This window comes from Brassica rapa, chromosome A01 (genome assembly GCF_000309985.2).
Source record: "Brassica rapa cultivar Chiifu-401-42 chromosome A01, CAAS_Brap_v3.01, whole genome shotgun sequence".
NCBI classification, from domain to species: domain Eukaryota; kingdom Viridiplantae; phylum Streptophyta; class Magnoliopsida; order Brassicales; family Brassicaceae; genus Brassica; species Brassica rapa.
In genome coordinates this window covers 277,946-347,032 of record NC_024795.2, presented here as the reverse complement: position 1 = coordinate 347,032, position 69,087 = coordinate 277,946, and the positions used below count along the sequence as shown (strand labels likewise).

Here is a 69,087-nt window from a genome sequence, read left to right as displayed (position 1 = left end):
GATCTCGGGTTCAGCTTGAAAACTGGGTTAGATTTCTTGAAAAAGGGGAAAGCACAAGTCCCTTGATCTTCTTCAATCCTCAACAACTCTAGCCAAGCTCTCCGACTTGTCACATAGGCTTCAATGCCATTACATTTTTTGTTTGTGGTTAATAGGGGTGGATATTTTGCCCGATATCCGAAGCTGCACCTGAAACTCATCCGAAAAATTCAAACTGAAATCCGAACCGAAGTAGCAAAATATCCGAACCCGAATGGATATCCGAAGATAACCGAACATATGTATAATTAACCTTATATTTCTAGTTTATATTTCTCATTTTATATAAAATATTTATATTGATACTACACATATTTTAAGTTCATATGATATACATAAAATTACAGAGAAAATGATTTGCTACTCATTTAAAATGCATGTCAAACTTTTTATTTCAAGAATTAACAAAAAGTTACATCTAAAATTTAAAAACAATAATCAAATTAATGTCTTTTTAGTTTCAAAATGTTATGTCCAAATCTATTAACCATTCAATCTATTAAAAATAAAAAATATTTAAGTGAAAGTTATATTTTTAAATATAAAAATTTTGAGAAATGAAAAATTTAATTTAATTTTTCAAAATCTAAATATCCGAACCCGATCCGAAATAACTGAACCCGAACAAAAATATCCGAACCGATCCGAAGTATAGAAATACCCGAACGGATTCTATACTTCTATACCAAAATACCCGAAAATCCAAAACATCCGAACACCCATCCCTACTGGTTAACATTAGTTAAATCACTTTAATGCCAAATCACATCAACTAGTTAAATCAGATACATGTATTAGATGTTCACAAAATTATTGTAATCGCTCTTTTACTTTATACCAAAATACCCGAAAATACCCGAAAATCCAAAACATCCGAACACCCATCCGTACTGGTTAACATTAGTTAAATCACTTTAATGCCAAATCACATCAACTAGTTAAATCAGATACATGTATTAGATGTTCACAAAATTATTGTAATCGCTCTTTTACTTTATAATTTTTTTTCCAGATATTAGACAGATCTTTCAGGCCCATTTGCAAAAGGTTTAGTTTACTTTAAATCCACCATATAACTTTGTATATGCACATGCTTAGTGATTGATTAAAGGTCTTTTAAGCATTTTTAAAAGATCTATAGTGTGATACTTGGGCCGAATTATGGATCATATAATACTTGTGTGTGTTTTATTAAAAATATGGCCCGAAAAAGTTGGAATTGGAATTTAACGGGGTAGGTGTGGCGGCGCCTCGGCCTCGCTGGTCCAAATTTTTTTTTTTTTTTTTTTTTTTTGACTCATCAACAACTTTCATTAACCAAAGTGAATACGGAATTACAACCACACGATTTTAACCCGACATACAACGACGAGATCTAGTAACACCTAAGATCACTAAGATGGATCCTACGCTACCTAATCGGAACGTCGTTGTATTTTTCACCACAATGAATCGAGTTCATCCCACAACTCGAGATGAACCGACTCTTAACCACTAAACTAGACCACTAGATTAGACCACGGTAACCGCAAACAACAATGAACCAAGTAGAACCAAAGCCTCATCTGAGTATCAATTCAAGCACAGACTAATAATCTCTAATGATAAGCATTCAGCCCATGATTAATAGTACCAACACCAAGGCGCATATCAGATCAGTCCTGGACCACACCGGAGATCGTTGCCACGGTTCATAGCCAAAAACCGGTCATAAAGACCGGACTGAAAGTCGGACCTTGACGGCAGCTGCGGGTTTGGTGTACCTAATAGTGGCTTGAAGAAGTGCGGAGCTTGTACCACCGGAGTGAAATACCTCCGACCCCGGCGCTGGGATGTCAAGCTACGCCACACGTTTCCGACCAAGCCCACCACTCCGGTTGACAACTCCTTCATAGTGAAGCTCGACGCGCGTAATCCCCGAGAACCGGAGACCAAACTTCTGATCACCACCCTTCGTAAAATCTCCTCCAGCCAAACACCACCGCTCTGGGAAGTGGATCTATGGCAGATGAGGCGTCTCACCGTAGCCACGCGCCGCCGCCGTGAAGATTGCCCGGAGATCTGAAAATGAGAAAACCAGATCCGGTTGTCTTCAGTCCTAAAAGCCGACTCCTCTCTTCACCGCCACACCTTGGGTCTCGCCGTCTCTCCACGAGGTCTCGGGAACCGCCTCCGTCGAACAACATCGTCTTCGGAGTTTCTCGATCTTGCAGAGAAGATTGCATATCAACTAAGGGGAGACGAGAAGAAGAGGAGCAAAAAACAAAAGAGGAAGGGTTAGAGATGGACGCCTCCGGCTACCGACGAGCGGCAGCCGGAGCTAGGTTAGGGTTTTCTTAAAGGAACGCTAGAGAGAAGAGAGAGCGTAGGAGAGAGGTTTATACAAAACTTTTCTTTCTTCGCTGGTCCAAATTAGAGTTGGGATGTTTCTATACTCTGATATGATTTTCTTTTTTTCTTTGCTGATATGATTTGTTAAACCAAGAGGCCCGATGACATGGGTATGTACGTGAGACTATTGTGATTACCGCGGAAAATAATTTATTTTTAAATCAATTCATTAATATTGATCTAAAACATCCGCTTGTGCATGCCAAATACAAAGCGTATATATTTAATTATTTATTGATGCGCATATGATATTTGATTCAAAGCAACATTTTCATTAACACAAGACTACTAGAGGAATACTTTTTTGGAAATTATCTGGCGAAATTTGAATTTAAAAGTAATTAGCAAATATATATTATACAGCATTTAGCAAAAAATAATTATGTATAACGTATTTTTATCCAATCAGGAGTAGATATATGATAGATTTATAGAGATATTTAGACGTGTATAAAGTGATGATATACACGTCAAACTTTAAATATGTGTGCTTATAAAATACATTCATGTGATAGAGAAGGGCACGTGCTTGGTTGGTTGATTAGGGAAAAGAGAAAATTAGAGGACACATCAACTTTATGTGCCCAATTTAGATAAAGAATAATGTTTTGTTATCTTGTATATTTAATCTTTAAAGACCAAAAACTGGGAGGATTTAGAGTTAATCACTTAACCCGTAATGCAAGACACGTCGAAAGTGAAAAACTCCAGCGCGAAGCTTACTATGATCCATTCTTGTTCTTTGTAAATGTCACAATCGATTCAACTAGTTCCCGTTCAGATCCTTCTAGCGATTTCGTTTCTATATTATAGTTAAACAGTTGATCTTTTTTTTGGTAACAAAACAGTTGATCATTTTGAAAACTATTTTATAAAAGAAAACTAAAATAATTTCGAGATCGACATCGCTGCACCATGCTATTCGCGTGGAATAGTTAACCTATGTGCTTTTTAACCTTTTAGTGATGAAATAGGTTGAATTCAGCATTGCCAGTGACATGTTGTATTGAGTTATTTTACATACGCGTTTAGCGATGTTATATCAGTTCAATGTGGCATAGACATAAATATACACCGGATAATTCAACTAGACACAAGTGGATATCACATATATTATCGGGTAATGTTCTTTAGCGATTTTCATAATAATAACAAATATACTGAACTTCATGTCGCATGATTAATATGCATGCCTTTCAGATACGTTAAAAGGATGATCATAATATCAACCTCATAGCTTTAATCATCGAAAAAGTGTCGGTCCATTAAAGGTTTGAAGGCCATGGTGATATAAAGAGAAGCCACCCAAATTGTAGATTGGCGACTCTTGGAGATCATAAAGAGTAACCTACGACATTTTCCTTTAACACATAATCAATAGACATCGATGATTTTAAAGTAAGAACGTCCTTTTCTCTCTTTAAAGATGATCTTCTGCACTACAGATTAAGCTCCAACATTTCTGAAAGGCTCTCGATAAACCTAATAGAACTGTAATTTAGTTATGTGATTATGGTTTGGAATTGATATATAGTACATACTTTATTTCAGAAAGTAAGTCTAAAAAATTACATTGATTCAGTTCCCTTTTTTACATTCGTTCATATATATATAAGTTATGCATGCGTTCGTTTTGATCGTATATATGTACATATTTATTCTTCTTTTTTTTTTGTGTATTTATTCTTATCTACTAAAGTAACTGAACATTATAAAGATATCGGTATTTTCTAGCTATTAGAGCCTTTTATAATTAAAAATAACAAAAAAACTTCATGTATATCTTAACAGCTTGTGGTTTTTTTTTTTTAAGCCGTGGAAAAGTTCTCAATGATTGGGGGCGTTTCGGCCTAAATTTATATTATTTCACTACTATCATCAGAACTCAAAATCTAGGTTTACTCCTAGCATAAGGTATCTATGTGATTATAATGTTCTTCATATACCACAGACTAGTTTATTGTAGAATCATTAATTTGGCGTGGATCAACTCTACAAAAAGAATACGATTTGAAAGGTTACTGGGGTTGGTTGGGATGCCAGATAAACTTAATTAAATTTGGTATAGAATGAAAATATAGGACCTACAAGGTTATTTTATTATTAAGAAATGAGAGCAACTTGATGGAATAGTGATATATTTTGACAAAAAGAATCGTTAACTTTTCTCGTTTGATATACGACGTCCATATAATTGATCTATTAATATTCTCTTATTAAAGGCTATCAACTTTCTTCTTTTCATATGAATTTGCATAGAATCTATTTTACAAATGATCGTGTCTAAATAATTATAAAATTCATCACACATATATATATATATATATATATATATATATATATATTTGCTTTTATAAAAAAATTAGCATGTCTTAATTTTTATTATATCAAAACTATCTATCATACAAGAAATTACTGTGTGAAAAGAAAACAGGTAAATGATGACATGGCAGGACCTGTGGACACCATGGACTACTCCACGTGGCAAGATTAAGTCTCTGTTGCATGCTTAGGACCCACCAATCACGAGTTATGCCGAAAAGTTTGGAGAAGCCGTTGCTGTTGGCAGTTTAGTCAAGGCCATCGACTCAATGGACAAAAATATATTTGTTTTTTCAATATATTTGTTTTTTTCTTCTCTTTTTTTTTTAAAAAAAAATTGGCCGAAAATGAAAAAAGGGTTAATTTTCTGAATGACTATTTGAGGAAGTATTAGTTTTGTAGTAAGAAAATAGAGAGAGCTATTTTTTTTGGTTATTGATTCAAATTTTCCAAGAAAAAAAGGTAAGATTTTTCTTTGACAGGGTTTTATTTATACTATGCTTTTCTTTCCATAAAGTACATAGTCCTGGAATTTACTCGTTTGGTGGTTTGCAATAAGAGTTTCTGGCATCCAAAAATGTCATGCGATAAAAATTGTCAGAAATGTAAAAAGTACCTAATGCGACCGACATTATGCTTGGTTTTCATAAAGTGCTAACTTACTGAAAAATGATCGATATGTAATTGAGATTGATGCAAGTCTAACATGAACTTATGTCTAACATATCGATAATTAATTTTCATGAGAATGTTCTAACAATCACTCAACTCATACATGAATTTAGAATCTTGACAAAAATTGTTTCAGACTTTTCTCAAAAAAGAAAAATTGTTTCAGACTTTGGTCAAGTGTAATTAGCCTAACAGATCGCTATATTAATGATCCGAGAAGAGTGGGTTAATGTAACTAGGACAATTATTTGCATATGATACTATTATGTCTCGTAGGGATCCACATGTTAGGTAGAGACACTCTCGATTCGTTACACGTGAGGTGTCGGTTCAGAAGTTTGCTTTGAACCATGCATAAATGCCCATTAAAAAAAATCATGCATAAATGCCATGCAACTTGACACATATGTTATTACCTTCTTGCAGAATCACATATATACATATGCGGGTGTTACGTATATATATATATATTTTTTTTTGAACAACAGTTGAATTATATAAGATAAAGGGTTCAGTACAAGATAGAACAATCACAAACAGAGCATTCTTCGCCAACGAATCAGCTCGAGAGTTACATACAGGGGCGGTCCTGGAAAAAGTGGGGCTCTAAACAAATGAAAAAATGGGGGCCCTTCTAACATAACTGAAATTTTAAAATTCGTGAGCAAGAATTTTTTTTTTAAGCAAAACAGAAAAAAAAAACTAATTCTCAAACAAAAAGCTAAGAAAACTGTAAATGTGGGAAGAGAAAAGATTTATTTTATGTAAGTCCCACTAAATTCTGTTGTTCGATTTTATTATTAATACATATAAATATTTTTTTAATGTTTCAAAAAAAACAAAATATTTTTTTTTAAAATAGGGGCCTTTTAATAATGGGGGCCCCAGGCCCATGTTTCAAATGGCTCTCCTCAGGGACGCCCCTGGTTACATAATCTTGAGACATGCGAAAAGAAGATGAAATCAAAAGGTGCAGATAGGAACTCGATGTCCTTGAGAACTCCATAGAGCTCCATAGGAAATGTATTCGAGTTGATAGCTCGGATGAGCTCTAAGGAGTCGGATTTTATCCAGACGTTTGGTGAAGAGAGGTGTGAAGCCGCCAGGAGCAATCCCTTGATCGCCAAAACTTCCCCCATGAGTGGTGATGACACGTATATATATATACCTGCTCCTTGGCTATCGAACTGATACATTATGATTACGTTTGTTCAAGTTACTCAAAATACGTATTGTGACGAAAAATATTGTTTTAAACACAGTACATACGTAGAACATCGGAATGCTGTTTTAGTGCATCAGATTCAAATCAGAATCTGAAAAATGATAATTAAAAGTTCCTATCAATTGTGAATCGAACAGTTTAAAAATAGTGGTCATGAGAATATTTTTTGAATAGTTTAGTCCTAACATCACGTTTTTATGAGGTTTCCTTCTTGTAGAAGTTACTAAGAACCCTATTCAGATTCTTTATATATAACTTCATAACTAAATCCTGATGCATGCATGCGCGGCGGACATAATCAGGACTCAGGAGTGGACACAATTAAATATTTCATACCAATGAAATATCATATATGGTATTCGATTAACTTGGATGGTTAATAGATTATGGATGAATATGTTTCTCGAAAAAAGGTTTTCTGCAAATCATTATTGGATGGAAACTTATGACGGAATCAAGCAGTATGAATACTTTGTACACAGAGTCTGAGGAATATCTATTAGTGATGAACTACTAACCCACGTGGCATTCAATAAAATTCAACAGCTATATATATAGGCTCCGAATGGTGACAGCGGAATTGATATTAAAAGCGGGACGGAATTAAAGTGCAGGACGGTTCAAGTGCGGTTCGTGCGGAATTAGAGTGCGGTACGGAACAATTGCAGTTTTAAGTAAAAAGTAATGCGGAATCATGTTTGATTGGTAACAATACATATTTGCGGTATTGAATGATTATTTAATAAATAAAATAATAATGATATATAATATATAATGTATTAAATTAATATAAATAATATGTCAATATAATAAATATATTTTAAAATAAAATGTCTCAAAGTGAAATGCATTTGATAAGTGCAATTTTGATAAAATAAGCGATACAAAATAATGTTTGATTGCTAAAAAATATTTTGCGGTTTTGTTAGATAAATATTAAAAATAATATGAAATACAAAATTTGGTTCCGATTCTAGGATTCTACAGATATAAGATATTAGACCTGAACTGAACCGAGAAAAGAGGTTTAGTTCGGTAAGGTTTTCTATTATGGATAAATGTGCAGATGCCTATCTATTTTTATATTTAATAAAGAAATACTATATAACAAAAAGATAGTATTTAATATTTTAATTCTCACATAAATATATACAGTGTTATCTTTTATTGTGTCATATGTATAAATAGATATAAATATTTTAATCATGTTTAAATTATAATGTAAATTTATTGCATTTGTATAATGGAAAAAAATCTCTAGCTCTAGAACAAAAAAAAACAATTATTAATAATTATGTGACAATTGTCAACGTTTTATATTTATTTCAAATATAAAAAGTGTTTTATATTTATTTCAATTATAAAAGTAACAGATCATTTCATTTGAAGTGCGTATTTGACAAAAACGCTGCTTATTAACTGATGTGCGGTTTTGAAGAGTGGTCAGGTAATTAACAAGCACTTTTGACCAAGTGCGTTTTTGCTTTTTTTGTCCTCCAATACCGCACACACCTCAGTAATATTTGTGATTGGTAAATCAAAAGCGGATTGTGTAATACCGCTTTGAAAAACGCATTTACTCTGTTACCATTCATACACTAAAGTCTATAGACTGTAGCTTAAAGAAACTAACTAATGAAAATGCTTGATGCAGTTAAAAGAAACTTTTTGTCGTATTAATAAAATTACATGTTAGGGGTTATAATTGGCTGATGCAATATTAAAGTCTTAATTCGAGCTAGCGTGATAATTTTTTGTTCGATATTCTTTTTTTTTTAAACACATTTTGAAAATCCCAATTGTACTATGTTAAAGAATATGGGTTTTCGACTGTATATCGTACTTCGTTTAGTGATTACAAAACAATGGAGACAAATTTTACCAAAAAAACACACAGTGGAGACAACGTATTTATGGAAAAAAAAGAAGATCAAAATATAGAACGGCTGATGTCTTCATACAAGAGAGAGGTAACTCTTTTTGGATAGGCCTCACGAAGAAAGTTATATTCAAGGGAAATTGAGATGTATATATGTACTTGACATATCTAAACCATTTAGGAGGGACTATATTTCCGTTACTAGATTTGGATTTAGGTTTTCTATTATACCGATACATTATTTTCTATTATACCGATACATAACAACTAGACGAAGTAACAAATTAAATAACATTTCTAACTTAATAATTTATAACAAATATCTTTGCTAAATGATAAACCTGATATCAATTAGCAATATCATTGCTAAATAGTTTTGAATTAGAACTCATGATTTCAAACACAAGTAAACTAAGAAAATAATTAACAAGTAGACTAGCATATGCAGAAAGTGTTAATTTCATAAACCATAAAATCATATCTCAACTTTATAATTTAATACATGATATCTAACTGCCAGTTTGTCTAGTTTCCTTAACATCAAGCTAATAAGAAATTTGAAACATAACAAGAAAATTTATATGTTGAAAAAAGAAATAATCGTTCATTTCATTGATAGAAACTTGTTATTATATTTATCTCGAGTACAGGAAGATTACTAATAAAAACAAATTAGGACCAGCAACAAAATAAGAATAAATATTAGAAAAGGCATATAGTGTTAATGGGAGGGGACCACGATGGCGGTTGCCGGGAACGCTGCAACGCTAAATTGAACTTAACGATCGGTGAGAACGGAAAAGCCGCTTTGTGGGGCCCACTAACCATATAGTAATCAGACCCACACTCAAATGGGTTCCAGCGTTCACACACACCACAATATCTGAATTTTCTTTTTCCTTTTTAGCTAAGTTCAAATGTTGTTAAAAAAATAAAGTTTCTTGTTTTTTTTCCTACAATAATTTGTAACTATAAATACAGACCATACCACACTTCAGCCTCTGTCTCTCTCAAGCCCACACACATACATTCTCACTCTGTTTTCACAAACTCAAATCTCATTTTCTTTCTCATTCGCAAACAATGGGTAAATTGTTTAGTTAGTTAATATTAGTACATAAACACACTTATATGTTTTACATATCCTTATCTTTTTTCTGTTCCTTTTGTTGTTTTCAGTAAGATTCATTGAAGAAAACACAAAACATGTGGACAAAGAAACAGGAAATAAATCAAATACGGATGTAACGACGGCAACTAAGAAAGTTCTTCAAGATCTTATTATCAACAATGGAGGAGGACTAATCAATTCATGGGTTGATTCCATGAGAGCTTGTTCTCCTACTCATCTCAAATCTTTGATGAAACAAAGCTCTTGGCTCGTACGTATATTAGTCAATGATTATCAAGCTCTAATTTCTGCTTATCTATGTTGGTTTTTTTTCTTATAATAAATGAAACTGTATAATTTTGCAGAAAGAACATCCATCTGCTTTAGAAATGTTCGAAGAGATTCTTCATGCTTCTGAAGGAAAACAAATCGTTATGTTTCTGGATTATGATGGCACTTTATCTCCCATTGTTGATGATCCAGATCGAGCTTTCATGTCTAAGCAGGTTCATTTCTAAAACCTAATTATATATAACAAAAAATGTACTTATTGAAAAGTGTTTTGGCTTATTCTTTTTTGGATCTGATTTTTAGATGAGAAGAACAGTGAGGAACCTAGCAAATTGTTTTCCGACTGCTATAGTTAGTGGGAGATGCAGAGAAAAGGTATATAAGTTTTCAAATAACACGATTTTATTAGTAATTATTATATATATATTGAAGCTAATTATAATAATGATGATACTTGTCAGGTTTATAATTTCGTGAAATTGACCGAGTTGTATTATGCTGGAAGTCATGGAATGGACATCAAAGGGCCAGAGCAAGGCTCCAAGTATGAGGCAGTAAGTTTTTTTTCTCTATACTTTTAACATAAATAATTCATTATATATTTTTCTCAATTTTAATTGTTATTGTATAAATTACAGGATAAATCTCTTCTTTGCCAACCAGCTACAGAGTTCCTCCCCATGATCGACGAGGTCACATTCTCCTTCATTCTTCAGTCTACTAAATTTGAATAATAGGAAGAAACGAATTTATTGTTACTAACAGTATTTTATATGTTTTGGTTCAGGTGTATCAAAGATTAATGGAGAAAACAAAATCAACTCCCGGAGCCAACGTAGAGAACAACAAGTTTTGTGTCTCTGTCCACTTCCGACGCGTCGATGAGAAAGTACAATAATATTCTTTTTCAATATTCCATTTTATGCAATAAAAATAATATTAACCAATCAGTAAATTTGTTTATATACTGACAGAACTGGAGTGATTTGGCTAATCAAGTTCGATCAGTAATGAAGGACTACCCTAAGCTCCGTCTTACCCAAGGAAGAAAAGTAAGATACTAACAATTAATTAGTTCCTACTTTTTAACGTGACTAGAGTTTATTTTCTTAATTAACGGGTTTATGTTTTGGTATAATCGTTCAGGTTTTGGAAATTCGACCTATCATTAAATGGGATAAAGGCAATGCCCTCGAATTTTTATTAGAGTCACTTGGTAAAATCTTCATCGAATAATTAATTATGAGTAATATGATTAGTGTTGAGATCAATGGTTATATTAATTAAATTAGTATTGGCTTGTGTAGGGTACGCTAATTGTACCAACGTTTTTCCCCTTTACATCGGCGATGATCGCACAGACGAAGATGCATTTAAGGTATATATATATTCACAGGAAGATTCATATTTTAAAAATATCTTTCGATGATCGAAATAAATTTGATGTTATAGATACTGAGAGAAAGAAGACAGGGTCTTGGCATTCTTGTTTCCAAATCTCCAAAGGAAACTAACGCGTCTTACTCTTTGCAAGAGCCTGATGAGGTAAATTGATATATATATAATTCGATATAAATATTAAGTTCATATTAAGTGTTTTACAAGTCAACAATTTATGTATATTGTGCACATAGCTGATACATTTTTTTTCTTTCTAACAGGTTATGGATTTCCTGCAACGGTTAGTGAAATGGAAACAACTGAGATCTGGAGCATGATTAGAGCTATAAAAAAAGAGAGATATCTTTTTAATAACTTGTTAATCCAGTTTTTTTCCTGCTCGTGGTGTACTCAATGTATCTTCACAAACAAATTTGTACTGAATGCAAATGTAAAATCTCTTTTAAAAATGTAGATCCATTCTCAAAGAAAACATTTTATATAATAATCGATCATATATGGAAATTATATACAATTTATCTCTGCGCGTGAATATATATACTTGACTTATATCTAGATGTCATCATGATTCTCAAAATAAAATGAAGCTAGTATAAGTATTATTTTCACTTCAGTTAAAATTTTAAAAGATAAGTCCACATTTCAATATTTTGTAATGATTCCCTCCCCCCCCCCCCCCCCCCCCCCCCCATATAAAATAGAAGTAACTATTCAAAGTGAAAACAAATCTAGGAGATATTGATGCATCTGGTAAAATTATTTTTGAGTTGAGTGTAAATTGTTAATAAACAGTTAAATAAATTTTTTTTTTAAATGAATTGTTGAGTTGTGTGAAAAGCCAGTTTACAGAAAAAAAATGTTGAGTTGTGTGTTTTATAGTTTAGTTTGTTCTGATAGTCAGATATAACTACATACAATTAACTAAAAAAACTGGGTTATATATTTTTTGTCTCTGCAGTTCAAATAGTAATTTTAGTTTTTATGGAGTGAACATCTCTAGTTAAGGTTTTTTGAGCAGTCTTTGTTTATATTATTGATTAAAGCCACACAGGTTTTCTCAGATTATAGAATCTTTAGATAAGCTAAGCTCATTGCATATTTGCATGGAATCTATTTGCAAAGAAGAAAGAATCCTTTCATTTACAAAAAGAAAAAGAAGGAATCCTTTTTATTTGATTACTAAAACCATAAGAATTAATGGAATATTCTATTAGGCAAAACTTGGGTGGGAAGATAGCGTCAAAGAGACTCGACCTATGATCGGATCTTTGCTGCTAAGCTTAATTTACTAAGACTTACTTATATAGTTAATTGTTTTAAGTAGAGTAAATAATTCCTAACTATATGTAACCAATTACATATTTTGGATGGAATCTTATATATTATAACTTGTCTAACTTTACGGATCCCAATAAAACTTCACCAATAAGAGAATCTCTCTGACAGCACAGCTAAATATGCTTTAAAGTCAATATCAACAATTTGTGTAACCGAGACTTCGTTCATTTTCTTTTCTGGTCACTACATGTTTTTTTTTGTTACTGAAAAACATACCGATGTAGCATATCCACAATGTCTATGCTGTCATTTCATTTACATTATAGGCAATGATTTAAGTAACTTGATCGAATTTGATTTTCCATTGTTTTCACGAAGAAAAGCTTTTGTAGATTATCTAGGTAGTCTATATCAAGATAATTTAGATTTTTAAACTACCACTCCTGAATATTTACAAGATACATTTACAAAACAAATTTATATTTATTTAATTCCTGAATTTATTGTTAGTAAGCTTTTAATAATTCCTTAATATTTGAATTGTCAGGGTCACATATCCAATGTGGTCAATTCAATACTTTGACTCATAGAGAAGATGAAAACTAAGACTTTTCAATCCTTTCCTCATATTAATGTAAACAAAAAACAACTAAGCCTAGTTAAATAATATGTTCGAAGGACCAACTTGATTGACTTCTTATATCCTATACATGGAACTAATTATAAGTGTGTATGTAGCCATGAGAGACAAGAAGAAAATCTTTTGCTAATGATTATAATATGGTAACTAGATAAATCATTATCGTTAACTAGGCTTTCATTAGGGTTTTGGTCTCACATTATTGGCTGTCTACTTTGAACAAACCATACTTCACCCGTATCCCCCGACATGCCACAAGATCATTATGAGATTTGGTGGCTCATTAATTTATCTTTAATTTTAAACTTTTAACTGTTTAACTGCGTCAAAATTATTATTGCAGTAATCATAATTTTATATGAAATGCGTATATATTTTTAACAACCCTAAGTTCTTAGGGATGTCCCCTATGCTATAGAAAATAATGAAAATTCTTAAGCCAATTGGCCCGTGAATTGTGAAGCCTGTCCAGTATTTTCCGATAGTCGACACGTTTTAAACACTAGATTTAACTAATCTATTTTCTTCCAATTTGTTTCTTGTCATTCAACTTATTCAATGAACCTCGTAGTATTTAATTTAGTTGATTACGCAAACCCTAATTTGCTTCTATTAACAAGGGGATCAGCTCTAGATCCGAATCTTTCATAGAATTGTAGCTAGGTCTCATAATGCGTCTGGAAATTGAGTCGTTCGGCAATGGTTTATAAATAAATAGATGAGCAGTTACGATAAATTTCGGACTATGCAAACTATTTCACCAAAGCAATTCAGACTTAACAGTGAAGAATAATCATGTGCATATATATGTGTATGTATAATTGGCAAACCTCACCAAAATCATGTTTATTATCTATAAACTTTTTCATGCTACATGTACAACATCATTTATTTCAACAGCGGAAAATATTTGAGACTTTGATCTTACATACTATTATGATCCACTGACAAACTTAAGCACTATTTAGCTAGTGCCTTTATTTTTTATTTTTATTTTGGAACAGTTAGTTAAAGCCTTTTTTTTTCTCTCTCTCTTATTAGCTTAACAATTTTTCCTATTGGGTTAGGGTTTACACGTAAGGAGAAAGACATACTTAATATTATTAACGCATGACTCTAAACAATAATTGTTGAAAAGAGAAAAAGTTACGAGTGACGAGTTGGAATCCACCAGAAAAGGTGAGAGAGATTCTCTATAATTTCACTTTTCTAACTTTAGTTTCTCAACTGTGTCCGTTTAAAGAAATATTTTTTAACATTACAGATAAAATAATAATAAAAAGAAAACATATTTCATCCTCCAATTATTGGCCGACTAAAATTTATAAATCTTAGACGCACAATAATAGGAGCGTTCGACCAATTATTGTTCGCAGTAAGTTTCCAAGTTCGTAGGCCATAGGTCAATTTTAAGAGATTCATTAATTCGTGAAAGTATGAAAATAGTAGCAAAAAGATGTATTACTAATAATGCATGTCTTCTTTGAAATTTTGGTTGGCACACCAAGTGAATGCAAGCGTATTCAAGTTGAAGTGCTTTAATCATAAAGATGAAACGCATTACGATTTACTCAATTTGTAATTAGTTTTGAAAAATATATTGTAGTTTTAAAATATATGAACATAGAAATTTAAATACAAACGCGAATAACAAAACATTAACTTTGGTTATTATTGGGCGTCTGTTATTAAGTGTCAACTTCTTACTAATAAAAAAAAATTTTAATTGAACCAAGTTGCTTTGGTCTAGTGGTATAGGAGCTCCAGCTGGAGTGCCCGCCCCTGGGTTCGAGCCTTGGCCACTGCAGAATTTACATATGGGCTGCAGCATCCGAGACCGAAGACCGTTACACGGTGAGCCACATGGTGACGCCCTGGCAGCGTCCTTGCTCACTTCGGTCTCTAGTCTGGACCACCTCGGTGGGGCCAGGATACTCGGTTAGCAAAAAAAAAAAAAAAAAAAAAAAAAAAAAAAAAAAAAATTTAATTTCACAAAAATGCTTAAAACTTAAAGTAACAAAAACACACCCTGATTCCTGAAAATGATGTGTGAATATTAGACTGGAGTTGGGTTATCAAAAAAAAAACAAATTAGACTGGAGTTATTTATATGTAAAAAACAACTAACTAAGGATATAAAATTTAGATGAATGAAGCCCTTCAATTAACAAATTAAGACCAGCAAGACTAGCGTACTATCTGTTATTATTATACCTCATTTGATGTCTCCACACTGTAAAAGAAATATTAATATTTGTCAAATAAAAATGCCCAGGGACAGTTCACATGACCAAGATTCCTTTTTTGTGGATCATCTTAAGGTGTTTTTATGAATGACTTTGCAACACGTATTCTCTGAATTATGTTCATCATTAAGCATGTGGCATGCCACATCTGTTTTTTTCTAATGAATTACGAAGCATGCGGCATGCTACATCTGTTAATGTATAGTTGTATAGGAAGTTCCAAACTCTTTGGTGGCATGTGGAAGCATGTGACTCAGATGCCCTCATTATAGGGAGCAAAACTTGTGTGTCGATCTTTTACTTAACAATCCTCCCTGACACCTTCTTAAAGATATGAGGAAATTTTGTTGTGGTGTTAATTAAAATTTTTTGTTTAGGAATTCTAAACGATTTTAGTGGATGATTGATGGGATTTTAACTAAATAAATCAAATAAGAAATCAGTATTTATTTAGGGAATGTGGCCAAGGTAGAAAGTACAAGAACTGAAGAATCATATAAAGAAACACAAATCAAGAGATTGCTAACAGAGCCATGGGTTCCAACGAGACCATGTGTAATCGTAGGAGAGAATTTTGTATTGGTCTTTATAATTTTCCAGGCTTTTAACCGGTATCAGAAACCTCTTGTCTCCAACTCCAACTGGGTCTAGAAAAACTGTTTTTGAGTAAAATAGTATGAATAACAAAAGAAATGTGAAGTGGCTGTTAATGTTTTAAATTTTTTTTTGACAAGATGAGTATGAATATCATCCCACATAAGAAGTTTCTAGGTAAGTATCATATGGATCTGTTTTTATTTTAGATTCAAAGTTAATTCGACTGTCCAAATAAAGCTTATTATTTGCATGAAACTTTTAGTAAAATAGAAGAATCTTTAGTAAAATAGAAGAACCTTTAGTAAAAAGGAGCAAGTAGAAGAAAATTTGTCCTTTTAAACATACAAACTTGAATTTGCATTCTCCAGTAAGTGGGCTGACATTTATTCGGCCTTTATTTATAGGCTTTCAGTTTACATATATATGGGCTTGTCTTGTTTTCCTTAGTAAAAAGAAATACGAATTGGGAAACAAAATGTAAAATATAAATTATTAAAATTAATTTTCTTATATTAAATTCATAATCCAACATATTCCAATATTTTATTTAGATGAATAAAGTGCCAATATTTTTTGCCAGTGATCGGTGTAAATGGCAAATTTGCCTCACCTGTTGGTATTCACTATTCAGGTATTTGGCTAACTGATCCGTTCTCAAATCCACAACGGAACCATACACTGCCCTTGGTTAGGGTTTTGATCAGGTTTAATCCAGAGGCTGAAACAGGAGCCAGGAGGGAAGAGGATGATTGGCGAGCTGTTAGCAGACGTGAAGGAAATTTTAAGTGGTTTTAAGGTGAGCTTAGAGGATAACGAAAAAACTGCAACGTTGTCCACCAACAAACAACAATTTCCACTCTTTATCAACTTGAGCAGTGGCGGACCAGACACATCAGGAAGCGTGAAAATCAGTCCAGTTTGACCAGTAACTTACGAGATCAAGCTATATATACCCCTTTAACGGGTTCTTGCAATAACATAATCATCAAGCCAAACCAGTGCCTTTAATCTATTTCGAGACAAGAGAGAAATCACTTGTCCTGTCTTTTTCATCACACTGAAGCTCGAACAGCAACATTCTCTCACTAACTGCAACATCATACAAATAATGATCTTGATGGACTCGCTCATGTCGGGAATCCTAACCTTTGATAACGCTCATCCGATTAGATTAGGAAAACAAATACTCTAAATTTGTTAAAGTTGTTCTTCTCTAGTATTTTAAACTCAAGACCAAACACAGACAGAAAAATAAACTGGCTTAGTGTCACGCTAAACTATTTTTAAAAAAAAACACCAACTTTTCAGGGAATTATGTAACAGATTTATATGAATGCATAATCCTCTCGTTGATGTTGCCAATGATTTTAAAACTACGGATTGATTCAAAATAGTTATATATATATGTAAAAGCACAGTCACAATTGATTCAAGACAATATTATTGAAGAACGCAATAAAAGGTATGAACTGGGAACCCTAAGCACATCATTAGACCATTCAACATTTCCCCAAACTTGACCATCTTGGCGCTTTTCAAGCGCAACTAACGCACAGCAAATAGTCTTATTTTGACAATGAGGACCACGCCGCGCAAACTTGTCCCACAAGACTATGAGTTTCCCATTGAGGTTAACTGTTTCAATCAAACCACGACGACAACTCTTATTCAGTGAAGACAAACCCTTGACCGGTTTCCACTCTTTACACTCACTATCGTACCACATGCAACTTTTCCTACCACAAGAGTATAATAGATTACCTATCGCACACCTACTATCACCCACGAGTGCTTTTGCTGCAACGTTCCATTCACGTTTTTTCGGATCATAAACTGAGTCTTTTTCGTCGTTGCTCCTAACGTAAATCTTTCCTTGGAAAATCTGTAATTTTCTTATGACTCTAGAAAAGCGTAGCTCGGTTCCAGGGTCAGGTAAAGGTTCCCATGTTTGAGTCTTCGTATCGAAAACCTCACCCCAACAATCATTTGCCGTGCAACCTCCCACTACGTATATCTTACCATCTAGGACGCACGCACCAGGATTCGATCGAGGTACGGTCAAATTGGGAGCTTTACGCCATAGAAGATTCTCTATATTGCGGACAATCATGACTGGGGAAGGATGATAGAATTGTCTAAGTGCATAGACTTGTGAACCAACCGTAAGCATTATCGATGGTGCTTTAGGAGCATAGATAGAGGGCACTTGTGCCAAGGTAGACTTCTTCGTCTCCAGGTTTATCAAGAGGGTGAACCAATATGAGGGACGAGGACGGTCAGGAAGCTGTAAGCAGATATGAAAGGAGGATTCATTTGTTTTGTGGTAAAATCGCGCATGGTTGAGCTCAATGGATAATATGAGAGAGCGAAAGGTTTTGGAGACTAGGGAGAGTTTAGGGTAGTACGATTTCGATACGCGTGCTAAGCAGTTCAGAATGATTACATCTGGAAGCGACAAAAACGATGGATGAGATGGTTCCTCCTGTTTCTTCTTTTTGCACGGTGGTTCCACTTCCAAATTCATAGCCGCAGAGACGGCGTACGTCTTGAACACACGAGGTTTTCAACTTTTCATTAGTAGTTAGGGCAAAACACGATTAGTTAGGGAGTATATATTCGCTTTTGATTTAATAATATATTGAGTCAACCAAAAAAAAAACATAAAAGAATTACGAAAAGGAACTTGGTCGCCAAGTAAATATATTTATTTTCTTTTGGCTTCTGACCAAATAAAAAGATACCACAGGAGGATTACTACTTTACTAGGTCTAAGCTTTGGATATGACTTGGAAACAAAAAATCTAGAAGAAAAAATACAATGTTTGTTGCTCGCCGTCTTCATCTTTCCTGCAAATATGGTGCTGCAAATATTCTCAGAGGGTTAGTTGTATTCTTAAAACCCTAATATCTATCGCTTTGCTTTGGATCAAATTGACTTCAAAGCCGTGATTCATCTTCAATATTAAAAAAAAAATGTAGGAAAAGGGTTCAATCATTCAATTACAGTAAATCAACAAAACGGAGCAGTGGAAAGACATATGTTAACCCTCAGCTGCTTATAGGAACTCAAACTTATCCACGCTCACGTCTTCGTTATGCTGCTGTATTTAGCTTTTAAAGCTTTTCGTTGCTTTCATTTGTTTTTGAATTATTTAGATCTATTCTCTGTTAATAAAAAAAAACTATTCGATGCTATATGTTTCCTTTTACTTCAGCCAGCTCTTGTGCTTGGGTTTACTGGATTCATCGGGTTTCTTCATTACAACGACGAAAGGAGAGCTGTTCCTAAAGGTATATATATAGAGATATTTTTTCATTGGAACGATAGAGAGTTTTCAACTTCTTTTCTGCTTCTACAGGTATAACAAGCAGCAATAGCGGTTGTGGTTGTGGTTCTAATACAACTGTCAAAGGTCCGATCATCGGAGGTCCATTCACGCTTATGAGTACACAAAACAAGATTGTCACTGAGAAAGAGTTTTGTGGTCAATGGGTTCTGCTCTACTTTGGATACTCGTTTTCCCCCGATGTTGGACCCGAGCAGTTGAAAATGATGTCCACAGCAGTTCATCGACTAGGTTTGACTCAAATCAAAGCTCGAGCTATTTTCATCAGTTTATATGAATATGATCTTTTAGCTACTAATCATGTCTTGTCTTGATGGAAACAGAGTCTAATCATGACCAGAAGATTCTCCCTGTCTTTGTCACTCTTGACCCTCTACGAGATACACCTTTTCATCTCCATGCCTACTTGAAAGGTCCTCCGTTATATTCCAGCTACTTATAATCTCTCTAACGTTGCGTTGCTTATAATTTTTATTTATTTACAGAATTTGACAGTAGGATACTTGGACTGACTGGATCTGCAAGTGCAATTAGGCAAATGGCGCAAGAGTATCGTGTTTATTTCAAGAAGGTCCAAGAAGATGGTGACGATTATCTCGTTGGTACTTGTCACAACATGTAAGGAACCTTACTCCAATATTCATAATCAAAATCTTTTTGCTCATAAGAAGAAAAAAAAAGAGTGCTAAAATGTTGATATGTTGGGTGTATAGGTACTTGTTGAATCCGAAGATGGAGGTTGTCAGATGCTTTGGGGTTGAGTATAATCCAGCTGACCTCTCACGAGAGGTTCTTAAAGAAGTTACTTCCGTTTCATAGTGACACATTTTGAGAAAACCCAAAGAGAGCTGTTCACAGAAAGAAACCTCTAAAATATTTTGAATATTTTGGTCGGTCGAACTTTTGTTGTCTCCGTTTCTCTAGAGAATAACGATTTTTTAATGGTTACTGATTTAGTGTCTTTTATAAGTTTTAATAAATTAATATGAAGTTTTACTAAATTAATTGATAAACAAATTAGAAGTTTAGAACGTTGACCATATACCATGAAAGATAATTTAACATACATTAATACAAATGTAGAATATAGTTAGAAATTTTAAAACAACATTAAAGAGTAAAGACTTCAGATTATAGAACATTTACCGAAAAACTCAATATTTTTCGTACAAGTTTACACATAAATTTTGAAAAAAATAAAAATTATGACGATATTTGTTTAATTCATAGTTGCATCATGCACTAATATATGATGATGGTCAAAGAGGTTTGAAACTTTTGTTGTCTACGTTTTCTCTACAAAATAGAGATTTTGTAGTGGCTAGTCCAATAATTTATTGACTATATGAAGTTTTACTTAATTAATTGAGAAAAATTAGAACGGTGTCCATGTACCATGAAACATAATTTAACATAATTAATACAAATATAGAATGTGATTAGAAATTTTAAAACAACACTGAAGTATATGTTTCAGAATATAAAGTATTTACAGAAAACTCAATATTTTCATAGGTTTTACACATAGATTTTGAAAAAAATTCAAAAATATGAAAAATATTGTTTTAAGTCATAGTTGCATCCTGAAATAATATATGATGATGTCGAAAGACGTTTGGAACCTTTGTTATCTCTGTTTCTCTAGAAAAAAATAACAATTTTAGAGTGGTTAGTCAACTGATTTAATGACTGTAAGAAGTTTTACTAAATTAGTTGATAAAAAATTAGAAGCTTACTCATTTACCATGAAAGAGAGTTTAACATAAATTAATACAAATATAGAATGTGATTAGAATTTTTAAAATGACATTGAAGAGTATAAGTTTTAAATATAGAGTATTACCGAAAACTCAATATTTTCGTAAGGGTCTACACATAGATTTTGAGAAAAATTCAAAAAATATGACTATATTGTTTTAATGCATAATTTCATCACGCACTAACATATGATGATGGTCAAAGAGTTTTGGAACCTTTGTTGCCTCTGTTTCTCTAGAGAATATAGATTTTATAGTGGTTAGTCCATTGATCTAGTGAATGTATTTAGTTTTACTAAATTAATTGATAAAAAACTAGAATGGTACACATGTACCATGAAAGATAGTTTAACATAATTAATACAAATGTAGAAAGTGGTTATAAATTTTAAAACAACATTGAAGAGTATAGGCTTCAGAATATAGATCATTTACGGAAAAATCTTTTTCGTAGGGGTTTACACATTTGGAGAAAAATTCAAAAACATGACAATATTGTTTTAATGTATAGTTGTATCCTGAACTATTTTATGATGATGGTCAAAGAGGTTTGTGACATTTGTTGTCTCCGTTTCTTTAGAGAATAACAATTTTATAGTGGTTAGTCCACTGATTTAGTGAGTGTATGAAATTTTACTAAATTAATTGATAAAGAATTAGAATGTTACCCATGTACCATAAAAAAGTGTTTAACCTAAATTATTATAAATTTAGAATGTGGTTAGAATTATTAAAACGACACTGAAGAGTATAGGCTTCAAAATATAGAGCATTTACCGAAAACTCAATATATTTGTAGGCTTTGACACATAGATTATGAGAAAAAAAAATAAAAAAAAATGAAAATTTTGTTTTAATGAATAGTTGCATCTTGAACTAACATACAATGATGTCCAAAGAGGTTTGAAACCTTTGTTATATATATTTCTCTAGAGAATAATGAATTTCTAGTGGTTAGCCCACTAATTTAATGAGTGTCTGAACTTTTACTATATTAATTGATAAAAAATTAGAATGTTATTCATCTATCATAAATGAGAGTTTAAGATTAATTAATAAAAATATAGAATGTGGTTAGGAACTAAAAAAAAATTGAAGGTAGGCTTTAGAAAATAGAGCATTTAACGAAAAACTCAATATTTTCGTAGGGGTTTACCCATAGATTTTTAGAAAAACTAAAAATATGTTTTAATGCATAGTTGCATCCTGCAATATCATATAATGATGGTCAAAGAAGTTTGAACTTTTGTTGTCTCTGTTTCATGGCAATTTTATATTGGTTAGTCCACCAATTTATTGAGTGTATGAAGTTTTACTAAATTAATTGATAAAAAAAAATTAAAACGGTACCCATGTACCATGAAAGAGAGTTTAACATAACTAATACAAATTTAGAATTTGATTAGAAATTTTAAAACAACAGCGAAGAGTATATGCTTCAGAATATAAAGCATTTACTGAAAAACTCAATATTTTCGTAGGGGGTTACACATAAATTTTGAAAAAATATTCAAAAATATGAAAATATTATTTTAATACATAGTTGTATCCTGCACTAACATATGATGATGATCAAAGATGTTTGAAACCTCTCTTGTCTCCGTTTCTCAAGAGAATAGTGATTTTTGTAGTGATTATTCCACTGATTTAGTGAGTGCATGAAGTTATTATAAATTAACTGATAAAAAAATTAGAACGTTGCTCATGTACCATGAAAGATAGTTTAACATACATTAATACAAATGTAGAATGTGTTTAGAAATTTTAAAACAACAGTGAAGATGACATGCTTCAGAATATAGAGCATTTCTCGAAAAACTCAATATTTTCGAAGAGGTTAAAACATAGATTTTGATAAAAATTCAAAAAAAAAGAAAATATTGTTTTAATGCATAGTTGCATCCTGTACTATTATGTGATGATGGTCAAAGAGGTTTGTGACCTTTGTTGTCTTCGTTTCTCTAGGTAATATCTATTTTATATTGGTTAGTCTACTGATTTAGTGAGTGTATGAAGTTTTATTAAATTAATTGATAAAGAATTAAAATGTTACCCATGTATCATTAAAGAGAGTTTAACCTAAATAAATATAAATTTGAATGTGGTTAGAATTCTTAAAAGGACACTGAAGAGTTTTTTTTTTTTTTTTTTGGAACTCATATTTTATAAATTGCAAATTAAAGTCTGGTAGTTGGGAGTTGAATTACTCCATCAACCACATCGGTTTCAGCTGCCATCAAAGCAGACTTAGCTAACATATCCGCTTGACCATTTTTCTCTCGAGAGATCCAAGAGAAAGAAACAAATTCAAACACAGAAGCAAAGGAGAGAATGTCTGCGACAATCCCGTAGATCACCGGCGAACATGCGTTCGAGTTTACAGCTCTAATCAGTTCCGTTGAATCTGACTCAAAAGCTACACACTTCAGTTCTTCGTGGGCTCCTTCTTTAATAGCTGCTAACAGCGCTAGGGCTTCTGCCATAAGAGGGGAGCTTACATAGTCCTCGGTTGACTTGAACAGCTTCATGTTTGTTGGCAAATGGATGACCCATCCCAAACCCGCTGAAGAGCCTCCAAGATTCCAAGCCGCGTCCGATCTGATGACTATCGTTCCGGGAGGGCTCTGTTTCTTCTGGTTCCTCTGGTTTCGAGCAATCGAGGGAGCTGGATCCTCCTTTAGTCTCGATCCCCATTCTCGCGCCAATGCGATCGCTATCAAGACCGTATCCTCCGGCGTACCCGAATGACCTTCAAACACGAATTTGTTTCGCGCTTTCCACATATTCCAAATGATCCAGAGGCCAAGGGTCTCACTTGTTACTCCCGACAGGGGAAGGCAAGTTCTGGTACGAATTGATGTCCAGTTCTCAGCTAAATCTACCATTCCGCTACTCTCCAGTGTCGTCACAAAAGGCGCTATACTCCAAGCCTGTTGCGCGAAAGGACAGTGCAAAAATAGATGAGTGATAGATTCAAGTCCTCCACACCGTTTGCAGAGAGGGTCCACTGGTATATGTCTCTCAAGTAACCGCTCTCCCACCGGCAAAGCTTTCTTCAGTAGCTTCCAAGCAAACATCTTGACTTTTGGGGCAACATCTAGGTTCCAAACGTTCTTTTTCCAGTCAAAATTTGTACCAGGAACTAGCTCGTCTCTGTTTTGGTTCCTGTCTACAGCTGCATAATAACCGGACTTAACTGAGTACTCTCCCGTACGTGTTCCTAGCTAAGCCATTTTATCTGGAGCCCCCGCTTGACTTGGTTTTAGTCGTTGAATCACCTCTTCATAATCCGGGAGAAGCACACGTATTTTCTGCAGGTCCCATTCGCAGGATTCCTCTTTCATCAGGGAAGAGACCCTGAGGTCTACACAATCTTGGCGTACAGGTCCCATCGGCCGGACACTGAAGAGTATAGACTTCAAAATATAGAACATTTACCTAAAACACAATAAATTCGTAGAGTTTTACACATAGATTTTTAGAAAAAAAATAAAAAATATGAAAATATTGTTTTAATGCATATTTGCATCCTGAACTAACATACAATGATGTCCAAAGAGGTTTGAAACCTTTGTTATTTCCATTTCTCTAGAGAATACTGATTTTATAGTGTTTAGTCTACTCATTTAATGAGTGTATGAAGTTTTTCTAAATTAATTGATAAAAATTAGAATGTTACATATCTATCCTCAAAGAGAGTTTAAGATTCATTAATAAAAATGTAGAATGTGGTTAAAAACTTAAATAAAAACACTGAAGAGTGTAGGCTTCAGAATATTGAGCATTTAATGAAAAACAATATTTTTCGTCGGGGTTTACACATATATTTTAAGAAAAATTAAAAAATATGAAAATATTATTTTAATGCATAGTTTCATCCTGCAATATCGTATAATGATGGTCAAAGAAGTTTGAAACATTTGTTGTCTCTGTTTCATAGCGATTTTATAGTGTTTAGTCTACTAATTTATTGAGTGTATGAAGTTTTACTAAATTAATTGATAAAAAAATTAGAATGTTACCCATGTACCATGAAGGAGAGTTTAACCTAAATTATTATAAATTTAGAATGTGGTTAGAATTATTAAAACGACACTGAAAAGTATAAACTTCAAAATATAGAGCATTTATCAAAAACTCAATATATTTGTAGTGTTTAACACATATATTTTTAGAAAAAAAAAATATGAAAATATTTTTTTAATGCATAGTTGCATCTTGAACTAACATACAATGATGTCCAAAGAGGTTTGAAACCTTTGTTATATCTATTTCTCTAGAGAATAATGAATTTATAGTGGTTAGCCCACTAATTTAATGAGTGTCTGAACTTTTACTATGTTAATTGATAAAAAAAATTAGAATGTTACCCATCTATCATGAAAGAGAGTTTAATATTAATTAATAAAAATGTAGAATGTGGTTAGAAACTTAAAAAAAAAATACGGAAGAGTGTAGGCTTTAGAAAATAGAGCATTTAACGAAAAACTCAATATTTTCGTAGGGATTTACACATAGATTTTGAGAAAAAATAAAAATATTATTTTAATGCATAGTTTCATCCTGCAATATCATATAATGATGGTCAAAGAAGTTTGAAACTTTTGTTGTCTCCGTTTCATAGCAATATTATAGTGGTTAGTCCACTAATTTATTATGTGTATAAAGTTTTACTAAATTAATTGATAAAATAATTAGAACGGTACCCATGTACCATGAAAGAGAGTTTAACATAACTAATAAAAATTTAGAATGTGATTAGAAATTTTAAAACAATAGTGAAGAGTATATGCTTTAGAATATAAAACATTTACCGAAAAACTCAATATTTTCGTAAGGGTTGCAAATAGATTTTGAGAAATATTCAAAAATACAAAAATATTGTTTTAATACATAGTTTTATCCTGCACTAACATATGATGATGATCAAAGATGTTTGAAACCTCTCTTGAATTCTTTTCTCAATAGAATAGTGATTTTATAGTGATTATTCCACTGATTTAGTGAGTGCATGAAGTTATTATAAATTAATTGATAAAAAAATTAGAACGTTGCTCATGTACCATAAAAGATAGTTTAACATATATTAATTCAAATGTTGAATGTGTTTAGAAATTTTTAAACAACAGTGAAGATGACATTCTTCAGAACATAGAGCATTTCTCGAAAAACTCAATATTTTCGAAAGGGTTAACATATAGATTTTGAGAAAAATTCAAAAAATATGAAAATATTGTTTTAATGCGTAGTTTCATCCTGTACTATTATATTATGATGGTCAAAAAGATTTGTGATTTTTGTTGTCTCTGTTTCTCTAAAGAATAGCGATTTTATAGTGATTATTCCACTGATTTAGTGAGTGCATGAAGGTTTTATAAATTAATTGATAAAAAAAATTAGAATGTTGCTCATGTACCATGAAAGGTAGTTTGACATACATTAATACAAATGTAGAATGTGTTTAGAAATTTTAAAACAACAGTGAAGAGGATAAACTTCAGAATATAAAGCATTTCTCGAAAATTCAATATTTTCAAAGGGGTTAATACATAGATTTTGAAAAAAATATAAAAAATAAAAAATATTGTTTTAATGCATATGCCTCATGTACTATTATATGATGATGGTCAAAGAGGTTTGTGACCTTTGTTGTCTCCGTTTCTCCAGAAAACATCGATTTTATATTGGTTAGTCTACCGATTTAGTGAGTGTATGAAGTTTTACTAAATTAATTGATAAAGAATCAGAATGTTACCCATGTATCATGAAAGAGAGTTTAACCTAAATTAATATAAATTTAGAATGTGGTTAGAATTTTTAAAACGACACTGAAGAGTATAGCCTTCAAAATATAAAGCATTTACCTAAAACTCAATAAATTCGTAGAATCTAACACATAGATTTTTAGAAAAAAATAAAAAGTATAAAAATATTGTTTTAATGCATAGTTGCATCCTGAACTAACATACAATGATGTCCAAAGAGGTTTGGAACCTTTGTTATCTCCATTTCTCTATAGAATAATGATTTTATAGTGTTTAGTCTACTGATTTAATGAGTGTATGAAGTTTTCCTAAATTAATTGATAAAAAAATAGAATGTTACCTATCTATCATGAAAGAGAGTTTAAGATTCATTAATAAAAATATAGGACGTGGTTAGAAACTTAAAAAAAATACTGAAGAGTGTAGGCTTCAGAATATTGAGTATTTAACGAAAAACTTAATATTTTCGTAGGGGTACACATAGATTTTGAAAAAAATTAAAAAATATGATAATATTGTTTCAATGCATAGTTGCATCCTGAAATATAATATAATGATGGTCAAAGAAATTTGAAACATTTGTTGTCTATGTTTCATAGCGATTTTATAGTGTTTAGTCCACTAATTTATTGAGTGTATGAAGTTTTACAAAATTTATTGATAAAAAAATTAGAACGGTACTCATGTACCATGAAAGAGAGTTTAACATAATTAATACAAATTTAGAATGTGATTAAAAAATTTTAAACAACACTGAAGAGTATATGCTTCAGAATATATATCATTTACCAAAAAACTCAATATTTTCGTAGGGGTTATACATAGATTTTGAGAAAATTTGAAAAATATGAATTGTTTTTAATGCATAATTGCATCTTTCAATAACATACGATGATGGTAAAAGTTGTTTGATACCTCTCTTGTCTCGGTTTCATAGATATTTTATAGTGGTAAGTCCACTAATTTAATGAATGTGTGAAGTTTTAATAAATTTAATGATAAAAAATTAGAATGCTGCTCATGTACCATGAAAGATAGTTTAACATACATTAAGATAAATTTAGAATGTGTTTAGAAATTTTAAAACAACATTGAAAAGTATAGGCTTCAGAATATAGAGCATTTATCGAAAAGCTCATTATTTTCGTAGGGGGTTTACATATAGATTTTGAGAAATATTCTTAAAATATGAAAATATTGTTTTAATGCATAGTTGCATCGTGCACTAACATATGATGATGGTCAAAGATGTTTGAAACCTCTCTTGTCTCCGTTTCTCAAGAGAATAGTGATTTTATAGTTGTTATTCCATTGATTTAGTGAGTGCATGAAGTTTTTATAAATGAATTGATAAAAAAATTAGAATGTTGCTCATGTACCATGACAGAGAGTTTAACATACATTAATACAAATGTAGAATATGTTTAGAAATTTTAAAACAACAGTGAAGAGGATATACTTCAGAATATAGAGCATTTCTCGAAAAACTCAATATTTTCGTAGGGATTAACACAAAGATTTAAAAAAAAAAATTTAAAATATGAAAATATTGTTTTAATGCATAGTTGCATTATGTACTATTATATGATGATGGCCAAAGAGGTTTAACATAATTAATACAAATGTACTCTGTTTCTCTAGAGTATAACAATTTTATAGTGGTTAGTTCACTGATTTAGGGAGTTTTACTAAATTAATTGATAAAAAATTAGAACGATGTCCATGAATTATGAAAGGGAATTTAACATACATTAATAGAAATTTAATGTGATTAAAATTTTTGAAACAGCTCCAAGGAGTATAGGCTTCAGTATATAGATTATTTGCCGAAAAACTCTATATTTTCGCAAGGGTTTAACATATAGATTTTAAGAAAAATTCAAAAATATGACAATATTAATTTAATGCATAGTTGCATTCTGCACTAACTTACGATGATGGTCAAAGAGGTTTGGAACATTTGTTATCTTCGTTTCTCTGGAGAATAACAATTTTATAGTTGTTAGTGCACTGATTTAGTGAGTATATAAAATTTTATTAATTTAATAGATAAAAAAATTAGAACGATATCCACGTACCAGATAAGAAAGTTTAACATATATTAATATAAATGTATAATGTAGTTAGAAATTTTAAAACAACACGAAAGATGATTCTTATTTTCTGACCAAACTCTGCGTCCATCCAAATCTACACAAACCATTATTCTATATATCAATATATGTAATTTGCAAAGAAATCAGGAGAAAACAAATAAATAGCAATGGTCACGTACATGTTTATTCACCTTTGTTTTTTATCTAATGTTGCAACTGCTCAATGAAAATTTGAAAAGTATCAAATAGTATTATTTTAGTTTTTTTTTCTAACAAATAGTATTATTTTAGTTATAGGATGACATCTAATTACCTATTCTTGAATCTGGTCCAAGCTAACTGACCTAATTATGACATCATGTAATAGATTAGCAGATAATAAATTGAACAGCCCATATGCTTTTAATCACTGTTTCCCTAACCTCATAATATTTTTTTCATATTAATGTTGTAAATATATTGCAAAGAACAATGGGAGCAAAAAAATTGCAGTTTACATATTTAAAAATCTTATTAGATGACTGTTTACTTTTATAACTTTTACTTTCATGTATACATACCCACAAATAACAAAGAAAGGTAAATAGCAAGATATAGAAGCTTTGTTCTACAAAAAAATGAATATTGAAGATAAGTTGAATACCATCGTGATCGAAACCAGGAAATCTACAATCAAACTAAATTTGACTATCACCAAAATGTATAATTTAATAGAAACCAAACCTTAGATACATGTATATAATATATAGAGTAGACAATAGTGGATGGTGGTGGTGGAACCACTTAATACGATTTCACCTTCCCTATATATCTCCCACAGAAAAACAAAATACAATGATTAAAAAATCGTGTCAAACCAAATGTCTTTTTTTTTTCAAGTGTCAAACCAAATGTCCTAACTCGAGTATCTATTCTCATCGGAATCACTTCTTACGTTTTCTCTCACTAAATTCATACCTAAAGAGTTTTGTAATTTTTGTTTGGCCAGAAGAAGATGGAGTCTGGTAATAGTAGTAGCATGCAATCTTCAAGCGGAGGAGGAGGAGGAGGAGAAGAATACGATTCTCGCGCCGGTGATCAATCCATCTCAGCCTTCTTCGACCACCACAACCACCACGTGGTATCTTTACCTCGGCCACAACAAAACCACATCAACCCCCTTCACTTCGACCACAACAACTCTCTATTACAACAAAATTACTTCAATAGTAACAGCAACGGTACCTTCTTGCCCGTAAACCAACAATCCGACCCGGTTACTCAACCTGAACTCCGAACCTTCACCACCACGTCATCAGTTCCTCCTAACAACGTAGGAGTAACCAAGAAAACCAAGAAAAGATCTCGAGCATCAAGGCGAGCACCAACGACGGTTCTAAAGACGGATACTTCGAATTTCCGAGCGATGGTTCAAGAGTTCACAGGGATCCCATCTCCGCCGCTATTCAACAACAACTCCGTCGTGAACACCACGCGCCTCAAGACATTCCTCGGCTTGTCTTCTTCATCGCCAAACTCTTACTACAACAGCAGCAACAACAACATCTTGTTACAACCTTTCGCTCAAAAACTCCTCCCAACGTCTCCTCTCCTCTCCGGATCACAGATTCAGCAATATCAAAACCCTAACAACAGCTTTGAGGATATGAATCTACAGTCTCTTCTTCAAACTCAGATTTCAAACCCTAGAAGCAATATTCAGTTTGGTCTTGGTATGTTGCAGAGTCAATCTATTACTCCTCAGACGACGACCACAGTGGCTAACGGGAACAAAACCACTGGTGAAAATGGTGGTTACGGTGTTTCTGATCATGATCATAATAATGACAATACTTGGTTATGTTCATCTTCCGACCAAAGAACATAGAAGTGTTTATAACTTTATATATACACATTGTCCGAATTCCGGAATATCCAAGCTAATCTCTTGGCATATGCTTATTCATTTCAACAAATTAAAGATAGCATGTGTAGGATAATTAAGTTACTAGTTTATGATTCTATATATGTTCGTATGATTAAACACTTTTTGAATAATTATTTTTAATTTTAGGGTTCTTTCAAAATTAGTTAATCCATGCTTCTTATTTTGTTTTATCTTAGTTTTCCATAGTACCTCTTGGTAAGTATTTGTTTGTAGTTGGATTACATTTAAATCACACTTTCTTTATATATTCTTATTTAATTCTTATAATAGAGTGAATGATGGCGAAATTTATGGAATTTTCTACGGCCGCTGGATTATGGAATATATAATTATATAGTAGTATAGCTTTTTTATAGTCGTGGTGATTTGAAATTTGATAAATACTGTTCTCCCATGTGCTTAGTTTTTCTTTGGTGTCTTCTTTCGCATCATTAACATTTATTAAGAGTCAAGTTCCCATTATGATATGTAATTCCGTTTGATATTTTATTTCAACAGAATTTACCATCTCATTCTTACCAGTTACCTACCGGTAGATTTGAAATTTGATAAATTCCAAGTAGAATAAATTGAATGCAAAAGGGAATGTACAGTATATGCTGATAACCAAATATAAAGTGATAAAGTTCTTACTTATTTTTTCTTCCATCTCTCTAATTAAATTTTTTTCATTAAAGAAACCAAGATTATTCAGCTTTATAACTTTCAACTCTCTAATCTTTAGTAACACTTCAGAGATATGTTACTTTTTGTTAGGTGATTTTTCAACGATGTCATTAGCTACTGTATATAACTCTTTACAAAAACTAACAAACTCTTCTTTTTCACCATAAAAGTTGATGGTCGTAAAACAAATCATGAGATTTTATGAGAATATCTTTTGCTTGTTCATGTGTACAAAAGTTCAAACGATTTTTATTTTCTGTCCATGGACCAGTTACACTAATAAGTTATCAATGTGCGGGACATAACCTACATACATCACTTACATTATAGTACATAGAAACTGACCACAATCTGTGTATCTCTATCTAAAAGGAATATATGATGATGATGATTATTATTATGGTGGTGGTTACGGTGGACCATGATACTCAGCTATTGTCGCACTAATAGATTTTCTACATCTTCATATGAACGGATCATGCCAATATTCGATGTCATATTTCATTGATAAGCCACTGGAAATATGGGCATCATGTTACTATCCAGCTGATTGGATTCAGGTTCTCTATATTTTGTGGGCCGATTGGCCCCTAATGTTAAAGAGTTGGTTCAAAGGGAAATGAATACTACATTAACATCAAACGGGATGGCAATCTAATATAACTGTTACGAATCCCTATCGCAAAATAAGATGAAATCTAGGATTATATATAAGAGATATAGCTTAAGTTGGTTTTGAATTACAAGTTTGTAAAACTAAGTGAAAATGTAAAATACACTTATTTTTTGTATAGTATATATTATTATAGTTTGACAATATGAAATTTTTTATAGGAATACATATGGTATAGACTTTAGCAATGTTACATCTTGGATGAAAATCTCGGTGGCTTAATTCTCTGAATGCAGATGAGGCAGCTGGGAGTTGTTAGTGAATGGTAATGGATTAGGTTCTATTTTTTTGACACTTTGTTTTAGCTTCAAATATTTTCAGCTTTCGATAATGTATCTTCCTTCTAATGGTCCATTTGGTCTTAAATATAATTATGTCAAAGGATATGACTAAACACCCAACAATAGAAAATGATAACGTAATTTAATTGGTTTATAGGTCTAATCACTCAATAGTTTTAACTATAGACAATGTCCAATAATTCGCTAAAATTTTGGGTTAATCAAAATAACAAAAATATATTCATAGTATTACTATTACATGGCAGGTGGGTCCTACAATCATATCCACTTTGTATTTTTTTGCCAGTTGCATTCTCAGAAGATTAAAGACCAAACGCTTCCTCTTCCCACAGATAAGGAAGAAGAGAACGAAGAAAGCTCGGATCCAACAATGGCGATTTCTACTTTAACACTCACATCATCTCACTACACAAGTTCCTTCAGACCCACCATCTGTTCTTCTTCTTCTTCGTCGTCATCGTCATTCTCATGTCTCTGTTCTTCTTCTTCTTCCACCGATGGCCAGCAGAAACAGAGGAGCTTAACCGGCGCGAAGAAGAACGTTTTCGGAGTGGGTTTAGGCCTTTTAGCTGCCACGATTCTCTCTATAACGCCTCTGGACGCAGACGCCACGAGGATTGAGTACTACGCCACTGTTGGAGACCCTCTCTGCGAATACAGCTACGCAAAATCAGGGCTTGGATTCTGCGATATCGCAGTTGGGTTCGGTGATAAAGCCCCACGTGGCGTACTCGTCAATGTAATAAATCTATCTCTCTTTTAACGGTTCAGCACTTACCATGTTTTACGACAATTTGATTAATTATTTATTTTTATTTTTTTGGTAAAATTTTGATTAATCAATTTTTTTTTGATTAATCAAATTAATTTTGATTGATTAATCAAATTAATCAAAATTGTAATAATTATTTTGTGTTGCATACGTAAGCATTTGCAAAACGTTTTGGTTCAGAGTTTGAGAATTTGGTGTTTGGGCAGGTCCATTACACGGCTAGGTTTGCAGATGGAACGTTGTTTGACAGTACATATAAGCGTGCAAGACCACTTACTATGCGGATTGGTGTGGGCAAGGCAATAACCTAACCCAATGATTATCTTAGTTTGATTATAAAAAAAAAAAAATCTTAGTTAGATTGCATTCTCTTCAAAGTTTAGCTAGTGGAGTTCTAAGCTGGATTTAATTATTTTAATTTGATGTACTGAGAAATAAAATGATGTTAGTTTCTTGGTGCTTAACTGCTTACTCTTTGTGATTATTAGGTTATAAGGGGTCTAGACCAAGGGATTCTTGGAGGCGAAGGAGTACCTCCTATGCGAGTAGGCAAGTAGTATTCTAATTTTCGTACGTTCGGAGTATGTGTCTTTTATTAGGCTGAAACCAATGTTTTATTTACAGGGGGAAAGCGCAAACTTCAGATTCCACCTAAGTTAGCTTATGGACCAGAGCCTGCAGGATGCTTTTCCGGTACTTCCCAAACCATTCTTTGTATATGTGTTTCTGCTCTATGCTCCTAGCAATGATTTATATAATTGGGACTGTCGTATTGGTTAATGCAGGTGACTGTAACATACCTGGCAATGCAACTTTGCTATATGATATCAATTTTGTTGAGATCTACCCTGGAAGTAACACAAGATGAAGCCTGCCAACTCCAGTTTCGTTCTGTAAAGGAAGAAATAGCTATGTATATGATGTATATCGCCAGATTCTCTAGCTCTTATCATATGTAAACATTGACATTTTTCCACTATAACCCAATGAGTAGTTTGCTCTTGAAGAATAAGACATAACTCATATACGTAATTATGGTTGAGTTATGACCTCGGTAAATCATGTAAGGTGGAGAAGCGCGTGTTAGGTTAGATTCAGTCTAGGTCATTTGATGTAGCCTGTGTCACAAAGATGTACAGAGTCTAGAATAAAGTTGCGATGTGATTGTTCATTCGGCGTCATGTCTCTGTTTTTGGTCCCCCCCCCCCCCCCCCCCCCACAACAACTTATGAATCTCGAGGTAAAACAAATGTGTAAAACTTTGGTTCTTGGTATGAACAACAGAAGGAGCTGATCCTGGGTTCCATTTACAGAGCAATGGAGATGTTTTAAAAAGCTGGTGTTACTTTGTATACATCTGAGGATCAAGAATCATATGGGTATGTATAAAAACATTTTATAAGCAGTTTATGTTGTGTAGTGAAATATTTGTTTTCTTCTTTCTCTCAGAGTTAGCTTTATTTGTTACTACCCACTTTTTGGATTTTTTTTCTTTTCATAGTTGGTGAAAAGAAAAGAGTTGGACTTTTGAGTTCTCAAAAAACTAGCTAAAAGAGCATGAACAACACCTAAAGCAAAAAGCTCAAACTTAAATTAATGGTAAGCAAGTGACCAGAAAAAAAAAAAAGTAACCCATGATCGGATGATGTGAGAGATGTTTTGGTAAAAGTAAAAAATCTTGAAATTAATTCCATAATGAATAGTTCTTTCTGTAATGTGCCAATGATCACTTATAACATCCAATTGATTAGGTTATATGCATTTACTAAAATTAATTAACATTCTTGTAACACAAACAGAAAGCACATGCAAAAGAAGACAAAATCCTGAACCAAAAAAAAACACCAAAATCTATATAATCCATGTTTATACATATAAATATAAACCCCTTTTTATTAGTGGTTTTATAATTACATAATAGAGCAAGCATTGGGATTATCATCACTAAACATAGAAGTGTAAGAAGGGTCATCGTTGTAGACGGCCATCGTCCCGGTGGTGACGTATGGGTCCATTTTTCTAACGTAACCAGGTGGCGCCTTCTTGTCGTAAGCCTGAGCTATGTACGGCTGAGCCACCAAGTTGTACGGTACGTAAGGCCATATCTCAGCCTTCTTCCCCGTCGATTTCGCCTTCTTCAGCACCTTGCTCGCTTCCGCGTAACCACTCACCGTCACCTTTTGCTGCTTCTTGTTTATCTCCACCGATTTAACTCCTGAGAAGACATATTAAAATATTTGAATATGTTAACAAACGGAATTATAGATGTAGCTCTGTGCATTCACGTACATGTATATGTTTTAGATAGTGTTTGAACAAAACGAGTTAAGTATGAGAGGTAAAACGGGACGTGAGCGAAATTAAAAAAACCAAAGTAGCTCAACTGACAACACTTCTTTTTTTCCTTTTCGAAAACACTATTTCACATGGGATAGAACGAGAATTTTGATAACTAAATGTTAATTTAGATTATAAAAGTAGTTAGTTTACCTTTTAGAGAAGATAGAGAGTTTTTGACCTTGAGGACACAACCATCACAATCCATTCTAACTTTGAGCTCTACTGTCTGAAACTGCTTCTTCTTCTTCCTCTTGCCATAGCTATGACTTCCTCCACTTCCTATTAGCTCAGATATATACTCTAATGTTCCTCCAACTCCCATCTTCTTGTTCTGATTTTTGGCTTTTTTTTTATGTTTGCAAGAAAACTACGAATGGGTTATTCTCTTCCTCTGTGTCTCTCAAATATGTGTTGTGTTTGTATGGATATTTGTTTTGGTTTCGATTTGCAATGAGTTGCTAGCTAGGTTGTCTCGACTTATATAGGGCCTCTGATATTTTAATAAAATAATCTACTTTTGAGTACATTATTGTATTTGGTACGAAAGAAAGAGTATCTTGTTGTGTTTAAAATTGACACAACATCAATTAAAATTTGGCCCGTTTTATAAAAATATAGAAAATGTTACTTTAAGAACTTAGGCTGTAAGCAATATATATGCCAAAGACCTTGTTGTTAAGGTAAAGATAGTAGTTGATGAGAAAAGTTTGGAACCAAGGGTTGCGCTCTGATATGATAATTTTTGATCAACCAAACCGGTAAATATCTGAGTTGAACGAAATAAATGGCTTTAAATAAAACCTGTTTGTAACATTCTTGAAAAATATATATACGAAGGTAGAATTGTAGGGAATTCATGTGAATATAGCTGCAATAATGGAATAATAGCACGACTTTTAAAATGTTTTTTTGTAAGTTTTGTTATTCATAGGAAGGCAGGAAGAAGGTGAGAGCCATGCATCATCTATTAACGAATTTAAAGTAATTTATCTAAACAATAATAGTCGGTTCACTATTAAATTAAAATGGGATCAATGATAAAATTAAAATTTAGTAAAATTAAAGGTGATAAACATCGTGGCCTACTTCGAGACAGCTTCACACGTACGAGGGGGAGATCTTGAGCGTTGATATGTTGAGGTGCTTATATCTGACGGCGCTGATTTAAATCCGCGTGTTAGGTTGTCTCCTGATTGGATGAGTTGTGCCACCTAACTCCTCAACTTAGCTGTTTCATATTTAAGGTTTGCTGGTTATTAGTTTTTCTTTTGCTGGTGTATTAATACATTTAGATCACAATTCAATAATAGATACAATATAATTACACATCCAGCAATTATCCGTTCATGATGCTGAGGGAATATTTCAGCTTCTCAAATTCAATTTTTGTATATCAAATATCGTCGAAGGAGCTGACATTCTCCGTAAATACAAATAAGTACATTCGTACTTTTCTCAGTAAAATAGAACTCATAGAATGGTCATATTTTATGGAAGTAACTACACACCAAAAATTAGCGGTATGTTAGCTGACAAAATTGTATAATGTTTTGAAGTTGTCGAGCAAACCTACAGCAGTCGGTACGTTTAATAGTTAGATACCATAATCTAATCACACCTCTAACTATAAGGAACCGGCGAGAAGAAGTTTCCTGCAACAGATCCAAATTTTATTTAAATCCATGTCAAATAATAATATGGTTTTGTTGCTAACAACCAGAGTCCAAACCTGACCATAAAAAAAGTGCAGAACTTTATAATGCGGACAGGACAAGGTTTGAATTATATATGTCCCATAAATGGATAAAAAAAGATACATGCATGACCTTTGTGGTCGTTTGGTTTAGTGTGTTATCTTTCTTAGATTCTTAATTTGGTATTTAGGAACACAACAATAATGCAAAAGGGTACTGACCGAAAGTGAATGCCGTGTCTAACATTAAAATTCATCAACAATCTTTTAACCTGTGAACTTAAGCTATATTTCTTCACCAAATATATGAAAATTCAAATAATAAATTGAAAATGGGAGGATTTGAATTGTTTATAGAAATACGGGCGATTCTAACAAAATTTAAGCGCATTCAGCTGCTTCTGTTAAATTCTAACTCAGATAAGGACAACTGTGATTTTAAACACCAAACCAGTGATGAGTCCTAAAAGAAACAGTGTATGTTTCATAGTGCAGTTATTATAAACAGAAGAATTGAGAATCGTAACAACCAATGATTCTTCCTCTGGCCAAAATCAATGAACTTGAGGACTCTGGGCCAGATGATCAAGTGAGGCTAGCACAAGTTGCATAAGATTGGAGAAGAGTTACAGCTTGTTCTGTGATGGCTCTGTTTCTTGCACGTCTCACCCAAGCATTCAGTATTTCCTCTGCTTTACTTCCTTTAACACCTTGAGCCACGATGCTATATCTGCTAGTGAATGTGCTAAGATTCCTCCGCCACCAGGTGGAATGAGACTGAAGTGTCTAAGTGCTCCTCTCAAGGTATTAAACTGAAGATACAAGAATAAGAGATTATTAGTTCAGCTCTCTTAACTCTTTTTGACATCTGTGAAATAAGCCTCACCTTCTGGTTCAGCGGCTGTACTGCATCTGTTCCACTGGATAGTGCTTCCTCTGGAAGAGATGATAACACCAAGTCTAACATCGAGTCCTGATGAATTCCTTCAAGATAAGTCTGAAGCATATCTATCTCATTTTGGATTGGCAACCCTTTGGAGAGTGTATCTTCCAGCGCAAGTGCACCCTACAATATCCCAAACTTCCTTTGAATCATATATATATCAACAGAAAAGTAGAGTTACATGACATTTAACAACATGAACCATTTTTTTTTCAATTTGCGCTACCTTCTCTTTTGCAATTGCCGAAATCAACTCAGCTTTTGCCATTTCTTCAGCTTCACTCAAAGAAGCTCATCACAGATAAAGAAAGGGCAGTAGAGAGATTAAAATCAATATATGAGATATGTCGTCTATCAAGCAACCTTCAAGGCTCGTAGTTTTGCAGTAAGAGACTTGGGCTTCAAAATGTCTCTCCTCAGCTGCATGAATGGCATCCAGAAAACCAAGTACTAAATTTCCATCTTTCAGCCCCTCAGTTGAGTTAGAAAGAGCCTGCTAATCCACGAAACACTGAAGGAACAGAGAGAGGAAAGTAAAGTTTAAAACCTCAGTATTTTTAGTTAGTAGATCCCCTCCCCTGTTAATGGTGATCCAGTGGTTTCAGTACCATTGCGTTGTAGATTGTATTCCTGAAGGAGGAGAGAACCTGGCTTTTCTAATTCCTGATCCGATAAGAGAAGGACTGATTAGAGAACTACATCATCAATCCTTGTTATAGTATATATACAGGAAAATAACTAATTATGCAAGAGGTGGGTCTATCTTTCAATTATGCAAGCTACTAATTTGATTAAATGTTTTAAAGTTGAATTAAAGGAAAATATATAGTACCTCAGGTACTGATCCAAAATAGCCAGAGTCTGATATGCTAAGAGAAAAGCACCAGCAATAGCAGCAGCGCCTCCTCCTCCTCCTATAACCACTTTTGAAGAACCATCTGGAGGAGACACTTTTAGAGGCATCTGGTTTCACCACGGGAGGGACACCATTTTTACCAGACGTAGATGCCTTTCCCTTTCTTTCTCAAAGGAAACCTCTGAAGCCTGGATGCAACAATCAGAAATGCTAAAACTCTGCGTTGCGTTGCTCCTCCTCGAACGTGTACGTGTTACGACGGACGGAGAAGCAGCTTTTCCCAAACGGCGTCGTATGTTAAGATCTTAATAACCAAGGATAGTTTCGTCATTTTCACGAAAATTGTGATAAAATTTAGAGAAATTGGGACTCCTATACAAACATAACTGACTATTTTGCAGCTATGGAAAATTGACTTAATCGATGATGTGTTTTTTTTTAATGGCAATTCTGCCCCTATTCCGTAATTAAACACTTACGTTTTTACGTATATATAAACACTCTGTATATATATATTACGCGTGAGAAAGCTTGTCAAGACAAACACGATAACCGATTACATGCATTTAATATAAACCGTAACTTCTCCTTTCTCTCTCAAAATCACTGTTCACTCATCTTCCCTTTTCATCTTGTTTTCTCTAGAAACCTCATAGATCATGATCTCCAAGTTCTTCTGAATTAAGGTTTCCAATCACATCTGTAACAGTCACATTTCGACTTCCTGATCAACGAACCTTTTTGTTTACTCCGCCGACCATTTTATCTAGTTTCCTCGCAAAACATCACCGGCATCTCTATCAATCCCTTTGGTTTCTCCGTAGCGTCGTTTCCTTTTTCTCACAATCTCCTCGAGTTCTCACCTCCTTGATATTTCTGCAACCCACGTTTGACGGGTCCTCTAATCGGTCGGTCCTTCCTCGTTAGTCTGATTTTACGATGGTAAGCTTTGTCCTACCTTTTATAATTTGAATTGAAGAAATTTCCAATATAAGGTCTAACAAATGCTTCTGGGTTTATTATTAATTTTTTTTTGGAACATTACTACTGGGTTTATTCCTCTGCTTTGTTTTCTGTTCGTCTTCAGTCTCCTAGGAATCTACACCTTTTGCTTAGTTCTTTTGTGGATTTTGTTTCAGATAAATATTTTTTCATTTCTGTCTGATGTTTTATTTGATCAGGTCTCTGAAGATGTGTTAATCTCTGGAACCATCATTCAAATTCTCAATCACGTACATCCCCAAAAGCACCGCCGCGAAGTACGTCTTTTACGAGAATCCAAGGAACATCGTGTGTGGACTTCTCCGGACAGTGGGAAAGAGCTGTGCCGCAAAAATAGTGCTTTTCAACATCCCTTAGTAACTTTTGTGATCAAGATTCTTTCTTTTCTTCTCCATAGCAAAATATTGAGCATGTGATGGTTCTATCTCTGAAGGGTTTCATTGCTTTGCAATTTTGAAGCAGAGGAGTTTCAACGAGCTTCTTCTTATCATGTTTTTTTTGTTGCCAAGGATGTTTGGCTTCCTGTGATATATGTGAAGATCTTCTGAAGTAAAACATGCATCTTTTGGAACATGAGTTTTGCCATTTCAAACTAAAGACAGTCAATTGTTCAAATAGCCATATAACAAAAAAATTAAAACCAGCTAAAAACATTGAGTGTCCGGTTATGTCGGAGGATAACCTTGCTAACCTATGATTGATGTTCTCAAAAAGTTTAACCATTCACCGATCGTACATGGACTATTTTAAATTATATATAAAATAAAATATTCTTCAAGTGTCCAAATAGCCGGTAAACATAGCTATTTGTTAGTAAATAACTGTTTATATATATTGTTGACCGGCTAAACAAACGAATGTTATCTGACTAAACTAACAAATATATTACATAAAAAGATTTGATTTGAATACGTTAAAATATATTTGTTAGCTGGCTAAACAAACGAATGTTAGCCGGCTAAACTAACAAATACCTAAACATATTATATATGTTAGCCGACTAAACTAACAAATATACTGCGTGAAAATATTTGATTCAAATACATAAAAATACATTTGTTAGCCGGCTAAACTAACTAATGTTAATGAATGTTAGCCCGCTAAATTAACAAACAGGTAAACATTAATAATTCATATTAGCTGGCTAATTATTATATTATCTTTGTGCGATGAACAGTCTCTATGGGGACTAAGGTCTTCTTGTTACGCCGTCCCTGTGAAGATTCTTGTGTCGACGAGCTTGTCTCGGGGATGGCTGTTCTCCGGGAAATCTCCCTCTTAGACGCTGAAGCTCTTCTTGGCCGGGCCGGTAGACTTTAGGGTTTGTGCGCGGTGCTGTAGGATGTGTGTGACGGCAAGGCAGCAGCTGAACTTGGCGGAGGGAGTTTGAGAGTCGGGTCTCTTGTAGATTTCGGCGGTCGGGGCGCGAGGCAACTCTAGGGATGGCTGTTTTGGTGAAGACTAATCGTGGATGGATCGATGTACGGTTTCAAACACACCGGCTGCCGAGAAGCTGCGAGGTCATCGGATCCAATACCCATTTGCGTTCGTCGGGGCTGGGGCAATAGCTCCTCTGTCTTTTTTTCCGGGCTCTAATCTCCTCTCTTTAGATTTTGATCAAGATTTTGTTGTGTTTATGCTTGTTCATTTTTGCTGAATCCGGTTGTCTAGGGTTCTGATATTTCTTCGATATCAGAATGTATGTTTGTGCCGACGTTCCTTTATCGGGGAAGAATTAATTTAATTTAATTTTATTTATTTTAAAAAGAGAGAGAAAGATATAAGTGGTAGGGTTAGCAGTGTATTTTCACACCTAACAATGTTGGACTCCACCCCTCTTTTCCATTCTTGCAAATTTCATTATTATTGTATACTAGGTTCGTTCCCGGGCTACGCCCGGGTTATTTGTCTATGAAAATGTGGAGCGTAAATATCATAATAAATTTAGGTGTTGATTGTATGAACGCAAAAGTGGATTGTATATGGAGTTTACGCAAATGTTCAAAAGCCAAAAAAGCTGTAAATAAAGAAGATGATGAAGGAAGCAGATTAAGTCTTTTGTAGATGAGAAGTTTTTTGAGGACCATGAGCAATAAAGGACCTGAAATTGGATAAGAATAGTTAGTCAGCATGAGTTTAGTTGAATATTGTAGTATTGCTTTTTATATTAAAAGTTCTGTACCTGGTTAGGTGGGGTAAACCTATGTGTAAGTCCCTTCTTTATTGGCTTGTATCATCGCTTGGTCGGTATTTTCGAGATTGCTAATCTGTGAGTATAATATGTTATCAGATTTCTGAAAAAGATGGGAGGGAAAAATAATTAATTTAAAATTACCTGTCTCGGGAAGAAGGCCTTTGAATATTTCTTTGTAGACTATGTTCTTCACTTTCAGCTGGTGAGGATCTTCAGTTTTGATGATCGTTAATCCTGCTTTGCTTGTGACACGGGAGAGGGCCACGTAAAGTTGACCATGAGAGAAGACTGGCTGAGGCAGATATAAGATGACCTCTTTTAAACTCTGGCCTTGGCTTTTGTTGATTGTCATTGCGTAGCACAATCTGATAGGAAATTGCCGCCGACGTAATGTGAACGGTAATTTTGTTTCATCATACAGAAGCACAATTCTTGGGATCAAGACCTCTTCTCCAATATGGGATCCAGTGATTATCTCGGCCTTCAGAACGCGTTCGCCAACGTGGGTTAGGATCATCCGCGTACCATTGCATAATCCCTTTTTCTGATTTATGTTTCTGAGAAGCATAACTGGGGCACCAATTTTCAGAGTAAGTTTGTGCGAAGGCAAACCCGAGAATTCCAATGAGTTAAGATACTCAATGGAGTATAGTGTATCATTCTGATCTGATGTAGTATCTGAAATCTCAAAGCTGTCTGAGCTGTAGTAATCTCTTGATACCCCGTCGGTCTGTGAGATGGTATAAGCATTGATTTCATCAACGGTTTCGTTACGGGGAGTGAGGATAGCTGTATCGGTGTAAGAAGTCTTGGAATGCATAGGGGTGCTGATTTTTCCATATGCAGCATCAACAACTTCCTTCAACGGGTCAACAAAACTTTGACAAATCAATGAATCATCGATATCTAAGAGTTGGTCATCGTACACATCCTCCTCATATTCTTTATCTTCTCCTAGACGACCTTCCCCGACTTTGAGAAGCCATTCAGAAAACTCTGTCTCATCCTGATTGACTCGCATATTTGTTTTCAAAGAGAACTTGTGACAGCTATTCCATAGATATGAATGGCTTATCGAAGCTAGTACGGTATCAGCTCTTCTACCTTGCGGAATGACTGGTAGGATCTGTCTGAAGTCACCACCTAACATAACTGTTTTGCCGCCAAAAGGCTGATTCTTTGCGGGTGGATTTTTGATAGACATTATGTCCTTCAAAGACTTGTCTAATGCTTCGAAAGCATGTTTGTGTGTCATAGGTGCCTCATCCCAAATTATGAGGTCTGTTTCCTCAATTAACTCAGCAAGCATTGTACCTGGTTTGATGTTGCAGAGCTTATCTTCGTCGAGCTTCAATGGAATATTGAATCGGGAATGAGCTGTTCTCCCGTTTGGAAGTAGCAATGCGGCTATTCCCGAAGAAGCAACTGGTAGAACAATTTGTTTTCTTGACCGAAGTCTGGATATAATAGTCTGGTATAAGAAAGTTTTCCCAGTGCCCCCTGCACCATATACAAAGAAAAGTTTTCCTTCTTTCTTATCAACAGAGTGTAAGACTGATTCGTAGATTGCAAGTTGCTCAGCATTGAGCAATTTGTACTGCTTGTCATGCCTTAATGTTTCCTCCGCAACATCATAATCCATTTCCTGATTCCACAGACTGTTCCCCAGTTCCTTGAGCAAAACAGGGTTGATCTTCGGCATATCCTTAAAATCGTTTAAGGAGCGATCTTGCATGCGCATCAACTTTTCAACTTCTATCAATGTGTATTGCTCCAGGGTATTATCGTCCAGTTCCAGATTCGCGTGGCCTAAGATCCTTTGCCTCTTGTGAAGTATGTCCTCGCTCATTGATTTCCATGAGTGTTCCCATAGTCCTTTAGGGCTTGCAACGAAGCAGTTGTTTAGGAATGTGACGAACATATCACGAAGCTGGTATGGGCTGGCCGTTCGAGCACCCTCCGACATACTCTCGAGCCATTCAACATCATTGTCCAAAAGGCCTCGTGCGTGACAAACTGATTTGAAGTCAGGATATTTCACGTCGTTGTATGTTTTTAGCTCGTCGTAACTTCTAGGACCCTTAATCTTATTAATGAGGACCCTCAGGTAGTATCGATCACCTGCTGAAGGATGGACAGCTACGACTCGGCCAATGGATTTTCCTTTCTTACGCTCAGTCCACACCTTAGCACTGTTGTTCCATACAAAATATTCAGGAATCTGCACATATGTCAGTGTCCGGGCAAACGCCGACCTTCTGCATAAAACCATCCATTCCGTGAACATCGTCTTCTCGATACCCGGTTTGTGGATTACACGGCCGAGGTTGTCTGTTGATTTAACCGTAATATTGTGTTCGCCTTCCAAGTGAATGATAAGCTTTTCAACTGATGGTTTTCTTTTGTGTATGTGGAATGCGAAAGTGCGCCACATAGACTCACAAGCTGATAAATACCGGGCTTCGATATAGTCTTGGATCTCATTGCGTTGCCTCAGGACTTTCTCTTTTGATCCTCCGGATGTTGTGGCGTCGGATGAAGTTGCTGAATTTCCTTTTTCAATAACAGCGGTTGCTCGGTCAACGCCTTTGGTTATGTACTTGAATAAGTATTTCACCGCGCTTGTCCGATTACACCATTCAACATTAATATGAGCTTCATACTTCTTCAGAAGCTTAATGTTATGAGGGACGACGAAAGTGTTGTCTAGTACAACTCCAGCCTTTAGTGTACACGTAGCATCGGTTCGGCGCCGACGATATAACACATACCCGGATTTGTCAATCGAAGTGGTGTCGTTATTCGGCCGAGGATACTTTTTCGTGCACACATTGTTTTCCATACATGGTGACTTCGGATTGAAGAGCCCACATGGACCGTGGATCATGTGTTTTGTGACTAAGTCGTAAGCAACTGGGTCTTCCTCTTTGTTCGGGAGCTCGGCCGAAATTATTTCATCCACTTCTTCTGCACTCGGTGTTCTGGTAGAGTTTCCTAACCACAATAATATATGTGCATGAGGGAGACCTCTTTTTTGAAACTCTATTCGGTGGAGAGCTGCCTTGTATGGCTTGAAAAAAGTTCCTGCTTTGAAATCCTTGAGCAGTTGATCGAGCTTCATCTTAAAAACCCGACATTCAATGTCTGGTCTATCATTAGGGGAATCTCCACCGTATTTCTCAAGATGTTCTTTAATCTCGCTCCAGTTGGGATTGGCCGTCATCGTGATAAACAAATCTGGATTGCCGAATTCTCTGCAGATAGCCATAGCATCGTGGTATTTCTCGACTAAGTACCGGGGCCCTCCGGTGAAACTTGGCGGGAGTATAAATCTCTGGCCAATAATTTTAGCATCAGTGTCGCCTTTGCTTACAGCATCAAGGACATTGCTGTAGAGCTCAGCCCGCAAGATTTCTTGGTTATTTCTCGCCCACCTCAGTCGGTCTTCTTCAATCGCTGTATAGACGTCCACAATAAATTGATGAAGGAGACGACCGCCTTTAATCAACGTCATTCCTTGGGTAGGACGTGTTTGGATCAGAGAAGCGTAGTATTGACGGATGGTCACGAATTGCCTTGTTCTTGAAGTGCCTGTCTCAAGATGCAGGGGAATTTCTGTGTGAAACCCATATTCACCATACGGGAACAAAAGAGGGTATTGGAGGCTCATATATAGAGGGTGATCGTCTCGCAACTGCTGCAAAGTGTCAGATTGAAACTGAACCACTATATCACGTTCTCCAATTGTTGATGTCATATCCCCCACGATAAGACCTGCCACCTCGCTTGTAGTTGGAAGGTCGTATTCTTTCCCCTTTCCTTTATCTTGGACTAATCTAATAGTAAACTCTGACCCGACGCTTTCGTAGTGGTCTCGTGCACGACGAAAGATCTTTGCTAGACAATTGTTCTCGTCAATCATCTCGATGAGGAGGGCCAACGTTGGTTCATCGAGGTTACCTTCTGCTGAGGTTTGCCCCATCGCATTTAGGCGGTTTTTGAGTTCGTTAGCCGTGTCAAATATGTAAAGCTGTAGATATTCTGGGAGACAGCCTTGTCGCGGTATGAGGGAGCCAATTCTGTGGTGGGTTTGACCTTGGATCCGTATAGTATAAGGACCAGGTGCGTGGACGACACTGTAATCCATTTTCATTCCAACGGATGTAAAAGCAAGGACAGAATTATAGACTCGGATAGTATCTCGAAACCATCTGGTTTGAAGAAGTTTTTCTAACAGGGCCGGCGGCTGTTTGATCGGCGGAAGCTTGATCTGGCCATGGTTACAGCAAAGGGTGAAAGTTGGTTCACCTGTTCGTGGGTCTGTAGCAGTGCTTTCAGAAGTCCACATTAATGCACCACATTTTGAGCATGCTACGATTCGGTTTTCATATAGTCGGGATGTTGAACCTTTTTCTGGAAAATGTTTATTACGAATCGTTAAATCATAGTTTATTTCAATATTAAGAGTTTAACAGAGGGGTAGGAATTATTATTTTTTATTTTTTGGTTTAAAAAAAAAATTTCCTTTGTTAATATTTGTTTTTTAAAAAAATATTTGTTAAAATGAATTAGTTTCGAAATTTGATTTAGTTGATTTATAGGAACACCATTACGCTGAAAAATATATTTTAGAAATTAAATATATATATATATATATATATTTCTGGGAATCTATAGGGGATTAATTTGTATGCACCTTTTTTTTTTGGTTGTGTGCGACGCGTTCCTTGTGGATTTGGTGGAGCATTTGTATCTATATAGAAACAACGTAAATTTGAATTAGAAATGTAATAAATCGAAATAGATTTTATCAGCCATTATGCATACCTTGTGACGATGCCGAGGTTCGTTTGGATAACAAAATTGCCTTTCTCATATTACGCGCATTTTTCTGTTTGACTATTAAGATCAATAGTAGTTAGGTTAAAAGAATATAGCATAATAGATACACATTTTGGTATGATTTCTTACTGTAAGAGTCGCAGTCATCACAGCCACCTGTTAAATTAAGTTTGGAAAGTTAGCTTTTTTTGATGAATTAGTTTGGTTTAAGATATAATAATATGATCAATATATACTTACAGTCGTAATATGTTGGTTTGAATGACGGTCGGTCATTTACCAGATGAACTGAAAATGTACACAGTTTAATCACTGGGATAAGACAATTTGTCTTAGGATTAGATATTTTGGGTAGTAAATATATACCTTTTGGTTTATTAAGTGATCCACGTGGTCGGCCTCGCTTCCTCTTTTGCGTGGATCCTCCTGTAGTTTTGAGAATGTCATTTTCTTGGTTAGATTAAGTAATATATTATAGTTATGATTAAAATTTAAAGTAGAAGGTAATAAAATATCTAGATAGAATTTTGAAATGTTCCAATTAAAATAAAATAAGTGTGGGTCATTAGGTGTTTTCCAATTTCAAAATATAAGTATCCTTTTAAATACAATACTAATCCAATTTCATAATGAAAACATAATAAACTTCTATATATGATACACGTTTTTTATTTATATATGTTAATATATGTACTTCTATATTCTTATGTTCCACTATCAATGTAACTATGATTTAAATAAACTAATAACGATAGTAATGGGTAGAATAAATAGCTAGGAAATGGTAATATGGTTCCCAAAATAAATCGATTTTGAAAATGGGCTTAATAGTGATGGTGGTGTTTATTTTTTTTTTTTTTTTTGGTTTGCAATAACTGTTGTATTTGTAGTATTTAAACTAAATTGATTTGGGTAGTTAATCTTTCCAGCTATAATAGAAATCATAATAGCAGGTATTTTATTAAAAATCCCGAACTAAAATAATATATAGAGGTCTTTAAAATCTATAATCTATTTATTAACATAATATATTTTGTATTCAATTATTATTTTGATGTTACAAAATATTAATATAGTTTTATTTGTATTTTATTTTCTAATAATTTAGTTTTTGTTTAATTAATTTAAAAATATCAAAAATATAATATATTTGTAAGTATTTATTTAAATATATCCAGATATGATGTGTTATTTTTATGTGAAATTTCATCCTTCCTTATTCCTTTTTTTTGCTTGATCACATCTAGACAGCGCCTTTTTTTTCCCAAATAGTCAAAGTATAGTTAATGATATATTCCATATAAATTTCTGAATAACCATATAATGAAAAGCAAAGGATAATACAATTTATAAACATACAAATAAGAATAGAAACTCAGTATTGATCCTAAACAAAAATATAGTTCATTATGAATCTAAAATTTTCATATACTCAGAACTTGAATTGTTTTTTTACAAAAGAATATAAAAAAACGAACTCAAATGAGTAAAAATGAGGAATTGGATTATAACTAAGACTAATTAGTTTATGTTAATTATATTTTATTTTAGATATCGAAAACAACAAAGTTTAATTTAAATAGCTTCAAAGTCATAAATACATCATTTTCAATTGTGTAGGAAAAGATACATGTATTTATACTTTCAGAGTAAAATTATATACGCATATTATCAGAAGTTTTGTTGAAGTTTTAATATTATCAGTAGTTTTGTAGTATTTATTTCACACTGTAGTAATAGAGTTGGTGATGTTATTTTACTTTAAGGTTTTAAGCAAGTATCTATATTCTTTTTAAAACAATTAATTAATAAATCATGAATTGCTGTAAGTCCTGAATCAAGTCTGAGATTTTAGAGTTTTGTACAAAATATAATTACGTATATAACATAAATTCTCTTATTTCAAAAGGTCGGAGTCTTATCTCGAATAAACTCAGCAAAAGAAAAAGTTCTCCAACAACTTATTTAAAATATAAACACCCCATTTTCAAAAAACGAAGAATACTTAATAATTTTTTTAAAAACGTGTAATAGTTGAAAACTTACAGTTGAATATTGTTCTAGAATATAATTTTAATATATCTAATGGTGAAACTTTAATTGTATTTAAGGAATTTGGAGTTTTGGAATATTAAATAAATTATAGGTCTTTAAAATCTAATGGAATATAATGGTCTTTAAATTCGTTTTTTTCAAATCTGTAATTAAAGTAGCTTCAATTTTTAAATATAATGAATTGTAGTAATTTTTTCAATTCATAAATCTATACAACTTTTATCTCCAAACAACCACATATGTATAGTGGACTTCTTATTCACTCTGATCATGCCTTACTGCTCACTAACTTGCATAGCTGAGCACGGATATGTATTTAATTTTGGTTCATTTATCATGTTTAGCATAGATTAACTAAGTATTGTAAAAAATTATTTGTTTTAGTTTCCGAATATAGATTCTTTCATTTAAAAAGATCAAAACCTCATCTTAGATAAATTCACGAAAATAAAGGAAAGCAATCATAAAATAAATTTTAATGAAAACAAATCTAGGTATCAAGTTCTATGAGAGAGAGAATAATAATCCGAATTATGCATGAAGGAAGGTCACTCTGTGCTGCATGTTTTTGCATAATCTCTAATTCGCCTTTTGAAATCCTTTATGTAATCAATTGATTTGTTGAAGTAGAAAACTGTTGCTGGTGATGAATGGAGTATAAGTTTGCCTGCAAATATTGGGTATTGTTTTTATGTTGATAAGAGAAATATTCATATATGTATTATTTTTTTATGTGTTAATTTGAAATATTTACCTTGGATTATTTTAGGAATTACGCTTGTGATAAGCATAACTTTAAATTTTCTATTCTTCTTGCTTTGTAGGATGCTGAAATCTGCTGCTTGCTGGTCGCACAATATGAGTTTAACAATCGTTGACCTGAGATAAAGATGTGGTATGAAAATAATAATTAATTTGTTTTTAACTATTGTGTTAGACTAACCTGTTCAGCCGTAGGCCAATCGTAGCATCAATATTGAGTTCTGGGTGATCAGGTTTTATTTTTTGTATTATGACTATCTGTCCGACGACATCTGCACATTGATTTTAAAATAAATATACATATTTATTTAACTAATGTTGGAATGACATACTTACCTGGTAAGTATGTGGGTGTATTGGCTAACCGTAATAGATTTGTGTATTTCTGAGGTGACAAACTGTGAACTGAAAACATCGGACCATCCAGTGTAACATTCAATGCGGTTGTCCTTTGGCCGATCTGAATATAGTAGGGCAGTTGGGTGAGTTTCCGTTGTCGTGAATTGTGTATGACATAAAATCCCGAGAAGTCATAACTATCTCCTTCGGTTAAGTTTTTTGAATCATTCGGCTGAATATCTCCGGTGACCCGACCTTCTAATAGTTGTCCCTGAGTGTGAAAAATATTTTGTTGGGCCGAACCAATTAAGCAAGCAGTGAGTAGTTTAAATCAAATATGGTGGATTGGAAAATATATAAGTATATGTATATATATATAGAAGTTTAAAGAAGGCTTACGTTGTGGTCGTAGCACATGAAGCCGATGGAAGTTCGAGTACTATCTGTTTGGTGTTTTTTGATGTCCCAAACATTTCTTATACATACGATGATAGGACGCATTGAAAACCCTTCTTTAAGTTGGTGGATTCTTTGAGGAATGTGTTGCATGGAAGATGTCACTAAAAGATTTACGATTTAAAAATAGTAATAAGATACAGCCAGATAGTGAAAATCTGATTTTCTTCACAGATTAATGCTACCGAAACAAACGTATAAATATAGTTACTAAAATGGTTTTTATTTTTAATATTGTAAACTTGGAGGGTTTGTTTCGGGTTTTCACCTGTAGATCTTCTTTGATGCGAGATTCTATGAGATATAAGTGGTATGTCACTCATTGTTGAGATATTTGTGTGGGGTCAAGTTTTTGTCGGAATGTGGTAAATAAAGTGGGTTTAAATATATAATTTTTTTGTCTTTTAACGTTGGTGTGAATGAGCATTTTTTCCTCAATGTTATTTTTATAAGTTACGTGTGATGGTTAGTTTATTTTCTTTCAGCTTTAATTTTATCCGAGATTTATAAGCAAACTATGAATAGTTAATATTTGTTTTAGATTAGTTATAAACTATATAAAAGGGAAAATTTACAAAAAAAAAAACAATGTATAAAAATTATTGAATAAAACGGTAAGACAACAATATTCAAAAAATATCCTGAATGAATAAATAAACAAATACCGTATATATATATATATATATATATATATATATATATATATATATATATTATTCCTGATCTAAGTTAAATACATATATAACTTTCAGTTCCGTAAATTTCCAGTTTAAAAAAACTCGAGACATATTGCTGTGAAGACTTAGAAACTAATATATATATATTTTAGTTGTGAAAAATCGAAACTAACGTTCGTCATAGTTAAATATATGGCTATAGCTGTCTAACAATTAAAGATTGTCTTTCTAAACAAAGGCACTAAGCATACAATATACTGGTTATTTTATGAAACATAATCTCTAAATGTAACGTTATGGGTAGCTCTTATATAAAAGACCAAAAAATGATATTGTGTTATTTATGCTTAATGATTAGAACGAGTATATGCTTTATATATAAATCTGTCACCTAACAATTAAATATCATTGACTATAGAATTGTTCTTTATACTCATAAGAAATAATTCCAACGTAATAAAGAACGTAAGTAATTATAAGAATGATATAGTGTTATTTAGTCTTTCAAAAACGTGTATAGAACTTAGATAGAATAAAAAATGTAACGTTATGGGTAGTTCTTATATAAAAAATTTTGAATTATAATGTTGCTTTGCAATTTCCTATGCTTAATGAGTAGAACCACCACCCAAATCAATTTGTGGTTAAACATGGTTTGAATATACATACTCTTCGTACAAACTAATTTTGACCCAAAAGATAATATACAGAGATGCTTCTAATTTTCTTTATTTGAGATACACATACAGGAGATTTGGTATTTACCTGACGCTTCAATGGGCTGGTTATTGGGGAAGCTATCCATACCGCTAAAACAGAGATCCGCACGACCAGTTTACTTCAGACGAATGCTGCTTGGAAGTGTAGAAGAAACAGATGAGGTCTTCGTCTTTGTCAACTCTTTTTCTTTCTAACGCAAGAGAATATGAATTTTGGAAGAGTTTGATTTACCTTTCCTTTTTTTCTTCCCTTTGAAAGGTTATAGTCAAAGAATATAATTACTGGTCGAATGAATTTACTACTTTCCTATTTAAATGAGATTTTGACATAAATACAGGATCATATGAAATATTCGATTTTAATAACTTTCAAAAATATAACATAGTCTAAGATTTTCCTGCGGTGTGATGCGCGTGTATGATGCTACGTAGAGTTCAAATTGTATATGGGATATGGAAATAATCAAGTTTGGCGAGATATTTTTGAGGCCAAATTAGTTGGTCTATATAAACGAATTCAAATCATGAAAACAATCGCTATGACAAAACTATATAAGAAGGATAGTTCAATCAATTGAAAGCCAAAGTCTGAAATGAAATGAAACAAAGCAAAGTCTTGATAAAAACCAAAATAGTACTTAAACTGAAGCAAACTTTCAAAAACCAACAGAATACTTGAATCTCAATGCAAAGCCTTGAGCATCATCGAACTGAATCATCATTTCTCACATCTTGCCCGTTTGACTTTCTCTGGTTCACCACTGTCAAACGTTCTCTTACTCTCTTCATCTGCAGAATCTCCACAGCTTTTTGAAGGCTCACACACGTCCCTTCCAGTCTGCACTGCTTCCATGGACGTTGCAGCAATGGCGTCTCCAAGAGAGTCTTCTGTGGGTGATGGTGTCTCTAGAGGGAGGATCTTGGTGACAGTGATAGCTCGGGTATTGCCAGAGAAGTTGTGGTCTGTAACTTTCACACAAAACTTATGGGTCTGTCCGATAATGCTGATCAGAGCATCCGGGACAGGCACTTCATGGTCAGGGCCTTTGTCTTTATTGGCCTTGCATTCAAAAACTATAGTGTCAGTTTCAATCACTTGAGAGTATAAACAGATGGATATTTACCTCAAAGTAGCTGCTGACCAACTCAGATGCGTGCCTCCCAGTCAACTGGAAACCAGCATCACCGAGCAGGACAAAAAAACCTTGTTCACTGCTGTCATAAACCGAAATCTTTGCACGGTACCTGTTACGTATAAATCAGAAGTTAATAATCTAAAACTAATATAAGAGAGAATGTAATTGATTATTGAGGACAATAAACATACTGTGCAACTCCAGCTGTGGTATCCTTCACACATCTTGGGTTAGTGCAGATCAATGAGTTTGAGCCTTTCGTAGCCTTACTGTGACACCCAGTGCATGCAATATAGTACCAAGCAGATCCTTGAACCACATCATCAATAGTAGCAGTGCACTCAAAGAAGGCAGTCTGCAAGAGTCCACAAACATTTAAAATTTAAACATATGAGCGTTTAAAATTTGCAAGTCATATTTACGTTAGAATTTACCTTTGCAGATTCCAGAGTCATGTAAGAGAATATGTCAGATATAGTCATCGTCTCCCGCTTAGTGACCACCTCTGCACTAACCTGCTTAGCAATCTCTGGGTTCGAGGAGAGCCTAACAACAAATACAAATCATATACCCAGTCAATAATTTCTATTTACGTAAATGTTTGCTCAACAAAAACTTATATAGACGTTGGTACATACCAGGCTATGTAATCAATTGTTGGTTGGACATCATAGTCCATGAAAACCCGTGTGGGAGACATAGAACTCAGTGCCAGGGTACCTGTTAAATAACAGATGAAGGATCAAAGATGATAAGAGTGTAAAGATAGCAGCCAATTTAAAAAAACAAAAGGTTTCTAGAATGTTTAATAACCTTAGAATATGACACAATAATCAATCAAACATGAAACCAAAGGGATAAATTATTACCTCCGAGCCGTTTAGTATTAACGGCTGTGACCAAAAGAACTGTGGGGGTGTTTTCATAGGACTTAAACTTCTTGCAGAAATCTGTTGCTGCCTGGTCCCAGAGGTAGAGCTTCATGACAGGTCCTCTGGAAAAAATATCTTAGGGACTTTGGAACTAAAGAGAGATAGTGTATTGAAAATATGAGAACACACTTACTCATGTGATTGCACATGAATCATAATGTGCCGAGTTGTAGCAAGCTTCGTTTCATCAATAACGGGACGCTCCGTAATACTCTGTCCATCGACCAGCTTCATGTGGCCAAGAACATCTATAGGAATAAAAAAACAAAACACGTGAACTTATTATTTAACCCAAAAAAATTCTACAATTATTTAGCAAACATGAACATAGACCAAAACAACATCAAATATAAATTTAGTAGAATTAGCATGCTTACCGTACAGATCACCTTTCAGATCACAGTTGGCCTCAAAATCCTCATACGAATGCATCCTAAAACGGTCTTCATCAAAAGGGATTGGAATGTCGTGAAGAACCGACAACTCAGAGTTCCATGCGAAGGACACGGTTGCGATATGATCAGCAACCCGATACATCGGTTTGTTCTTCGAGCCGTAAAAGTTCATGAGTTCGTAAACTGAACCTCGCTTCATATCAGGCAAGTACTTCTTGATACGTCCAGGTGGGATGAATCCTTGAATGACAGTTCCCTAGTGTCCAGAGTAATAACAAAAACACAAAAAGAAAATCAAACCTCAGATGTAAACAAAAACGATAACAAACGTCATTATTTAACAAAACGGCAAAATCAAATTATAAAATCTTATTAACAAACCCAATTAACATTAGCTTCGTCTTCAAAGTTGAAAGAAACGTCAACAGCTCAAAGTTTAATTAACTATTCTAACATAACTAATGTACCCAAGCAAGGATCTCACGGTTTAGAAACAATTTTTGTCGTCGGAAAAAATTTCAAAACACAACATGTGAAACAAACCTCCAAATCTCACAAATACAATACCAGACACTAAATAAATAAACAACCGTATAAAAGTCAAAATCACGGTTCTAGACGGATCTCACGGTTTAGAAACAACTTTTAGCGTCGAAAAAAATTTGAAAACCCAAAATGTGAAACAAACCTCCGAATCTCACAAATACAATACCAGACATTAAAAAACTAAACAACCGTATAAGAGAACGGCCAAATCTAATTTAAAAGTGAAAATCACGGTTCTAGATTTAGTAGGTTCACCTCAGAGTTTACAGAAACGGCAAAATCACGGTTCTAGATTTAATTATCTAATCTAGCATAACTAATTAGCCTTAACCCAAATCGATCTTAATGTCAAATTAAAATTAGGGAGTTCACGTACCTGCTCGTCGATGAGAAGCATCTCCAGGCCAATAAGGGTCTTCTTCACCGGGTTCTGAGCCTCCCAGAAATGGATGAGGCGAAAGCGCAGACGGGTTTCATGGGGACCTAGAGAGACATCTCTGAAGAACATCACTTTTTCCTCAGAGTCGGAAGAGGCAGGAGACTTTCCATTTCGTTTCATCGCCATAGCTAGAGATCTGATTTTTCCTAGGGTTTTGGTTTCCACGGAGAAGAAAGATCAGTCTATATAAGAGGAGGAAAAGAGGGAGGTGAAACGAAACCATAATGAAGGGGTATTGATTGATTGAAACAAATTATTGATAGAGGAGGATTGAAACAATGGAGTATACGTTCTTTCTTTTCGATCAGAGAAACCGAAGGGATAAGGGTGAGAGAGATCGTCATCTGCGTAGATCGGGTCAACAAAATGATTTTCGTCGCACCAAGAATCCCGAGTCGCAATCCCATAAAGCCCAAACCTTAATCAAAAAGCCCACGAAAATAAAATCGACTTTAGGCAACCGAAACCAGTGAGTATGACGTGTAAGAACAAATGAATATGATTGGTTGGAATAAAAAATCCGACGTGGCATCATGTATGCTCAGCTTATTTTCCTTTTAGTAGTGTTAGATTTTCTATGCAAATCGCTCTAAAATTTATCATACAACCCCCTCGAGCTTTTTTTCTTTCCCATTTATCAAATCAAAACACCCGACGAATAAGAACCCTAGAATCCATTCCATTCCTCTTTCAATTTTTCAATCGAACATTCAATTAAGGGATAGAAAGTTCCCAATGTACGCCTAGTTTGAGAATTACATTTCGTTATTTTCTCAGGTTTGTCATACTTTCTCTGCGTCTGAGCTAATAAGCAATTTGAATTCCATTTCTTCTCATTTGCGTTTTCGCTGTTAAAATTTGTCATCTTTCCTGATGGGTTTTGATCATTATCCTTCTTCTTCTACCACGCATTTAGGGCTTTTGCAATTTTCCCGGCCTTCGTTCGTTCAACAAGTTTCGACCCAATTCATTGTAAGTCATATCGAAAGTTTATCTCTTTGTTAAACAAGTTTGATTTTTTTTATCTGATTTGTTTTTGTCGGCTAATTCGGATTTAGAGAAAAGTATATCCCCTGTGCGATGCGATAGTGTCTCGAATTTTATATTTTATATTTGAATTTTTGTTTTATTCAAAGAGGAAGATGTCGTCATCACCTTTTCCAATCCTGGACAACCGCCCAATCGACAAGTGGAAGGTTACCGAGTTGAAGGAAGAGCTCAAACGACGGAGACTCACTACACAAGGCTTGAAGCTGGATTTGGTTAGGCGTCTCGATGATGCCCTTCGTGCTGAGCAACAAGAGTCTGAAAGGCTCAACGCTTCTGCTCTTGAGCCTGATGTTACTTATGTACCTGATCCAATGCAGACCACTCCTGTTCCTCTAGTTGGAGGAGCGCCATTCACCACTCCAGAACCAGTTGGGGTTAAGACAACAACAACTGAAGCATCAGCTGCGATTCAGACAGCACCACCCCCTGTGTTTTCTAAACCAGATAGTGTCCTTGATGATGTCAGAGACGTAGCTGCTCTTAATGCTCCAGTAGTTACCCAAGAGGCATCTAATGAGCAGATTATTGAGATGGAGAATAAGGAGACGTTTAGCGGGTTGGATTCTAAGGCCCAACCTACAGAGGTTTCTGCTATCCAGGTATCTGAGGTCATCCCCGTTACAGGGTTTGAGGTAAAATCTGATTGTATTTCTACTGATTGTGTGTCATCAAATAATGAAAAAATACAACTAAAGGGTAACGAAATTGCTGATAATGTCAAATTAGAACATAGTCTTAGTAAGTCCCATGAGCCATCAACAGTCATTGGCAAATCGCATCCAAAGATATCTGCCGGGGGTGGAGATGATGCAGATATGACCAAAGGATATAATAATAATAGTGTCGATGCAGGCGACTCTGAAAAGTTGAATTTAGATAGAAGTTCTGGTGATGAGTCTATGGATGATGAGCCTGAGACAAAGCAAAATGAATCGGTTACGTCTCATGAAGTGGTGGATAAGAGTGTGCAAAATGACTTGCTTCCTGATAAGGCTGATAATATGGATGGTGAGAAAGGAGAAGCCCCTGATAACAAATGCCATCCACTGGTGGCTTCTGACAAAAGAAAGCTTCCTGTTAATGGTAAGGCTTTCTCCTTTTTTCCATTTTCTTTTGCGAATCACTTTGTTTCTTGTGTTTAATCTTCTGTGTCGGCTTGTGAAGCATATCTTTAATAGCTTTTGAAGCATCTTTTAACTTCTACCTCTCATTGTAGATCAAGAAGCTGTTGGAAACAATGAGCCTGCAAAGAGGCAGCGCCGATGGAACTCTGAGAATATTAAAGTTCCTGAAGCACAAGCCGTGGAACCCACTACAACACCGAGGTCAGCTGGTCTGAAGCGTGACTTCTCCCGCTCTGTCTCTTCGGTTAGTGAGGATGGACACAAGGAACGCGTGGGTATGTAAATCATCACTCACCTCTGTATGTATTGTTTCCATCTCTTATTCATTGTGCTCAATATTTGTTGGCAGTTCCTCCATCTCCAAAGGAGCCTACCAATTTCCTCAGGATTGATCGTTTCCTTAGGCCGTTCACACTGAAAGCTGTTCAAGAGCTTTTGGGCAAAACTGGAAATGTCACTAGTTTCTGGATGGACACCATTAAGACCCACTGCTACGTATCAGTAAGACCCCTTCTTGGTTTTACAAAAATGTTGATTCCTGTTTTGTTCTTCTGATTTTTCAAGTGTCTATAGAATTTTCTCGTAACTGATAGTTGGTGTGATGTGAATGCAGTATGGTTCAGTTGAAGAAGCTGCAGCAACAAGAGAAGCAGTGTATAACCTCCAATGGCCACCTAATGGAGGCCGTCTTCTGACAGCTGAATTTGTTGGACCAGAGGAAGTGAAGGCCAAACTAGAAGCTCCTCCTCAGCCACAGACCCAGGCTCCTTCGCATCCACCTGCAACTGCTTTGCCACCACCACCGCCTTTGGCCAAAGCACCTCCAGTCAAAGAACGTCATGCCCTTCCTCCTCCTCCTCCTCTAGTCCCGGAGGAACAAGAGGCTCCCATAGTCACTCTTGATGATCTTTTCAAGAAGACAAAAGCAATCCCCAGGATATATTACTTGCCCTTGTCAGATGAGCAAGTTGCGGCTAAACTTGCAGCTAATAACAAGTGATCTTGTTGCTTCTTGGCGATTTCATGCCATTATGTTCGTTGCAGGCTCTTAGGAATTTAGCTTAGTTGCGGACAAAAGTTGAGAGGACTTGTTGAGTTTGGTTTGGTATTGCTAATGGTAGAACGCAGGGGAAGACTCCTTTATGTTTTTTTTACTATACTTTGGTACCTTTTGATGAACGAACAAAGTTGGTTGTGCTGGATGGACCTCTCTGCTCTGTATTCCTTCTTTTTTTCTTCTTTTTATGGAGCTTTGAACAATTGTTGGTTTAAAATAATTACTGACAGACCAATATTATCGCAAGTAAAATTATTATGTCACTAGATCATTTTGGTTTAGCGTAACTAAATCTTACATACAACAACCTTTAATACACGACAAGGGAACAACACCCAAGCAACTGACAGAGAATATCTTTCTTCCCACGTAAACTATAAACACGACCAAGATATGTTTTAGACTCATTCCACATACATACATACATGTTACATACACATACAAAGGACAAATTACATGTGTGAACCAGTCCAATAATTTCCTTCCTTACCTTAGGTTTTACTCTTACGATTTGATGATGCTTGTTGATTATAAGACGAGCGAGAAGGGAAGATTTTGTTAGAATTCCTACCGGTGGTGGTGAAAGAGGCCTCGACGGAGAGACTTTGATCCTTTTCTTCTCTCTCCTTTTCTTTCTTTGTAATCTTCTCCTTGAGCTGCTTCTGCATAAGATGTACGGGTGCGTAACTTGCTCCGATGGATGACATCTCTTGTTTACTGTTTATCAACGATGTAAATATATTGTAATAAAGAAGGCTATGTAGTTGAGAGTTTCCAAGTGATGTCGAGTCTGTTGAAGAGTGTCTTATTTATAGAGGTTTCTATGACTTCATTTACCCCTTAATTATATATTTTTTGTTTCTCTTTTAGCTTTTGTATTTTTTTTTTTGCTGTTGGGTCTATAGTTTTCATGATGTTGCATGTAACAATTTCATAAAGTGTATATCGAACTTACCTCCATTAGATCGATGGCCTGACTTCCAAATTTGGTTTGGCACCACAAGTTGATTTCCTATTTTATTTTAAAATTTTCTTCTCACCTCTTTCAATCCCAAAAACAGATGCATGTTCTTTTTAATAAAGAGAAAAGCTTTTGTTACAAAAAAAAGAGCTTTTTTTTGCTGGTAAATAAAGTAATACACTACAACAAAACAAAATTAATAAAATTGTAGATTATCTACAGAACGTAAAATACTGTGAAAAGTTAAATATATAACACAAGATCAAAAAAGCAATTTCAAAACTAGTTATGCGAAATCAGAATCAGTAGTCATCATATCTAGTGCTTGTATTGATTGAGGTTATTAGTGTTTGATTTACTCTACATAGATCATAATCATTAAGAGTTAACCGCTGCAAAATAAACAAAGAAAAAAACCTACGAGTCAATGATAACTTATTTTATTCGTGAGTGAGACTATGCATCAACTTTTTTTTGCAAATTATTATAGTCGCTTGATGTCTTAACCCATCGTGATTAAATGGTTTAATTTAAACTAAGGCAAGTGGATTCTCCCACAAATTAGCATATTCTACTTACTAACTACTAATCATTCATTCATTAAAAATAATTAATTAGAAGGGAGGTTTCATCTAATATGTGGTTTCGCTTTAAGGACGGCTCTTATATCAATGACATAGGTTAAAAGTTATGGTCCATAATATTTATCTTCGCCATATTTAATAACAATATTATTAATCTTTTCATGGTTCATGTAATCTGAATAATTCATGGACCAAAACTATATAAATCAGTATGTGCTATAACTTTTGTTATCAATTCAACTATACCAAAGATCGTGGTATACACTATACATTACAAAGCCCCATGTGTTTAGAAATTGTTAGAACAAAATATAAGAGCTTTTTGTTATTTTTAAGAAAGTAAAATTCCACATAAAATAATAATAAGCTGGACTCCGACTAGTCGGCCACTAATCTCCAATTCCAACCTATGTTTTGACTTATCAGATTATTTACTCGTTAATAAATCATATGCTTTGACAGTTTGACTAATAGCTTAATTATAAAATAGTGAAGCATCAGTGGGAACTTAATTACGTACAACGTTTTTTTTGTTTGAACTGAACTTATATTTACAACGTTACTTTTTTGTAACTTTACATACAACGGTACTTCTTATATATTTACAGAAGAGGATTTGTAACCTTGATATACAACGTTAATTAATTCTTACCCACGGAATATATACTATGGATCGATAAGTCGCAAATTTGCATGATGTGTATATGATTCACAAACACATAAATACAGATACAGCATGGTGATGGTGATAATATATTAAAATACTCCATATGCTAGTGCTGCATGCTAGTACCGATTAAGGGGGTGTCAGTTATGTTTTTTTTATGAGAAATTAATATACCTAGCACCAACTGCTTGCAATTAGCACAGGCTATATTGTAAAGAAAAATTAAAGCTGAGATGCTTTAAGGAAGGCACACCCACCTCTATAAACCAGCATATTATTTTAGGTTTTCACAATCCATTTCGGGTTTCCATAATTCATTCTACTTCTACATGTGGTATATATGTTGTTGATCACCACTTGACCGACTTCGTTTAAGGTTAATTAATTAGTTTTAAATAAACGGGCTATACTTGCATTTAGTGGACTGACTTTAGTTATTAGTTGTAATATTTATGCATGTTTGGTAATGGACAATACTTGCCACTCCACTCTCGAAATCATCAAAACTAATTAATTCACTCATTAATATGTACTAGCAATGTTGTTATTGTTTGCTATGCTTGGAACTAAGAATATAAAGGAAAGGTGAGTTCTATAATTAATGTTAATCTACTCTCTCATAATTCATCATGAACCGTTTATGTGTATATGCTTTATTCCATAGCCATAGCCATAGCCATAGCCATAGCCATAGCCATAGCCATAGCCAAAGGCTTAGTTATATTGCGTCCAGATTTTGACTTCAAATATCATATGTTTCATCAGTATCATGATCATTCGAATTAAAATTGTGTTAGTTCATAGTTGCATCGTTATCATTAAATAAACATATTATAATTAGTTTAGAGCCAATAACAAGAGATTAAGGGCCAACTGTCTCATGCTTCTTCCTAAAGGCCACTCATAATAATTGACTAATTACACTCTTCTTTTTCTATTCTTGGCTTCTCAGCCCATATTCTTTAATTAAATGTTCATTATAGATAATGGAACGAGCAATTAAAAGCTACAAGGCCTTTACTTATATCTTACAATAAAAAGATTAGAAAAATTTGTCTGAGCCCGGGTTCGAACCGGGGACCTCTAGTGTGTGAGACTAGCGTGATAACCGACTACACCACCCAGACTTTGATGCTTGTAAATTGTCGTCGAATGGATATTACCGTAATAGAATACGATAGACGATGTGTTCCTAGTTCGTAAGTTAAAGACTTTGTCCAGTCGCACTGCATATAACATTTGTGAACTGGAAAATATCAGGAACAGCCTTGGATAAAGGCGTGTTGACTCTGGCAAGTGTCTTGGTGCACACGGCATCCTCCTCTTCCTCCATTGCATTTTTTTTTCTCCTCCTCTTCTTCCATTACATTCTTTCTCTCCTCCTCTTCCTTTTTATATAGCTTCACCACGATTGTTGAGATCTTGGTAATGCTCTTGATCGTGGGATGGTTCAGTTACAAGAAATGAAAGACGTGTTATGGTTCTGCGATTATGTTTTGAGACGTGACTTTTCGCATAATCAATCAAGGTGAGAAACTCTTTTTGTTATTGAAAAAATTAACTATACAAAGAATGGCTAAAAATGCTTGGATGATGTTTTATTTATTCTCGAATGAAAGGAAGAGAGGGTTATTACAAAAGGAACAAGGAAAAGAGAGAGAGAGAGAGAGTTGGATTGGATCATTAAACAATGAAACATTAAAACAGAACACATAAGGTTAAACTCTCATTCGCTTTCTTTCTTGGCGTCCTTCTTCACAACCTGGAGATGGAATAGTCCAATGCATCTACCAAGAAATCTGTGGATACAAAAGACATTTCGTTACATTGTACATCTCGTTTGTAACCAAGAAAAACAAAAAGATATGATGAATGTACCTGCATCGTCTTTGGTGAAACACATTGGTGGCTTTATCCTGAAAACATTCCCATGAAGTCCTCCTTTTCCAACGAGAATGCCCATTTCTTCATAAGAGAGAAGAAAGAGTAAGATCTAAGTTATAATCGACGCATTGGCTTTTAATGTTTGTTTACCTCTAAGTTGCTCAAACAAGACAGCTGTTTCCGCCTTGGCTGGTGTCTTGTCCTTCCTGTCAGACACAAGCTCTATCCCAACCATTAATCCTCTTCCTCTCACATCTCCAATGACTGAAACCAAACAGATGCGGTTTAAGTTAAAAAGAAACAGAGCAATGATCTTATAACAATGATCAAAGATTGTTTGTTTACTTACTATCATGTCTTTTCTGCAGATCTTTCAAACGTTGAATAAGGTGCGAACCAACTTCAGCGCAGTGTGTTTGGCGTCTCTCCTTATCAATAACCTTTAGAACAGCATGCCCACCAGCTGAACACACCGGGTTTCCACCAAAAGTGTTGAACTGAATCTTTGTAGCTAAAACGCTAGCGATTTCTGGTGTAGTCACCACAGCTCCTAATGGCAATCCATTTCCAATTCCCTGTGAAACAGAATCGGCACCAATTCTTAGCAAGCTCAACAGGTTTGTTAAGGTAAACAACAGTAAATGTAGTTGATGAATAGAGAACATAGTAAAGGACTTATTTTTTGACAAACCTTTGCCATTGTGACTATGTCTGGAACTACATCTTGAGTCTGGAAACCCCAGTAATGACTTCCTGTCCGGCCAAATCCAGTTTGGACTTCATCGGCGATGCATACACCACCAGCTTTGCGTACAATGTCATAAACCGACTTTAAGTAGCCAGGAGCCAATTCTACAGCTCCTCCCACCCCCTGAAGTTGAAATGATGCTCAAGAGAGACGTAAAAAAAAGAAAATTGTTCTAAACAGATGGTTCTTTTAGACAAAAAAAAAAAGAACCTGGATGGTCTCAGCAATGAATCCAGCTACTTTTCCAGAAGTACCGTAGTCGATATGGTCTTGGACATCTTTAGCATACATAGAACCATCAGAACCAAATACTCCTCGGTATGGATCTGGATTTACGACGTGATGGATTTCCCCCTGCATGAAAAAAGAAGTTACAAACACACTAAAATACAAAAAATTATATTTTATTCTCATGAGTCTAAAACGTGGGTGGTAAAGGTTTAACGACTTGGCTTCGCAGTTGATAAAACTATATGGTCACTCAAGTGCATATGAACTATTAAAAGGAATCAATTTGATAATGGGGACAAACCTGTGGTAACGGGTACTTCCATGTGTTAAGAGCAGTTAGTCCAATAGTGTTAGAACTTCCACCATGATAAGCATTCCTCAAAGAAATCATCTCAAGGCTACCAGTGTAAAGCCTAGCCATCATCATCGCTAGCTCATTAGCTTCCGAGCCAGAATTTACAAAATACACAACCTGCATCCAAAAATCAAGAAGCTTGTTGATTTTCTCAACTCACTACAATCATTGTTCTGTTAAATCCTCAAGTACCTTAAGGTTTCCAGGCATCTTAGCAGCTAAAGCTTCAGCGAAATCACCTATAGCGTGATGCAGGTAGATGGTGGTGGCGTGCTGAAGAAGCTTGCTCTGTTCGTTAATAGCGTTGAGAATGTCGGGATGGCAGTGACCGCACGAGACAGTGACTATTCCAGCAAAGGCATCAAGGTATCGCCTACCGGTTTCATCAAACAAGTACTGCATCTTCCCTTCCACGATGTTAAGCTGCACAAACAATTGATCATAACAAGATGCAAAGATTTGAATCGAGAGAGAGAGAGTCATAAATCAAACAACGTACAGGCTTTTGGTAGAAATGGAAAAGAGAAGGTCCGAGAAACTTCTTCCGTTTCTCGAAAACTTCTTCGGCGGAGGGACCATTATACGGCCGCGGCTCGTAGCCGAAGGGCGGGATCTGCGGCGGAGACGAGGAGGTGGAGAAATCAGAGCGGAGGAAGGAGACGGCAGGGCGATGACGATGATGGATCAAGGAAGAAGCTCTGTGGAAGAAGACTCTCTTCAGCAATTGCCTCATCCTTCTCTCTACGGATCAATTAGAGAGCGATAATGACAAGTTAAAGTGTTAACACCGAGTGATTATTAATGTTTTCGGAAATGATGACGTGTCAGATATGATTCTCTGAATTATAGAGATTTATCCTCTGCTAATTCAACATGCCGTGTCACTGACTAGAGGCGGAGTATCCTAGATATATATTATTATCTTCCAATTTGTTAATTTTATACTTGCGATTAATATACAAAAGACGTTAATGAGTTTTATAAATCAAGAATTAATTGACGTCAAAAAAAAAATCAAGAATTAGTTGACAAAAGGAATCTGAATGGACAAGTCGTCTACTCCTCATATGCATTATTGATGAAGATAATTATATCATTTACATTTACGGTATGCTAAGGATTAGCCGCCGTATGCATCCAAATCAAACGCACCACTATTATTAGTTTGTATGGTTAGAAGAAAATGTTTTTTTAGTAATTAGACTTGATTGGTTGATGGACCTAAATTTGTGCTGCTAATTTTCTTCTTCTTACAATAAGATCATAATAAATCAACGTTAAAAAAAAAATCTTCTTAAGTCGATGGATTCACTAAATTAGATTATGCTATGTTTTTTTTTACTATAAACGTATAAATGATGACCTAGCTACTAACTCTTCCATACGATTCAAATATACGCTAAATTTCTATGCGAGAGTCTCTTATTTGTCATAAAATCATTGCTTTTTCTTAATGTTCATGACGTTATACCGTCTTAAGCTAAATATTTATGTGTTGTCTTTCAACAACCAAAAGTCGTTTTAAAGGAGCATTATCTTGGAACTAAATTACGATAGCTAATTGTGTTTCAAAAAAAAAAGGTGTTTCAAAAAAAGATTACGATAGCTAATTAAGGCATGTACCTATTTCATCCGTCTACTCTCGCTCCTTAAAAGTGGCGAGTTGGAACTGTCAAGGGTTAGGGAATCCCCGGACAGTTCGACGTCTAAAGGAGATGAAGAGAGACATCTTCCCGGACATTCTTTTCCTCATGGAAACAAAAAATCCCGACAGCTTCGTCATGAAGAAGACGAAGCAGCTACAATACGAAAGCTCTTACCTGATATCACCTATAGGGCATGGAGCTGGAGGTCTTGCTTTATTTTGGAAACATGAGATAAAGCTCCAAGTTCTTAGTTCTTCTGCAAATTGTATCGATACAAATATTGAATTTGAAGGAAAGAATTTTTTTGCATCGTTCATCTATGGTGATACTGATAAACCCAAGAGAAGAACCCTATGGGACAGCCTAATAGTGCTAAGCGAAACCAGAGATGCTCCTTGGTTTGTGACAGGAGACTTTAATGACCTCCTCAACAACGCAGAAAAGGACGGAGGACCAGAGCGGTCTGAAGGTTCCTTTACTGACATGCGAACCTTTTATTCTGAAGGTGACCTGTACGACTTACAGCATTCCGGAGATTTCCTTTCATGGCGAGGAAAGAGAGGAGACTACTTAGTAAGATGTCGCCTGGACCGAGCGGCGGCGAATAGCCACTGGGCTGAGTTATTCCCAAATGCGCGATCCCATTATCTCACTTACGAAGGGTCAGACCACAAGCCCATAGTATCTTTCTTCGAACCGGACAAGAAGAAGCGACGTGGATTGTTCCGTTACGATAGAAGACTCAAGAACAATGCCGATGTGAAAGAGCTAGTAAAGCAGGCTTGGAAAAATGATCCACGCGCTACTGTCAATGACAGGATCAGACTCGTGAGATCGGCTTTAATCCAGTGGAGCAAGCAACAATATCAAAACAGCAGGAAGCAAATAGAGAAGAAGAAAGAGGAACTGGAGGTAGCTCTAACCGACCCGAAGAATGATACAGAACTCATAACGAGAGTATCTAACGAGCTCAACGATGCCTACATCTCAGAGGAAGAATATTGGAGACAAAGGAGTCGCTTGCTGTGGTTAAGCCTCGGAGATAGGAACACCGGGTACTTCCATGCTATTGCCAAAAACCGAAAGAGGGCTAACGCCTTTTCAGTTATTGAGGATGAATTGGGCACTATGGTCTATCAAGAAGATCAGATTGGGAAGGTCGTAGTAAGCTATTTCCAGAAGCTTTTTGAAGCAATCGAAGGGAATAGGGAGGAAACGGTTAGACAGGCGCTGTCTCCAATGGTGACAGACGAGATGAATGAAGAACTGATAGCGGTACCAACAGCAGTGGAAATCAAAGACGCAGTCTTCTCTATCCATGCTGATAAAGCACCTGGCCCCGATGGCTTCTCCGCGAGTTTCTACCATACAAATTGGGAGAATATCTGTTGCGACATCGTGAAGGAGATTCAGGAATTTTTTATCACGGACACTCTCCCGTCCACGATAAATGAAACGCACATCCGGCTCATCCCAAAGATCCCTAGTCCGCAGCGCGTTACGGAGTATAGACCTATAGCTCTCTGCAACGTCTACTACAAAATCATCTCCAAGATTTTGACGAAGAGACTCCAACCGCTCCTATCAGACATTGTCTCCGAGAACCAATCAGCGTTTGTGCCAGGGAGGGCAATCTCGGACAATGTCCTTATCACTCATGAGGTGCTCCATTACCTCAAAACGTCCGACGCTGCAAAGAGATGCGCTATGGCGGTCAAAACCGACATGAGCAAAGCCTATGATCGTCTCGAATGGGAGTTTATCCGGCTGGTGTTCCAAAGACTAGGATTTCATCCCAAATGGATCTCGTGGATCATGCAATGCGTGTCTACTGTTACATACTCCTTCCTCATTAACGGTTCTCCTAGAGGAAGAGTCACACCGAGTCGTGGTATCCGTCAAGGAGATCCACTCTCACCTTACATCTTCATACTATGTAGTGAGGTACTCTCGGGTCTGTGTAACAAAGCTCAAGAGGAGGGATCCCTCAAAGGGATCAAAGTAGCTCGGGGGACTCCTCGACTCAACCACCTCCTCTTTGCGGACGACACAATGTTTTTTGTACGAGCCAGCAAGGAATGTAGCAAGGCTCTAAACATCATACTCAAAAAATATGAGGAAGCGTCGGGACAGACAATAAACGTGGAGAAATCGTCAATCACTTTCTCTAGGAAGACCCCGAGGGCTTTGAAGTCTCTAGTCAAAGGCACTTTGCTTATCGAAAAAGAGGGGGGAGTTGGCAAATATCTAGGCCTCCCGGAACATTTTGGAAGATCTAAGAGGGATAACTTCGCGTCCATCATCGACAGAATCAAGCAAAAGGCGCGAGGTTGGTCCAACCGATTCTTATCGACGGCGGGCAAGATGACAATGCTGAAGAGCGTCTTATCTCCTATCCCTTCACACGCAATGTCCTGTTTCCAACTCCCTGTGTCCCTTTGCCAACAAATACAGTCGACGCTCACTCGATTCTGGTGGGATGATAATATGGAAAAAAAGAAGATGGCTTGGATTGCATGGCAAAAGCTAATAAGACCCATGGAACAGGGGGGACTGGATTTTAGAGATATTCAAAGTTTCAATGAAGCTTTCCTAGCCAAGTTGAGCTGGAGAATCATAAACAATCCAGACAAGCTACTAAGCCGAATCCTCCTTGGGAAATACTGTAACTCGGAGAACTTCCTGACAGTAACAGCAAAGAGTGCGATCTCACACGGATGGAGAAGCGTTCTTATAGGACGTGACTTAATTATGGAAAATGCAGGCTGGGAAGTGGGTAATGGAGAGAGCATTAACATTTGGGACAAACCGTGGCTCAGCTGCGAGGCTCAAGAGAGACCAATGGGGCCAGCGCCAATGGAATTCCAACATCTAACTGTGGCAGATCTCATGCTGCCAAACTACGAATGAGATGTTGATCTGATCAGACTGGTGCTCCCTCAGGAGGAACACAGGATCACAATGATCAAACCAAGCCGCACGGGAGCACCAGATAAGCTCGCTTGGCTGAGCTCCAAGTCAGGAGAGTATACTACCAAAACTGGTTATGCGACAGCT

General features: G+C 34.9%; 12 protein-coding genes and 1 non-coding gene across 16 annotated transcripts in view; 6 read left to right on the top strand and 7 right to left on the bottom strand.

Annotated features, from left to right (window-relative positions):
- Nucleotides 1-8,113: 8,113 nt before the first annotated feature.
- Nucleotides 8,114-11,847, top strand: LOC103852049 (probable trehalose-phosphate phosphatase H). The gene is made up of 12 exons (XM_009128974.3): nt 8,114-9,615; nt 9,708-9,910; nt 10,005-10,145; nt 10,234-10,305; nt 10,392-10,484; nt 10,569-10,622; nt 10,718-10,819; nt 10,905-10,982; nt 11,077-11,146; nt 11,238-11,308; nt 11,383-11,475; nt 11,592-11,847. Exons 1-12 carry the CDS (start codon nt 9,612-9,614, stop codon nt 11,646-11,648), a joined length of 1,038 nt encoding a protein of 345 aa, XP_009127222.1. The 5' UTR covers nt 8,114-9,611; the 3' UTR covers nt 11,649-11,847.
- Nucleotides 11,848-16,661: 4,814 nt separating this feature from the next.
- Nucleotides 16,662-18,671, bottom strand: LOC103851951 (F-box/kelch-repeat protein At4g39753). Its single transcript, XM_009128863.3, has one exon. It carries the CDS (start codon nt 18,614-18,616, stop codon nt 17,522-17,524), a length of 1,095 nt encoding a protein of 364 aa, XP_009127111.1. The 5' UTR covers nt 18,617-18,671; the 3' UTR covers nt 16,662-17,521.
- Nucleotides 18,672-18,879: 208 nt separating this feature from the next.
- LOC103854558 (protein SCO1 homolog 2, mitochondrial) lies at nt 18,880-23,539 on the top strand. The gene is made up of 7 exons (XM_018657082.2): nt 18,880-18,972; nt 19,072-19,195; nt 19,308-19,383; nt 19,452-19,670; nt 19,763-19,852; nt 19,925-20,057; nt 20,153-23,539. The coding sequence occupies exons 1-7, from the start codon at nt 18,911-18,913 to the stop codon at nt 20,256-20,258; spliced, it is 810 nt and encodes a 269-aa protein (XP_018512598.1). The 5' UTR covers nt 18,880-18,910; the 3' UTR covers nt 20,259-23,539.
- On the bottom strand, nt 23,374-24,273 carry LOC103854546. The gene has a single exon (XM_009131492.1). It carries the CDS (start codon nt 24,271-24,273, stop codon nt 23,374-23,376), a length of 900 nt encoding a protein of 299 aa, XP_009129740.1.
- A 4,635-nt stretch (nt 24,274-28,908) lies between these two features.
- On the top strand, nt 28,909-31,207 carry LOC103851859. The gene has a single exon (XM_009128766.3). The coding sequence runs from the start codon at nt 30,052-30,054 to the stop codon at nt 30,922-30,924; it is 873 nt and encodes a 290-aa protein (XP_009127014.1). The 5' UTR covers nt 28,909-30,051; the 3' UTR covers nt 30,925-31,207.
- Nucleotides 31,208-32,915: 1,708 nt separating this feature from the next.
- LOC103851766 (photosynthetic NDH subunit of lumenal location 4, chloroplastic) lies at nt 32,916-34,429 on the top strand. 2 transcript variants are annotated; one of them, XM_009128661.3, is made up of 5 exons: nt 32,919-33,364; nt 33,604-33,696; nt 33,886-33,946; nt 34,022-34,090; nt 34,183-34,429. In XM_009128661.3, exons 1-5 carry the CDS (start codon nt 32,996-32,998, stop codon nt 34,263-34,265), a joined length of 675 nt encoding a protein of 224 aa, XP_009126909.1. In that variant the 5' UTR covers nt 32,919-32,995; the 3' UTR covers nt 34,266-34,429. The 2 variants fall into 2 exon arrangements, with proteins under 2 accessions (XP_033145562.1, XP_009126909.1); XM_033289671.1 differs by lacking the exon at nt 33,604-33,696 and having other exon boundaries at nt 32,916-33,364.
- Nucleotides 34,430-35,148: 719 nt separating this feature from the next.
- On the bottom strand, nt 35,149-36,090 carry LOC103851668 (heavy metal-associated isoprenylated plant protein 23). Its single transcript, XM_009128579.3, has 2 exons — nt 35,888-36,090; nt 35,149-35,612 (listed from the first exon to the last, which is right to left on the bottom strand). Exons 1-2 carry the CDS (start codon nt 36,057-36,059, stop codon nt 35,308-35,310), a joined length of 477 nt encoding a protein of 158 aa, XP_009126827.1. The 5' UTR covers nt 36,060-36,090; the 3' UTR covers nt 35,149-35,307.
- Nucleotides 36,091-37,799: 1,709 nt separating this feature from the next.
- LOC103851449 lies at nt 37,800-46,834 on the bottom strand. Of its 3 annotated transcripts, none has more exons than XM_033289339.1 (5): nt 39,206-46,834; nt 38,921-39,036; nt 38,600-38,793; nt 38,317-38,496; nt 37,800-38,242 (listed from the first exon to the last, which is right to left on the bottom strand). In XM_033289339.1, the coding sequence occupies exon 1, from the start codon at nt 46,771-46,773 to the stop codon at nt 42,433-42,435; it is 4,341 nt and encodes a 1,446-aa protein (XP_033145230.1). In that variant the 5' UTR covers nt 46,774-46,834; the 3' UTR covers nt 37,800-38,242; nt 38,317-38,496; nt 38,600-38,793; nt 38,921-39,036; nt 39,206-42,432. The 3 variants fall into 3 exon arrangements, with proteins under 3 accessions (XP_033145230.1, XP_009126581.2, XP_018514920.2); XM_009128333.3 differs by having other exon boundaries at nt 38,600-38,884; nt 38,982-39,036; XM_018659404.2 differs by having other exon boundaries at nt 38,600-39,036.
- A 1,160-nt stretch (nt 46,835-47,994) lies between these two features.
- Nucleotides 47,995-56,107, bottom strand: LOC117133388. The gene is made up of 9 exons (XM_033289457.1): nt 55,661-56,107; nt 54,721-54,994; nt 54,477-54,591; nt 54,281-54,405; nt 54,050-54,131; nt 53,846-53,957; nt 53,603-53,766; nt 53,400-53,520; nt 47,995-53,335 (listed from the first exon to the last, which is right to left on the bottom strand). The coding sequence occupies exons 1-9, from the start codon at nt 55,847-55,849 to the stop codon at nt 52,994-52,996; spliced, it is 1,524 nt and encodes a 507-aa protein (XP_033145348.1). The 5' UTR covers nt 55,850-56,107; the 3' UTR covers nt 47,995-52,993.
- A 229-nt stretch (nt 56,108-56,336) lies between these two features.
- LOC103851344 (apoptotic chromatin condensation inducer in the nucleus) lies at nt 56,337-59,189 on the top strand. Its single transcript, XM_033289415.1, has 6 exons — nt 56,337-56,502; nt 56,641-56,695; nt 56,860-57,856; nt 57,990-58,172; nt 58,247-58,398; nt 58,511-59,189. The coding sequence occupies exons 3-6, from the start codon at nt 56,866-56,868 to the stop codon at nt 58,895-58,897; spliced, it is 1,713 nt and encodes a 570-aa protein (XP_033145306.1). The 5' UTR covers nt 56,337-56,502; nt 56,641-56,695; nt 56,860-56,865; the 3' UTR covers nt 58,898-59,189.
- A 3,030-nt stretch (nt 59,190-62,219) lies between these two features.
- On the bottom strand, nt 62,220-62,293 carry TRNAV-CAC. Its single transcript has one exon. It is a non-coding gene; the product is annotated as a tRNA-Val (tRNA).
- A 446-nt stretch (nt 62,294-62,739) lies between these two features.
- On the bottom strand, nt 62,740-65,240 carry LOC103851253 (alanine--glyoxylate aminotransferase 2 homolog 1, mitochondrial). The gene is made up of 9 exons (XM_009128120.3): nt 64,884-65,240; nt 64,577-64,807; nt 64,331-64,501; nt 64,009-64,152; nt 63,742-63,921; nt 63,400-63,625; nt 63,201-63,314; nt 63,045-63,131; nt 62,740-62,965 (listed from the first exon to the last, which is right to left on the bottom strand). Exons 1-9 carry the CDS (start codon nt 65,115-65,117, stop codon nt 62,922-62,924), a joined length of 1,431 nt encoding a protein of 476 aa, XP_009126368.1. The 5' UTR covers nt 65,118-65,240; the 3' UTR covers nt 62,740-62,921.
- A 3,751-nt stretch (nt 65,241-68,991) lies between these two features.
- The window catches only part of LOC103854527, a 1,068-nt gene continuing 972 nt past the window's right edge, over nt 68,992-69,087 (top strand). The window contains exon 1 of the mRNA XM_009131472.2: nt 68,992-69,087. This exon is cut by the window's right edge and continues 972 nt beyond it. Within this exon, the coding sequence (XP_009129720.1) occupies nt 68,992-69,087 (96 nt within the window).

Coding starts and splice junctions, on each gene's coding strand:
- LOC103851951 (XM_009128863.3), bottom strand. CDS start 18,616: ATGAATTTGGAAGTGGAACCACCGTGCAAAAAGAAGAAACAGGAGGAA.
- LOC103851449 (XM_018659404.2), bottom strand. CDS start 46,773: ATGTGGACTTCTGAAAGCACTGCTACAGACCCACGAACAGGTGAACCA.
- LOC103851766 (XM_009128661.3), top strand. CDS start 32,996: ATGGCGATTTCTACTTTAACACTCACATCATCTCACTACACAAGTTCC. Junction 33,697..33,885: donor TGCGGATTGGTGTGGGCAAG/GCAATAACCTAA, acceptor TGTGATTATTAG/GTTATAAGGGGTCTAGACCA. Junction 34,091..34,182: donor GCCTGCAGGATGCTTTTCCG/GTACTTCCCAAA, acceptor TGGTTAATGCAG/GTGACTGTAACATACCTGGC.
- LOC103852049 (XM_009128974.3), top strand. Junction 11,147..11,237: donor ATTTTTATTAGAGTCACTTG/GTAAAATCTTCA, acceptor TGGCTTGTGTAG/GGTACGCTAATTGTACCAAC. Junction 11,309..11,382: donor CAGACGAAGATGCATTTAAG/GTATATATATAT, acceptor TTGATGTTATAG/ATACTGAGAGAAAGAAGACA.
- LOC103854546 (XM_009131492.1), bottom strand. CDS start 24,273: ATGTTTGCTTGGAAGCTACTGAAGAAAGCTTTGCCGGTGGGAGAGCGG.
- LOC103851253 (XM_009128120.3), bottom strand. CDS start 65,117: ATGAGGCAATTGCTGAAGAGAGTCTTCTTCCACAGAGCTTCTTCCTTG. Junction 63,626..63,741: donor ACATAGTCACAATGGCAAAG/GTTTGTCAAAAA, acceptor TCTGTTTCACAG/GGAATTGGAAATGGATTGCC. Junction 62,966..63,044: donor TTTCACCAAAGACGATGCAG/GTACATTCATCA, acceptor TTGTATCCACAG/ATTTCTTGGTAGATGCATTG.
- LOC103851859 (XM_009128766.3), top strand. CDS start 30,052: ATGGAGTCTGGTAATAGTAGTAGCATGCAATCTTCAAGCGGAGGAGGA.
- LOC117133388 (XM_033289457.1), bottom strand. CDS start 55,849: ATGGCGATGAAACGAAATGGAAAGTCTCCTGCCTCTTCCGACTCTGAG. Junction 53,767..53,845: donor TGACTCTGGAATCTGCAAAG/GTAAATTCTAAC, acceptor GGACTCTTGCAG/ACTGCCTTCTTTGAGTGCAC. Junction 53,521..53,602: donor ACCACAGCTGGAGTTGCACA/GTATGTTTATTG, acceptor TATACGTAACAG/GTACCGTGCAAAGATTTCGG.
- LOC103851344 (XM_033289415.1), top strand. CDS start 56,866: ATGTCGTCATCACCTTTTCCAATCCTGGACAACCGCCCAATCGACAAG. Junction 57,857..57,989: donor AAGAAAGCTTCCTGTTAATG/GTAAGGCTTTCT, acceptor CTCTCATTGTAG/ATCAAGAAGCTGTTGGAAAC. Junction 58,399..58,510: donor AGACCCACTGCTACGTATCA/GTAAGACCCCTT, acceptor ATGTGAATGCAG/TATGGTTCAGTTGAAGAAGC.
- LOC103854558 (XM_018657082.2), top strand. CDS start 18,911: ATGTTTGTTGCTCGCCGTCTTCATCTTTCCTGCAAATATGGTGCTGCA. Junction 19,196..19,307: donor CACGTCTTCGTTATGCTGCT/GTATTTAGCTTT, acceptor CTTTTACTTCAG/CCAGCTCTTGTGCTTGGGTT. Junction 19,671..19,762: donor CACAGCAGTTCATCGACTAG/GTTTGACTCAAA, acceptor TGATGGAAACAG/AGTCTAATCATGACCAGAAG.
- LOC103851668 (XM_009128579.3), bottom strand. CDS start 36,059: ATGGGAGTTGGAGGAACATTAGAGTATATATCTGAGCTAATAGGAAGT. Junction 35,613..35,887: donor CTCTCTATCTTCTCTAAAAG/GTAAACTAACTA, acceptor ATGTCTTCTCAG/GAGTTAAATCGGTGGAGATA.